Source organism: Melozone crissalis, unplaced genomic scaffold (genome assembly GCF_028551555.1).
Source record: "Melozone crissalis strain CALT ecotype California unplaced genomic scaffold, PUWL_Pcris_2 ptg000013l_1, whole genome shotgun sequence".
NCBI lineage: Eukaryota > Metazoa > Chordata > Aves > Passeriformes > Passerellidae > Melozone > Melozone crissalis.
In genome coordinates this window covers 58,617,607-58,689,695 of record NW_026535791.1, presented here as the reverse complement: position 1 = coordinate 58,689,695, position 72,089 = coordinate 58,617,607, and the positions used below count along the sequence as shown (strand labels likewise).

The 72,089-nt window shown below is 42.9% G+C and overlaps 1 protein-coding gene across 1 annotated transcript; it reads right to left on the bottom strand.

Moving 5' to 3' along the window:
• Positions 1–40,657: 40,657 nt before the first annotated feature.
• Positions 40,658–61,089, bottom strand: GRPR (gastrin releasing peptide receptor). The gene is made up of 3 exons (XM_054272025.1): positions 60,671–61,089; positions 43,596–43,947; positions 40,658–41,050 (listed from the first exon to the last, which is right to left on the bottom strand). The coding sequence occupies exons 1-3, from the start codon at positions 61,087–61,089 to the stop codon at positions 40,658–40,660; spliced, it is 1,164 nt and encodes a 387-aa protein (XP_054128000.1).
• Positions 61,090–72,089: the final 11,000 nt, after the last annotated feature.

Here is a 72,089-nt window from a genome sequence, read left to right as displayed (position 1 = left end):
GAGGCAAAGCACTTAAACAATTTAAAATAAGAGTTCAAAGAGTTTGTAAAGGTTCATGTGCATGAAGGAAAATGATGTTTGCAGAAGTACTGTGAACAGCTCCTGTGCTGCTGCCATGCCTGGGTGCCTCAGACAGAGGAAGGAATTTGGGGGTGAGCAGAGAGGACACATGCACACCCTGGCCAGAAGAAACAACTGAACATGTCTTAACCCAGACCTGGGCATTTAACCACTGAGCTATTGCCTAAACAGATGTGTCCTGTTGTGTTTGTGTTGTGGTTGCAGTGGCACAACTAAATTGGCTCAAAATTGTGGGAAGTTTTGGACTGACCCATCCTATATTTTTTTGGCATATTCAATATTCATTAAATGAAATCCATTAGCTCTACTCAGATCTTCCAAAAACTCTAATTTAACATGGTGGCATTTCATAAAGAAAAAGCTCTCTTTAACACTGTACATGATAGAAATGATAAAGTGATAACTTTGAAATAATAATTCATTTCAACAATCATTGATTTAGTTTGACTTGAGATAAGCAGTAGTCCAAATTGTTTATTTACCAAGCATGGGATCTCAGTTCTGCCATTTATCAAACACAGCATTTCAGTTCTGCCATCTCCCCAGAAAAAATACTGCCCAATCCCAGGCTGTTAATGAAAATGTAACAATAAAATTTAAAGTTTTGATAAAAAGTATGAAGTTATTGTGCAAGCAATTCTCTGCTCTGATAAGATGGTATTTATTTACAAGATTTTGTAGAAGAGGGGTTTAAAAGCATTAATTTTGCTAGCTTAAGAACATGTATTGCTTGGAAAAAACTTCAACCCCTGCCAAAAGCCTTTGGCCAGGGGCTGATATGGCATTACCATGTCTTAAAGAGATATACCTTGCAGATTTAGATTTCTAACTACCTTAGAGTCTGTATCCCTTGCAGAGCATACTTTGTCCTTTAACAATCAAGTGTGGTCAAACTCACCCTTACTGCTATAAGCAGAGCAAGGAACCAGAGGGAACATCCTGCTCCTGCCAAACTGCACCTGTGGTGCTCCTGTTCAATGTCTTGTCAGTGATCTGGCTGAGGGGATTAATGCATGCTCAGTAAGTTCACAAACACCAAGTTGGGTGGGAGTGCTCTGCTAGAGAGTAGGAAGGATCCACAGAGGGATCTGGGCAGGCTGGATTGATGGGCCTTGGCCAACTCTGTGAGGTTAATAAGGTGAAGCATTGAGTCCTACACCTGGTTCCCACCAATGCCATGTAGAGCTACAGGCTGGGGGAAGAGTAGCTGCAAAGCTGCCCTAGGGAAAAGCACCTGGGGATGCCAGTCAGCAGCAGCTGAACATGAGCCAGCTGTGCCCAGGTGGCCAAGATGGCCAATGGCACCTGGCCTGGATCAGCAGTAGTGTGGCCACCAGGACCAGGGCAGGGATCATCCTCCTGTACCTGGCACTGGTGAGGCCACACCTTGAATCCTGTGTTCAGTTTTGAGCCCCTCATTTCAAGAAGGAAATTGAGGTGCTGGAGGGAGTCCAGAGAAGGGCAAAAGAGCTGGTGAAGGGTCTGGAAGATATGCCCTATGAAGAGCAGCTGAGGGAGCTGAGAGTGTTCAGCCTGGAAAAGAGGAGACTCAGGGGAGACCTTATCGCTTTCTACAATGCTCTGAAAGGAAGCTGTAGCCAGGTGGGTGCCAGCCCTTTCTCCCAGGCAGACAGTGACAGTACAAGAGGACACAGATTCAGGCTGCTGCAGGGGAGTTTGAAGTTGGACATCCGGAAAAATTTCTTCACGGAAAGGATAGTTAAGCATTGGAATGGACTGCCCAGGGACGTGGTGGAGTCACCATCCCTGTGAATGTTCAAGAAACAATTGGACGTGGCACTTACTGCTATGGTCTGCTTGATATGTTGATCAGTCAAAGTTGGCCACCTTGGAAGCCTTTTTCAATCCTAATCATTGTCTGATTCTACTTGGTAGGGCAGTTCTGCAAACACAGTGAAGCTGTCCACAGGCCTTTCCCTGAGAAACACACACAAACCAGCTGAGAGTGCTGTGCTGGATGTCTACATCTTGGCTCTGCTTCTGTGATGGTTGCAAGTAGTGTTAGGTGGAAACCTGGAGGGAATTAAAAAACTTTCTACAGCTATTAAATCAATTTTTCTTGCTAGCTTTGTTGAGCTTGAAAACTGATGTCCTTTTCTCATGCTTGTCTCAGAACCCTCCTTTTCCCTGTTTGGCCGTAGAGCATTGTAAGTTTTTTGGCACAGGAATTAATTATTATTTGCAAAAGTACCAGGACATTTCAGAGAAGAGGATGAACAACTGAGGTAGCTTGTTAACAGAAAATTAGAAAGGACTTCTAGTTCCATTAAAGACACCAGGTCAAAAAGTAGCCTAAATTGCAATGTGCTCTTTTATTCTTCGGGTCATACATTATATCTCCCACAGTGGTTTGAAGTTGGTTCTGGAACAAATGACCAGGCTTGCACATATTGTTAGCCTAAAATCCAATTTCTCAGTTAGTTGTTTCCTATTCTAAATAGAAAGTAATTGGTCTTTGAGCTTATCTGAAACCCTGTCTCATGCAAAAGAGCAAATTAGAGAAAAAAGTGCTGGTGTGTGGGTGTCATAGACGAGGAAGGGAAGAGAATGGATTTCTGTTTATTTTATATCCCCAGATGCTCTATTAATTGCTTTCTTTTCTTCTTCCCTCTTCTCCCATTATGACGGCAGAATCATCTTATGTCTATTGCTATATATTATCCCTGTGTCAAATAAACACATGATAGTTCTTCTGTTAGAAATTCAAGGAAGTCTTAAAATAAAAAGTCTTCTAAAATATAGAAGAAATGACTGATAGTTTCCTGATTTTGGTAGAAGAAAGCATATTGAGCTTTTCGCCGGTCACATATAGTAAGGACAGGTCTTTTGCATGATGTGTTGTGGGGGGGAAGAAGGAGATGTTTATATACATGAATGGGATTCACTCTTGAATCCCATTCCCTGACCGAGGGTCTACTACACTGTTAGGCTAATGCTTCTCATTAAATTAACTGAGAAACAAAACAAAAGGAATTCCTCCTTCCCTGAATTATCCTAAAGTGAGAGGTCAGCCACAACCACATATATAAATACATAACTTTACATGGCCAAATGTGTGCTCTGTAATGTGATGCTGTCACATAATTCATAAGCTGCTGATGAGAGAGCACAATTATTCTCATTTACAGATGTGAAATTAGAGGAAAATATTTTTTGACAAAACCACTATTAATTCCAGGGGTGTCTGAGCTTTTGAGTCTTTTCTGGAAAGCCACCTGAACCCACACACAGCAGATGCTGACCTATGATTTTCATTTGTGTGCTGGCAGTGAGTGATGCTGGGCATTTGCTGTGTCTGCAGGGAGGGTTTTCCCCTCCCTTCTTGATGCATTAAAAGAAAAATGCACCAACCTTGAAACCCTTTACCCAGGGCTGTGCATGACATCTGCCACAGGGCAGCTTTCCTACCTGTTGATAAGAACAAACCCATGAGTGAGGGTGTGAGGCACTGGGGGAGGGCAGCACTCCATGCTGCATCCCCTGTCCGGGGAGCACAGCTATCCTGAAAATCCCCCTGGCATCCCTCCTGCTCCCTAACAAGGGGCACAACTGCAGCAGTTTGTCACTAAAGGAAGAGAAACAAAGATAAACTATGAGCTAAGGAAGGAAAAAGAGGAAAGGGCTCTGTTTACAACAGGCATGAAAGAGAGCCCTACTATCTTTCACAACTTGCAGCCTGGCTTCAGCCATAAGCAGCTCCAGGCAGGCAAACACACTAGTGAGTACCTAGATGCAGGGAAAGAAATGCAGTTTACACAGATTGAAATTGGTGAGAAGAAATTTATTAGGAGTTCATGGGTGGAAAATCTACAGCTTCTGCAAGCATTAGAGTGCCCTGCTATTCTACATGTGAATACAATTTTTATTTGACAGGCACTGAGTTGACAACTTTTGATTGTCATGTATAATGGAGGAACTCGTTTTCACAGAAAAAAATATTTTTCCTAAAATTCATCCCACCAGTTTCTTAAAAAAACCCTAGAGTTTCTGTTTACTTATCAATGCTTGCAGAATACAAGCCCCCTAGTATTGCACAAGACTTATTTTCTTTTCTTTCACCCTACTTCTCTCTCCCTTGAAGCCAATATTCCTCCCAAAAGTAATTTGTTCTACTGTAAATTTAGAGCGTGCTCAATAGTTATTGAAGTCGAGGATTAATGGATGTCTGGGGAAAAATAATCAGGAAATCTCACCCCTCAGCTCTTCTAATACAGTTTAACCTTACAAATGTTTTTTCATTCTTCAGTCTCTCTTTCTACAAACGTTTAGCAGTTCTCATGGTCATTCTGTCCATTATATGAGTATGAAGACCATGCTTTAGTAGAGGAGCCAGTTGTGCTCAGGAGGAATTTTCTGAACTAACTGACTTACTGAGGAGTCTTTGGCACGTGTGCAACATTACATTGATAGAAAAATACACGTTATCAATGATGACCATTTTTTTTTACCATCTACACAAAATATGTACAGATGCAAAGAGCCCCTCCTGTGTTTGCTACAAGTTCATGCCTGGTATAATGCCTACTGATCTCTCAGTTCTGCACTTAGATGATAAAAATATAAACATAACAGGGCTTCCTTTTAAAACAAGTTTTATTTTCTGGCACTCCTTCAATCACAAAATGACTGTCCTGTGTTACACTCCATCCTGCTGATAAACAGTCTCTCCTTATATGTGAGATGTTAGCATGATGGATGCCAGTTGGCACAACTTCCTTTCATAGTGATGGGCACCTTCTCTCCCAGTCAGCACCAGCTCAGCGTGCTGATCTACGTGCCCTTTGCACTGCAGATGAAGCTGTCTGACGGATTTTTATGGGGGAAGGAAAAGAAAATGACAGATGCTCCAAGCTGCACCCTTCAATGTCACATAGGGTGAGTTTTCTCATGTGTGCACCACTTACAACCTGAGTCAGAGCTTCCTGAAGTAATTCAGTGCTAATTCAGGCTGTTGTTTAGAAGAGCTCTCATCTAATCAGGCATCAAGTACTTCAAAAGACAACACCACATGTGTAACAATCCTTCCTTTTTTTGTCTCAATTCCCCTATGTATTGTTCCAATTTAATTTAATCTATCTGTTGAAGAATTAAAGCAGCATGAGGGCAAAATTAATAAATACTCTCCTTTTTTTGGTTGGAGAAACAGGACTTTGTTTCAAGTGCTGTTATCCACAGGTTAATATGGTGCATGCTGAATAATAGAGCTGTTTCAAAGGACACAGCTTGGTAAAGTGCTATGGGCAATAGAATTGCACAGGCTTTTTAATGACACGCTATAGAGGGAGCTCAGGAAATTATTTCTGTTTATATTCTGTGGGACTGGGCTGTGGCATGCTCAGTCCTGCCAGTACTGGCTCATGGTCAGCAAAGGTGAACGTCTGGACCCAGCTAATATCACTGGATGGATCCAGGCACTTCCATTCCTTGCCTTGGAAAAAGGCTGGGGTGCAGAGCACATCTTGTGCATGGTGCAGATAGTAGGGGAGACTGGTGTGGAGAAAGGAGTGGGATCATTTGTCCATGTGTCTGGACTATTCTGTCTATCTGAACAGTTCGAATTAACATTCGGGCTTAGAGTCATCATGCTGCTGGAGACAGACAAAACCAGAATGACATAGGAGTCAGTAATCCCAGGGTCCCTTACTGGTTAGTGGGAAGGAACAGGCACTTCCAGACTGGATTAATTCCTCTTTGGACAGAGATGAATCATGCTACAGATACCTCTTGCTCCTCATTGACCATAGAGGAAAGCCAGGGTGACAACTTCAATGCACATATCTACAATGTAAAAGCCTTCCTTGTGTGAGATGAGACTTTCAACTAGTGTCAGTTCCAGAACTTTAAAAAGAGAAACTAACTTAAAAGACAAATGTGCCCTGTGATTTCTGAGATGAGTTTACCTCTTTGCATATCCACAATAATCTTGTTAAGTTACATTTGGTGAGATGAAGAGGCAGATGAAGCAAAAAAGAGATAACCTTGGGTCATACTTGATGAGGGCAGAGTAAGGAAAGACAAGAAACAGAAATCTACTGACCTTTTCATTATTTAAAACCAAACCACAGACAAAACGAAACCAAGGAGTGGAAAATAAGAAATAAAAGACTTGTGAGTAATCATGACTTGGGTAGCTTTGATTTCCGCAGAGACCCATCAGGAGTCTGCCATTTGGAGCTGAATCATTCTCTAAAGTCAGAAGTCAGGCAATCATTTTCACTCAGTTGATATTGAGCACAATTCATGGTCTCAACATGCAAAGTAAAAAAATCCTTCAGCACTGTTACTGTTCAGTTGGCTGAGAGGTATCTTTTCAAAGATAAATGGGCAGCTGCTGCTTAAATATGCTTACTCTCCACTTGAACAAGGATTAGACTGTTATTTGCACCTGCATTACAATTTGTGCTGCCTAAACTACGAAAGAAAAGTGTTACCACTCTAAGCCCAATCCTTAAAGGAAGCCTTTAGCAGCTCTGCTTTTTTTTTCTTGTTGGAGCTTTGTTTTGTGCAATCTAAGTATACCCATCACCTAATGGAATTTGTAATAAAATGTCACCTGATCCTTTGCTGTTCACAAAGCATGTAACACATTTTAAAAAAGCTGTATTGTGCCCCATCTAAACCCACTTCAATTGCTGTCTAAAAGGTTTTCACAAGACAGACAGCATTAGGAGAAGATGCATTGATCTCCCAATTTCCTGGTACCAGTGCTATTTCTGTAGTATTACCTGAATGAGTGAAAAACCTGAGAATAAAATGGAGGTTACCCATGCACTTCATCTGCGACCAGAAAAATGCAAATGGCAATTACAATTCCCTTTTATGTGGAAAGACTCATGCTGATGTGTCTTAGCTACCCAGGGAAGGCCTTCAGGAGAGAAATGTCACAGCTCTGTGGCCTGGCCAGGCACCTGGGTGAGACACTCCTGAGTGCTGACTCCAGGGTGCTGAGACCAGCATTGTCAGAGACAAACACAGAGACCATTGTCAAGTGACTGGCAGCCCATGGCACATGGAGTCATGCAATAAGAGCCTAATGTTCATTAAGATCATATTTTTGGGCTTCAGTAGTTTTCAGAAGAGGACATATGGACTTTTTGAAAACAAATCCTCACTGTGCCATGATGTGGCAGACTTGTCTTCTGATGAGAAAAAGTAGAATTGTCATCATGGCCTTTACAGGAGTGATGGAAGATTGGAGGAAGGGGAAATTACTGGAAACAATGAAAAGGAAAAGCTCAGTTTGTGACACATTCAAAAGCCACAGAGTTTTATCAAATATCCCCAAAAGACAATGAAGGAAGGACATTGGTCAATATCCTTGGAAATTATTACTCCAATAATTGGCAGAAATGCTTTTGGGTTGTGTAGGTTACTGCAAAGTTTATACATGCTTCAATCTGCATCTGCACAATCTCTCCTGTGTGAATATTTCTTTGCCTAGAGTTTTTAACATGGCTATTTAATACAGTGCTTGGCATTTACAAAGTATTATTTGCCTGTGTGGAGAAGTAGTGATTGATATTAATAGACTTTTTCTTGTTACAAGAAGTCCATACCCTTTAATCAGAACAGGTGCTGGAAGGTCTTTCCTTAAGAAACAAGCAATGTCTGAAGAAACCAGACAGAAAAAGCAATATATTTAAGGATTTGTCTTTTCCTCCCCTTTGCTAGTGTAATTAACTACTTGTTCATTCCAGCCCACATGCCTGCTATTCTTGTTACTGCTTTTCCCTAACAGCCCAATTTTTTCCTAAAAGTCTGTCCTTTTAGTGGGTTTTCTTGTCTCTGTTTCTTCCATTAACCATCTCAGCTATGGGAATTTCAATTTTTTTAATAAGTCTGAATGGCTCCTTGGCATCATTCAAACAGTCCCACTCCCACCCCCACTTCCCAGGGACCCTAAGCCCCATGGTTTTGGGAACTCCTTCTCACTTTCTGACAACTGCATCTTTGAAATTTGTTAAGGCATCATATATGATATGATAAATCATGTATCATGATGATATACACTTATATCTTTAGACATCTTAGATCTTTGAGGGTGACTCTAATCCACACCATTACCCATCTCTGGCACAAGTATCTTTTCTTCTGGTTGATTCCACTTAATAAATACCCTTCCCCATCACCTGTTTCTTATCATGACCCATATTTTCAATTATCTGTTTTCACAGGTCTGTGATACATATTTCAGTTGCAATTAATGTTTATGCTTGAACTGCAGCTTCTTTATTCCAGGCTCTGTGGCTTATTTTCTGCTGTTTGGAAAACAACAATGCTTTTATCTTGAAATTTACTATAAGAACACTATAAAAGAAAGTACTTAAATGGAAAATATGGAGGATTAGAGACAATTAAACTGCTTATTGTAAATTGCTCACAACTTCTGCCTTGTTTGGAAGGTGGGTTTTCCTTTTGAGTTATGCTAATTTAGCATTATATCTATCTATCTATCTATCTATCTATCTATCTATCTATCTATCTATATCAACCCCTAATTTATGGACCCAACTCCTCACTACAGAGAGATCTGGTATATCTGCTGCTGCCTCCCCCAAGAAATTATCTAATCTTTTCATTTCCTTATTCACTCTGCCTACTATCTGGTTACCCACAAAACACATATGTGAGATCTATTTATTTGAGGATATTTTAGCTCCCTGAAGCTCCTTTCTTCCTTCCTTCCAGATTTGAACCAGGTAATTTTCTGGAAGGCTGACTTTCTGAAGCTAGATGATTTTGTTTTCTATCTTAAGGAATGCAGTCACCCTTCATTCTGATTCCAATTGCTTTCTAATGCTCATGGTTCTTGCAGTGTCTCCTTCTCAGTCGTTTTCTTGGCTCTCTGTACACAAAAGCTGTAAAAAACTGTTGCCAGCCTCAAGAAATTGCTGGATTGTCTCTGACTACCTGTACTCCTGTCCTGGATACTGGGTTCATCAAAGCTACCTATTCTGTAGCTATTGTTCCTTTCTGGAACAGAGCTGAAGATCTCATGCTGTGTTGGCATTGGTGGTGTAGTAAAATGCAAATTTTGGTCAACCCTGTATTATTGCTTCCTTCTTTGTTCCAGCCCAACTGGATATTCAGCCCTCTAGGTACTTTCAGCATGATTAAGCCCACAAACAGGTTTTAAGGAGGGCATGCTTTTTTCCCAACAATTTGTTTAACTTGTTTAAAATTGCCATTCTGTGTGTATAGCCATGGTAAAGAACTGGCTGGCATTTCTGGCAGATCTTATGTGTAGAAAAGGGGTGGCTATTCCCTGGAAATCCAGAAAGTTTATTCAAAACAGCTGAAGACCAAGACCAGGATAAGTGAAATCACATAAGATTCAGGACTTTGGTAAGACTTGATACTCTCCAGGTCCAGGTAAAGTGCAGCTCAGAGAGTGCATAAGCACTGGGAATAGATGAGCACTCAGTGTCCTGCAGGTTTTCAGAAGAGAGGTGGAATTTTTACAGTCCTATGGTATACAGTCCTATGGTCAACCTTGTTTTCCATGCATCTTTTTTGGAAAGATTGAAGTTTAGAAACTCATTTAGCCTGTTAACACATGCTTTCAAAAGGGAGGACAGAGACACATACAGAAATTGATAAATCTTGCCAGTATATTTTATTTACCAGAGCATTTTGTTAGATCAGGATTTATCATGGAGAAGAGGAACTCTGTTTCTATGGTTCTTTGCTCAGAACTGTATTCTTCGAAGACTACAATCTTGGGATGAAGAATGAAAAATATTTATTGAGCATCTGTGACTCAGGGACTCTAATGGCAGTATGCTATATACCCTAATAGCCGGCAGTAAGATCTGGAGTAGCTCAGTGGGGAACAAATATAAAACTTACTTTCCCATTTGGCTCATTTAGTCACCCCTAGAGGAAGTTTGAACTGTTGCAGTGATTCTAGCTGAGCACAATTTTCTTTGGGACTCTAAGCTGATCATCTGCCTTTACTATCCTTGGAAAGGAAGGGAAAGGTAATAATTTTCAATTAAAAGTCCAAAAAGTTGTTGTGAAATTTTATGCCACATACTCGAGCCACTTCCCAGCTCTTACTGATATTTTCAATCTCCTTTTTCCTCTCAAAGAAGTTAAGTGACTCCATGAGGATGACACTAGGAAAAAAAAAAAAAGGATTACAGTTATTTTGTTATGAGGGCTCCACTGGGACTTTGAGGGAACCAATTCAACAAAAAAAACCCCACAGAACAAATTTGCAGGACCAGTGGAGAGGAATAATATTCTCATACTCTACCCATCTGTATCATCATTATTCTTAATGGCTGTTCCTGCATTTCTAGAATACAGTGTACCTAGAGCTGGATGACTAGCTGTTCCTTGGGACTCAGTGCATTTGGATTCAATGCTGCATTTTTGCTGGATGCAGGATGCAAACCTGAGGGAAGGTAATATCATGAATACATTCTCTCTGTCAATCTTTCTGAAGTAGTCTCATGTGTCGTACATATACCTTTTTGTGCTTTTTTTCCTTTCTTTTTCTTTCTTTCTGTTGTGGTTTGACAGCAGCCAAACACCAAGCACCCACAAGTCATTCACTTCCCCCCCTCCCCAGCCGCTCCATCACACCTGGGAAGAGGAAAGGGGAAAAAATTAATGAAGGCTTCATGAGTGAGAGAAGGACTGGGAGAAAACACTCCAAGGGCAAAACAGGCTCAAATTAGAAGTAAAAAGTGAATTTATTACTAACAGAATCAGAGGAGGATAATAAGAAGTAAAATAAGCCCTTAAAACACCTTCTCCCCCCAGCCTCTCCCTCCTTCCCACCGGCAGTGCAGGGATACAGGGCGGGGGGTTTGGTCAGTTCATCACCGAGATTTTCTCCCGCTGCTCCGGGAGGAGCCCATCCCCTGTGAGGCCGTGGGTCCCTCCCACAGCAGGCAGCTCTCCATGGACTCTCACAGCAGGCAGCTCTCCATGGGCTGCCCCGGCCTGGGTCCGCCCTCAGGAACAGCGGCCGAGCCGCCCCTGCTGCAGCGAGAGCTCCCCCAGGGCCGGCAGCGCTCCCAGAACTGCTCTGACCGGCGGCTCTGCCCTCGGTGCTGCCCGCCAAGGACAGGGGAGCGGGGCCCGAGGACGGGCTGCTCCGGCCGGGGAGCGGGGCCCGAGGACGGGCTGCTCCAGCCGGGGAGCGGGGCCCGAGGACGGGCTGCTGCAGCCGGGGAGCGGGGCCCGAGTTCGGGCTGCTCCAGCCGGGGAGCGGGGCCCCTCTCCCCTGGATCTCCCCTGGAGCACAGCCTCCTCCAGGCACCCACCCGCTCCGGCCTGGGCACATCCCCGTGGGCTGCGGGTGGATCTCTGCATCCCCCATGGATCCCCATAGGCTGTGGGTGGATCTCTGCATCCCCCATGGATCCCCATAGGCTGTGGGCCGATCTCTGCATTCCCCATGGATCCCCGTGTGCTGTTGGCAGATCTCTGCATCCGCCGTGGATCCCCATGGGCTGTGGGTGGATCTCTGCCTCCGCCATGGATCACCACGGGCTGCAGGGGCACAGCTGCTTCACCTTGGGCTCACCACGGCCTGCAGAGGAATCTCGGCTCCAGTGCCTAGTGCAGCTCCTGTGCCGCCTCCTCCCCTGACCTTGGTGTCTTCATGTTGTTTTCCCTCGCATGTTCTCACCTCCTGTTCTCTGACTAGAAGAAAAAATCTGTGCCCCCTTTGTTCTGATTTTCTTCCTAAATACATTCCTAAATCTTCCTAAATAATCACAGGGGTGTTACCATTGTCTCTAAATGGCCCAGCCTTGGCCAGCAGCATGTCCATCTTCAGAGCCATCAGGGGTTGGGTCTGCTGGACACGATTGAAGCTTCCAGCAGCTTCTCAGAGAAACCACCTCTCTGGCCCCCCTGCTACCAAAAACCAGGCTGTGCAAAACCAGCCCACTTTCCTGGTTTGTTAAGGACTGCTGGGGAAAGTGCTGAAACACAGTCTGACTTCTAATGCACCTCTAGAGAACTCCTGGATGAATTGCTTTTTTGTCAACAGAATTTTGTTTCTCATGCACATCATTTACGGCACCTGTCTGCCATTGTCACAGTAACTTTGGAACGGGTTCTCCCAAACTCCATAGTTGTCATCACTTCCTTCCGATTAATTTGCATAGGAAATTCAGACATCTGTGTTGTTTACATTGAGATATAGTTTTATAGGTGAGACTGCTCTCACAGATCACATTTGCATGTGTATTCATGTGATTAGAAGTCTTTTGCTATCCAAATACCATAAAAAATTCACTTGATTTTCCAGAAGTGATTTTTTAGAAAAGTTTGTTTATTGATGTTCTTTGGAAAATTGATGGACATACTAGCTTATCAGAATTTTTTCTGTTAGATATGCTAAAGAAAAAGCTTTTTGCCATCCCCTGCGCGAGGGCGTAAGCGGCCCTAAGTCCGGCTAGCTGAAGGGGTACGGTGGCCGACGCCCCTACGCAGAAGGAAGCCAACCCCCCTTGGCGTCGTGGCCTTGGGCTGGGTTGGATTGCGGACTTGGATAAGCGCCGGATGAGACGAGAGAGAGGAGGCGACCACTTGCTGGGGGTAACACGTTGGTTTATTGAAGCATCCAACCGCAGAGGGCAACCAACTGATGGAGGGACCCACAGCAAATGGCAACCAACTGATGGGAAACCCCGCAGCAAATGGCCCTGAACGGGGGGGGGGGGGGGGGGGGGGGAGGAGCGACAAGGTTTTAAAGGGAAGGGGTGGAGAAGGGAGGGAAGCCCGGCAAACCAATCAGTGAACAGGTAGGGAGGTACATAACATGACTGACATGAGGACATAGCAAATAGACATAAGACAAAGGAGGGGCCCCGGGACACCAGCCAACCACAACCCCCAGGGAGAGGAAAGTTCTAGAAAGCTGGGAGGAGTGTGGGGTGATTGACTGGGCCCAGGGAGGAGGAAAAACTTACTTATAAGGCAAAGTAGGGGAGGGGAAGTTACATAACATAAGAGATTGGCAGTGGAGGGGGAAGGGGTAACCGTGGTAACTTAACTGTCCGGTCCACAGTGGCGGGAAAACTGTGAGGGGAGGAACCATTTTACAAAGAACAAAGGGGGAGCATACATAAAATAGGGGAGAAAACTGGGGAACTCAAAAACACATCACAACAATCCCCCTCTCCTCCCAAACTCTGTATTTACAAGCAAAGAGACTTCTCCTTCCTGAAAATATCTTATACATGAAGACTATGCAAAGAAATATTAGAAATGGAAGGCGTAAGTCCAGTGGGCACTGTCTAAAGAAGCTTGGGTTTTTTATCCTAGAGAAAAGGAGGCTCAGGGGAGACCTTTTCACTTCTGAGTCTTCTGGAAAGGAGGTTGTAGCCAAGTGGGAGTCCGTCTCTTCTCCCAGGTCACAAGTGGCAGGACAAGAGAAAATATTTTGAGTTCCACCAGGAAAGGTTCAGGTTGGATATTAGGAACAAGTTCTTCACTGGAAGGGTCATCAGGCATTGGAACTGTTCCAAGATGCCCATGATGGTGGAATTACCATCCCTGAAGGTATTAAAAAACACATGGATGTGGCACTTGGGTACATGGCTTAGTGGTAGACTTGGCAGTGCTGGGGTTAACAGTTGGAATTTATTATCTTGCCGGTTTTTTGCAACCGAAAGGATTTTATGATTCTATGAAAAATTACTCAATTTGGTCTGAATTAAAGGTAGCATAAATGATGGTATTACTCAAAGTAATATTTTTAAAAAACATGGATAGTTAAAATGAGGTTTCTAGAAACAATAAGACTAAACATTGAATCTTTAGAATTCCTCCAAAGCATTTTCCTGGTTTTGTAATATCTGAGCTGAAATTCACACATGCAGTAAAAATCTTTTTCTCTGTATTTTACTGTAGAATTATCAGAAGTCAAATCAACAAACCAAAGCATCTCTATTTCCACATTTTTGTCAGCTTTCAAAACTAGTAGAAGACAAGATGCCTCTTACAGCTTCTGTTTATAACTTTTTAAGTGAGGAAAGAAAGCTCTGCCAAACCGAAAGCAATTACTGATTTCTAATGCAATCAGCAAATACAAACTGGACAGCTGATACCAACCAAAAATCCAGCCCTCATCTTGCCTTTGCTGGGCTGGTTAACTCAAATGTATTAACTCCCCAAAACCTTTCTTCCCACTCCAGGGAAATAATGTATGAGATTGCTGTGTGGAGTTTAGTACCTTCAGCTTTAGAATGCTGTGTGGTATAGAATTTAAACAGGAAGGATGATCTTAGACCAAAGCAAGGCATGATAAAAAAACATCCCAGAATTTAAAAGATGAAGTTAAAAAAAATCTTTCTTTGTCTAGGGAATTGTTACTTACCAAAAAGAGAAGACTCTGGTGAAATAAAAAGTAACCCTTAGATCAGAAGCAGAAAATCAAATCCATGGCATGTGTTATTTGTAATGTTGTGATTTGCAGCTAAGAGTGTCAGAAGAAAAAGGAATCAAAGCATATAGCAGATCTTTTCGTATGAAACACAGCCTCATATATCTTCCAGTGAATTATTGCACTTACCTGCTGCCTCCTATCCAGCCTGGCTGTCGTGTCCCTGTGTGGGTTTCTCTGTGTCCCTATAAACAGACACTTTGGACGTGGTGTCACTTGTCAATGTGGCCATTCTGTGTTTGGCTCTCTTGTGAGAGATGTTGTTCAAAATGAGGTTGTGGGAACAGCCTTGAGGGTAGGTGTTCACACCTGGGAGCTGGAGGATGCCTGCTCTGGGAGGGTGCAGGGTCTCAGAGACACATCCCACCCTAATGGGACTTCACAGGTGTATGGGGTGGGGATTAGGATGACAGCAGCCACATTTTCAGAAGGTGCCTCTGTAATGGCACATCTGCAGTCAGCATAATTAATTCCATTAACTTCAAAGATACCAGGCAGGCTGCTTTACTTGGTGGTCTGGCTGCTTAGATGAAAGAGGTAATGCTGTGTCTGTTTCTTTCTGTACTCTGTGTCCACATTTCTCACTCACACAAAAAATTAAAGCTGTATTTCCAATAAATGTCACCTTATATCAATCACAGCTAACATTACCCTGTATCCCTGTGATTAATTCAGACATATGCACACAACTGTTTGTCTTGGAAGGTTCAGTTCATTGCACAGTAACTTATAACCTGAATTTTGGAAAGCCCAAACCATATGTGGAAGTCAGCAAGCACTGCAGTATGCTTCACTACTTGCAGAGTTCAACAGTTAATTCTGCCTGGCTTCCAAACACTCTTTGTCATTCCCTAAAGCACTTCCTCTGCCATCTACCTTCACAAATTGTTTGTGATAACTGTTAGGAAGATGAGCACATTGAGTTAATTAAGTGTCAGACACATATTTTAAAAGCTCAGTATAATTTTCAGTGATAAAATAATAAATCTGTATTACACTTGAAACACAGGCAATTGCATAAATTGTTATTGCTCCTCTTTAGAGCCTTGCATTCCCTCCATATAGCAGAAACCCATTACCTCTGCAGGACCAATAGATAACACAAAGTCCCTGTGTAAGGGAAGATCTCAGCCTGAGTGCTCTTTGACTGGTTTACAGGCTGTACAGGAAGTTTGGTACACCTGCACACCTGTTCTCAGCCTCAGAAACAGCTCAAGTGCATTCCTCTCATGTCAGTGTCACCCTGATGCCAAGACAAGCTCTTCCAGGTACTTCAGTAGTCATTCTCCAGTGGTGTCCTTCTTTGATTTCCCAGTTGAAATGTCTGGGTCTGATTCTCTTTTCTCCTGCTGTTTGCTCTTGCTGGACTTTGCTCCCTAGAGCTGTGGCACTAAGAAACAACTGAATACTGATCTCTCTCAGTTAATTCTCCAGGATAATCTTTTTGTTTACTCTTTTTGCCAAAGCATTTTCCACTGAGATTGCTTCTCCTCTCAAAGACCAACGCGCTTTGCAGACACCCTGGTTTTCTAGGCAGGAATGCCTCTTCTCTCTCTTGCCTCGATGTATAACTGGCATTTAGCTGCACTCATGCACTTTTCTCAAAGTGCTCTCTTGCCCCAGTCTCTAGTGTTTGTTGACCTCCCTGCTAACCTCTGTCATGCCTGTGGTTTACCAGAAGTGAGTGTGTATTTGCTTGCAGGGACTGATGAGTAGAGTACCTGGGCCAGCCCATGAGGAAGATATTTGTCCCCACTCAGTGACCTCCATGCTGACAGAAACTTGAAGTCTGCCAACAAGGCAGCTATTTTTCTTTCCAGCCTGTGCTATATTTTACATTTTTAAGTAGAGGATTGTCATCTCCTGAAGCCTAAAGTGTATGACTATTATATCAGAGAAGTTATCTTTAATCATTAAATATGTCATCTTATTGAATGAAATCATTATTTATTTGATGAGATTTTTGTTATCTGGGATGTTGTGCTAAGCAACATAACTATATTCCTATAATTAAGGGTTTTTTAAAATCAAATCCTTACATTAGCTTTTTCTGGTATTTTAACTACAATTTATGTCAGGCTGGGCTGTGAAAAAATGGATGGAGAAAACAGGAGGTTGTCCTCTCCCATCCACTTTTAGGAGCTTTGTTCTGTACAGTGCTGCCCAAGGTGATTCCGATCCATTTATAAGAATGGAGGAAATTTTGAAAAATAGTCCAATAATAATACAGAAATTATTTCCCCCAAAGCAGACAAAGATAGATGAAAGAATAACTTTTTCTCCTTTCTTGATATGAAATCCAGAGCACTGAACTGATAAAATACATTATATTTGAAAGTTGCCAAGAAAAATCCCCAAATTGAATTATTAATGAATAATATTGATTTCTATTTTATTTAGATGTATTACTGTAGAACAGTTTATTGGGAGGAACCCTGCTTTCACTCAAATACTTATTTTTCAGCACTCAAACACTTTCAATAACTCTGCTTACCTGCTTTTTTTCAAAGCAAGAACTCTGCACATTTCTGGACCTCTTGGCTCTTCTCAATTTTAAGTAAAATGTGTCTTTGATAAGCCAAGAATTTAGGCACTCAATTGATTTTTTTCAGGTGTCCTGTTGGGAAATGTGACTTTCCACTGCACCAAATTTACCAGAAGGTCAGTATTGTGCATGTTGCACTACAGGCTCCCCTTTGAGGCTCAGTCCCTGAGGGTCTGGGTTGACTGGGTCCTGGATATCTTGAGAGCCAAAGTGACTGGCTGAAAATCAGCTGCTGCAGGAGGGTATTGGGTACCAGGGCCTCTGGGCCAGCCTTGGAATGCTGCAGGAGCCCCTGATGTGATGCCACCATCTGGGGGAAGCCCACGAGGCATTCTGCCCTGGCTGACAGCTGTGACCATGGTCAGAGCTGACCTCAGTCCCACAGTTGCAGATTCCCACAGACAGATTCAGATAGGGCAGTGTGGGTCCTGTTCCCCATTTCTGTCCCAGGACACTGTTTTGGACCTGGCTTGCTGGGCCTGGAGGCTGGCAGGTGGTCTTAATCATTACTCATCTTAGAAGCTGATACGGGCTGTCAGCAAGTCAGAGCCTGACATTTCAGCTTATGTCACAGCTAATTTTACTTTATTTCCTCGTAACCAGTGGCAGTCAATGGGCCACCACAGTGTGTGATAACCCTGTAGATGTGCTGAGGGCACAAGCACTCAACATGATACAGGAACAAGGTAGTGTTTTATTCATTGTGAAGTACTTTGCTGCTGAGATATTGATGTGCCCTGATCACCATGTGCCTTGTTCCTCCCTCACTCAATGCTTTCTCTCCTTCCACGGGCAGTGACGTGTGAAAGAAGCAGAGAAGCGTGCTGACTGTGTACAACAGAGCTGTGTCTCATATCAGCTTAACCCTGTCTAGCCAAGTCTGTGGGCACATTTCTGCAGAAAAAGTGGGAATAACTTCTATCAGCTTTTGCACAGTTGCTCTTCTGCAGCCTCCTTCTTTCTCTTCTTCTCTCTTGCCCACTGCATCCAGCTTCTGTGATGCTCTGAGCAGGCCTGACCACACAACTGACTTCCACCACTGCTGTACTAAGTCCACCTCCCACAACAGATTAGACTTGATAGCAGTTTGCCTGAAATGCATAGTGTAAAAAGACATTGCTATTCTATACCTTTCCTGAGGATGTGTTTCAGAATTGTCACATTATGGAAGCCTCTAGGAATGGTGAGCATTCTCATTATTACACTAGACCTGATCAGCTGGTCTAGGATATGAATTCAATAGCAATCATTTTGTTTCCCTGCTCTTCTGAAGGACCCATCTCAGATCAATGGTAGTGACTCTCCCAATAATCATGAAAAAAGACGATGTAGAGAATTACATGTCAGTGTGCTTGGAAATTATTTTAATCAAATGATGAACTACTCAGAAAGTACTTGAAAGATAAAGAAAGTTAAGGAGGTAGTGGGGATTTGTAAGGAGCAAATTGTGTTACAGAAAATCTAATTTTCCTCTGCAGCAGAAAAGCAGATCTAGAACTAATCTATACAACTTCACTTTGGGAACTCTTTTGATTTGATCTCACATGACATTCTTGTATGCCAGTAAAAGACATACAGCATGGATTAAATCACTAGATGGTGAACCCAAAACATGTTCTGTATCTACACTGAGAATTACTTCAATGGCAAAATCTAAAGTGTCAACAAGGCTCTTCCAGAGGTCTTTCTGTTCCAGTTCTGCCCAGCACTTGCACTGCTGATCACACAGATATCACAGAGTTGGGTTGGAACAGAAGTTCAAGGTTCAAAGTTCCTTGGCAGTATAGAGAAAGGGCATAAAAACCAAGGACTGCTGCAAGGGAATGCTCCAAGGGATGAGCACCCAGCTGCTTGGGCGCAGTGCATTTAACAAGTAGCCAGGTTGCTGTTTTGGAGAAGGATCATGAGCAGAACACAACAACTCTGTACTGTTATGAAAAAGGCAAACAACCTACCATGATCTATAAACACATGTGGAGTTGGCAAAACACCCAAGGTATCAGGAAGAACCGAGCAGGAATATCTTGTCCACTTTCGGGCACTGTGGTTTAGTGAAGATGGAGGCCAATTGGAGAATGTCAGAAGAGCAATGTGAGCACATCTATACTGTGGAAATATTTTTCCCTCTAAAATTGGCTGTAGACAGACAGTTCCCTGGCCTGTGCTAACTCATCAGGTGTGTCCTGCAGCTCTCCAGGAGAGTGCAAAGCTGTCCCAGGTCCACCTGGGACAGTGACTGGTTGTTATGGCCTAAATGTTACATGGTCCTTGGGTATATAGAGGTCATGACCATGGGTTTGCAGGATTTTTTAATACACAAGGACACAAGAGGCTTTATCTTCTAAATTTCTCTGGTTTTATTATAGATCACCACAAATGCTATGCAAAGATACATATATCAATAACATTTACATATCTATCAAGCCATTAAAATTACTATCAGCAGTCAATACAGCACCACAAGTGGTATAGCAACAATCAATTGCATAGCAGCAATCAATATTATAGCAACCAATAGCCAACCACCCTAATGGGTGTAGGGACTATTGCAGGTTACTACACCCTCATCTCTAGTGAAATAAGCTTCTCAACAATTAGCAGTACACATGCTTATGACAGATTACTTATACAGATGTCTAATGCCCATGTCAAATGAGTTAGACAGATTGCAGAAGGGCCCAAACCATCCCGCAGGTGGGAGAACAAACCAAACCAAACTGACTCCAAAAGTGGGCCCAAAGGGTGTCTAGTAAGATAACAGAGAGACTCTCACTTCAGAGATTGTCTCACATCATAGGGCTTGCAGCTGCATCCCCAGTGAGAGCCCAACATCTGGTAAAGAGTTCATGTGGAGCATTTAGCCTGTTTAAGGATAAAAAATGCATGCAGCATGTATTGTTCTCAGTTGTTGTACTCATTTTGCATAAAAATTAAGTCCTTTTCACATCACAGAGGCCTAAGAGGATGTAGACATCATCCCTTCAAGCAGCCAGTAGATGTTGCAAAGCTTGATTTTTCCCATATAACAAATGATAGCTGGTGTTTTCTGACTTTTTCCAATAAATTTTTATTTTTCTAGACTCCTTTTCACCTTTACAGATTATAAATGGTCATTAAAGGTCTTTGTTTTTCCACTTTTTGGTGGTACCTCAGAATGTCTCTAGTTTCTAGGCACCCTGGGTATATTTCAAAAAGACCAGCTGCTTCATTTTTGAAGTTTCTGGTTCTCAGGCCTGGATCCCAGGCTCACAGCTCCCAGGCTGGCAGGAATTTTTTGTGTCAATATATTTCAGCAGGCATTTTGTTCTATTCAGTAATTTTACCCTTCTAGCCAGGTTGCATTTGAGGCTACTCACATTGCTTGTGTCCAGAAATAATCTCTGATGTTGTTTGAATTATAGACAAAATGCATGATTTCATGACCTTTATCGCAGTCTAAAATGCCTGGCACCACCACGTGAAAGACAAGCACCATTTCTTTTAAAGTTTTAAACATGATGCCTGAGAATTTAATCAGTTGACCTTTATTTATTTTGTTGTGAGAAATAGTGAATACAAGTCCCTATTCACGGCTACATGCCATTCATGGCTGTGTACACATGAAGATACACAGGCTCCTTTCTGAGCCTTTTCTTTCAAAGATGAAAACATTTTGAACTCTTTAACCTTGATACAAAAGCTATTCCAAGGCTTTGACTGCTCTTGCCTTCATATATATATATGTATTATACTTCTGTTTTCCTGGAGGAGGAAAGAATCTGAACAGCACAATATGATCATACAGTGACAGAGGATTATTATTCTGTTTGTTCTCTGTTCCCTTCTAAAGAATTCTTAATGTTCTATTTACTTTTTTGATGGCTCCTGAGCATGGCATTGAGATTTTATTGTAATTGTCAATGGCAACTCAAAAATCTTTTTTTTTCCTGCTTGCTGATAGCTAATTTAGAGCTCATCACGGTTATGCATGGTTAAGAATGTTTATTTCCATGTGCAATACTTCAAATTTATCAGCATCTCATCTGCCATTTTTCTCACAATCACTTGGTATTGTGGGCCATCTGCAACTCTTCACAGTTGAATTCCATTTTATTGCCTTAAATAATGGAGTATAATCAGAAAATTTCATTACTTCATTTTTCCAGATGACATATGAACATGTGAGATAACATGAATTCCAGCACACATCCTTTCAAAAAACTACAAAGTGCAAAGTCTATCCATTAAATTAATTATTTAAGGACATAAAATAACAAAAAAAGAGAGATTTCTTAATAGGTGAGTGGTAGATATGTCTCCATCTTTCCCTGTGGTGTTATTTTGCCTTTAGTAGTGCTATGGGGACTCAGATAGAAGAATACCTACAGATGATATCACTCAATATTTCTAAAGATTCTGCCTTTTACTCTTTTGACTATTGTTCTACTTTTGCACAATAGTCTGCTCTGCTTTGTATCAGGGCAAGATCTCACCACCCTATGGGAGCTGCTGGTCCTTCATGCCACATTGTACTTAGGTTTTCATCATCTGACACAGAGATGTTTTTCATTTTCATCCTATACTCTACATCAGTAGTACCGCAGCATGAGAAGCCTTTAAGTCATTGTTGTGGGAGCCTCAGGAAAATTATATTAGAGAAGCCCTGCCACTGAGCTGTGAGGTGCAGAAAGGACCCCCTTGTGTGCTAAACTCTTTCTCAGAGAGGAACCTGGGGGCAGATGGATCTGATCTTAGCCACAGACTGTCAATGGCTCAAGCAACTTTGTCCTGCAGGCTTTAATGATGGCAAATCAGATATATTCATATAATGTGAATTATTTATTATGACAAATGATTAGACAAAAGATCTTAATCAGAGTTACTTACTACACAGTATAAAAAGCTAAAACTATTAGCAGTGTGTAGTGTAGTATAGTGCACTATATCAAAGCAATTATACTAAAGCTAGCAAAAAGAAATAATTGTTAAGTAGAGATTGGTGTAACTCACCATACCAGTTAACCTCAAGGAATATCTGTGGGGGGTCTCCCCCTATCCAAGGGAGTAAACTTCACACATTCCAAGCAAGAATGTGTTGGAAGAACCTAACTCTATGAAAGTGCTTTTATACTATAAAGTGATTGACTACCCATCATATGTGTCCAGGAGAGCTTAGCAGCTTATCTGCCAAATATTTGGCTCTCTATCAGGATGATAATTTGGGGGTAGTTAGCCAGACTGCTTTTAGCATAATTCAAAACAGCAAAACCAGCATGTGGCAGCCCCCCTCAATCAATCCACTATTAATAGCTTTGCAAACAGGACATTTTCCAAGCTGCTTGATCACATTCCAGGGCAGAGCATCTTGCTACAGTCATGCCTTCCCACAATATTTTCAAACAAATTTTGCAAAATCACTTGTGCTTTCTCATCATGCCTTTAGTTTGCTCCGCTACTCCATGGCACTGAAGAGATGTCTCCATTCCCACCACCATTCTTTTTCCCAAATAAAGTAAAGGAGGGCATAATAAAGAACTTTCCAGAGGCCATTTTAATGCCTTCCTAAACGGCTAATTTGTAGTCATCAGCTTTTCCCCTTTCCCTAGCTTTTTGCATTGTATACAATAGCTTGGTATTCAAACCAGGGGCCTGGTGTACTGTGAACCATACTCCTGTTTCAATATCTATTCTAAGATATGCACACTTGCAGTTCCTTTCTTTCCTTCAGCATCTGAGGCCAGGCTTCAATAATTACTTTTTCCCAGGGATGGTGCCACGGCAGGACACAGTCTCAGCTGCAGCAACAAGAAGTGACATGCATCATTAGGCCTCTGAAATCCTCCCTGCACAGAGAAGAGGATGCTCTCAGTGGGAGTACCCAGCCACAAGACCATTAATTTCTCACTTTCCTTAAGGCAACTGAGGGAGGATGATATTCATGGTTTTGTTACTTCTCTCTTGTCTCCTTGGTTTGTGGTATTTACAGATCAGGAATGACTGTACATTTATAAAATACTTGCCTGCATGACTTCCCTCACTCCACTAGATGGTTCAGGAAAAAAGGTCACATTGAAGCCAGGAATTGGGTACAAGAAGCAGCACAATTTTGCATCTTTTCCCCATCATGGCTTTTCACCTCTCACTGATGCCTCAACACACAGGATGCCACAGTGGGCTAGTTCCACCTCCAGAGAAAGGGAATGGAAGCCACTGGAGACAGTGAGGATCACTGCATGGTCTCCAAGGACCACTTGCTACTGACAAAGCTCTGCCATGGACATGGCACTACTTCAAGCCTTTGCTTTGCCTAAATCCTTCTAGGAAACTTTGGGAATTTGCTTTATCTATTTGCTGACCAAAATCTTCATATTCTGCACTTGCACCACTGAGGGAAGATGGAGTGAGCATTCTTTTCCACAGAGCAGATATACTTGGGCTCCTGTCCTGAAGGGAGGACATTAGGTTGAGTGATGGTTTTGGTGGAAAAGTCAGAGGAACACAGCTAAGTTAATTTTGGTGTTTGTTTGGGATATCTGCTGAAGGCATTCATAGTGGATGCATCCCTCTTCCCTGACAAACTGGAGCTAGAATGAAGCTCCCACAGGGACTTGCTGTGGGGACTGGTGTTCCTTATGTTTGCTGAGGAAAGCCCTCAGTGCACAGACATCTCCTTCTTTTCCAGATGGTGACTGAGATGGCATTGCAGAGTGGAGCAGGATGAAGTGTGGATCAAACAGAAATCTTTCACTGAGTGAAGCTATGCAAGGACTAAATCACAAGGAGAGACTTATGGCTGGATAAGAAAAGAACAATTCAGAAAGAGGTCTGGCAGTGTCTCTGTAATTAGCCACATGAGATAGCACTGGCTCACACCTGTGACAGAGAAGCTACTCAGAACCCTTCATGCCTCTTTCTGAAGTCTATCCTGCTTTCTAAACTTCTCAGTTGAGCCAGTCACTGCAACAGAGAGTCACTGCAGTTAAAAATATTTGATCATGATAGTGAATGTGTCTTGTAATGTGATAATTCTTCCCCCACTGCCCCAGCAACACTGTGTTAATTGAAGCTTGTGGGTCCTATCTTGTAGTAGCAAAATATACAAGCAGCTAAAATAGTGTATTTGTTGGTTTTGCCTATTTAGAGAGAATGGAGTAGGTGGTACATAGGCAAAACATAAGTTAGGAAGGTTCAATTACCACTCTCAAACTCACTAAGCCAAATCATTATTTGCAGCAGCAAACTGCTTTAGTAGGACTTTACCCCTTTAGTAGGACTTTCTCCATTCCAGTCTCCTGAGTACTCAGCATAGCTCATCTCCAGCTCTCTACAATTTGCAATTCTTTACATTAGACTTCATGGTCCTGTGTTAGACCTTCTCACCCCTGCAGTCGACAATAAAGACTGTCTCCATTCTCTATAATATATTACCTTTATATCTGCTGTAATTTATTGGCCCAGAAATAATATAAACAGCTGGAATAATCAGACAACCAAAATGTTACATGGAACAATTATATATATTTTGAAAGTACACAAGAGGACAGAGTATAATTTGTATTTCCAGTAAAATATTTACGACGGTGGTACAACTTGAATATGGATCATCACAGAACTTAACACATGAAGATCACAGTATTTTCTTGTAAGTAAAAATGCAGAGGAAGAAGGAATGAATTCCTAGGACAGCAAGGAGGAGCAGTGGGTACATGCTGAAATAGCAGTGTGACATACTCTGCTCCCATTGACAACCCAAGCCATGGGCTCTGACTGTGTTTCCTGGGTGAGGTGCTGCAGTGAAGAATTCATTCCTCTCCCTGGTAATGGAAACACCAGAACAATCAGAGTCCCTTCTCAGACAGCTCCCCTGAGTCAGTGCAGTGGGAATGGCTGCAGGCAACAAGCCCTTTTCATTTCCTGCTCATTCACTGCTCCCTGTCACAGCTCTTTAAGTGTCTCGTTTCCTAAGCCTTTTGACCTGGTGAAACAGAGTAATGAAATTTTTGTGAAAGGCTGACTTAGCTCTCAAACATCAGTCACTGGTCATCATCATGTGAGGTAGAAAAAACTTATTACTAGACCTTTCATGGAATCAGGGCATGAACCAGAGGTCACCAAAAGCCAGGGTTATTTTTTTATTACCTGCAAAAGCCTTCAGGTACAACTGTCACGACCAATTCTCTTTGAAGAGGACCATGAGGACAGCTGACCCCAGAGAGAGCTGGAGAGGATTGTGAAAGGGGTGTGCAAGCTCCAGAAGTTGCAAACTGGATAGCTTTTATCTGGGAAACTTTTCCTAGAGAGAGAGGGGTAAAGTTGGGTGTTTGATGTGCTGTCCAAAGGGATGCAGTCAAGAATATAAAAAGCAAAGAATAATTCGTTCTTCTAGCTTTGGGGAAGGATTAGTTTTGGGGCGGGGGCTGGCTGGATCAGGGTGGGAATTGCACCTCTGAACTAAAGAGAACCCTGAAGAATCTTTAAAATCATCTGTACTACTTCAGCTGACACAGTCAGAAGAAATCAATCTCTGCTTCATCCTCTCTAATTTCACAAATAAAAACATCCACTAAGGGGTAAAAAGTCATATATATTTGTGGCTTGGCAGCATATCACAAGAGTGAGAAGTTGGGTCTACCCTTCCAGCTGTTGCAGATCACTGAATGACAGCAAGGTTTGTCTCCTGGTTTACCCTCAGCTGGCAGCTCAGCCCCATGCAGCCAATTCCCACGGGCAGATGGGTGTTCTGCCATCTGCAAGAAAGACCACCAAAGATCCCTGAAGCCTTCTGACCCATTTCCAGCAAGGTCTAGAAAAACAAACTGTGATAACTAATTTGCATAGAAAGCAAGAAACTTAGCTGCAGGGTGGGGAAAACTTACCTGTAAACCCTGGGTGCACACATCCTAGGACACCCATCTGCTGGGTCAAAGCTGCAGCTGTGATTGATGATAATCATCCATCCATCCATCCATCCATCCATCCATCCATCCATCCATCCATCCATCCATCCATCCTTCCTTCCTTCCTTCCTTCCTTCATCATCTGTGTGTTATTAGCAGTTTTCAGCACAAATCCAAAACACAGCCCCATGCCAGCTGAAGTAAATTAACTCTATCCCAGCAAAAACCATAGCAAAACAGATTTTTCTCTCACTTCTTTCTAGCAGCTCCAGAGATACCAATATGGCAAATAATCAAGATAAGCAATAAATTCCCAAAATGTTTATCTTGCAGTTATACACTTATTGAAGGCTTCTTGCTCACTTCTGTTTCTCATTTCCTAGTTTTCTGTAAATTGCCTGGATGCTATCCTAATTTCCTGCTGATAATAAGAATTATATTAAAGTACAGATTTAACCTTTTATTTAAAAAGAAATTCTGATATCTATGATACTAAAATAATCTTTCAGGAGTGCAGAGAAACGCACAGAACTACTGAAGAATAGAGAAGATTAACAAGTTCTGAAAGACAATTTAAAAATAGTAATAGAATTTGTGTCTAGAGAGATTCAAGAAAACATTCTGCAAAGACAGATGCAGAGCATCTAATAAACATTTCATCCATGGCACATGAGTGATGAGCTACCCTGAAAGGTTTGGGCATTTTGGAAGGCAGGACCAGAGTGAGTGTCATGATGAAATTTATTTCTCGTCCTGGGCTCTCAAAAAGTGTCTTAGGAGTGTGCCTTCAAAATGTTAATTAATCTAATGGGAATTTCAGGCATTGTGATCTACTTCAACAGCTATAATAAGGCATCTTATAACTAGGTTTGAAGAAGATTGGATTATCATGGGAATTGAAATTTCCATGGCATAAGCAGTAAGTCATGATTTTATGCAGGGTGCTATAAATCTCAAATACAAGCATGTCTGCACTGAAAGGTGCCCTTGAATCTCTCAGCTCAACTAGTGTTTCCTGTTTGGCTTACAAAAACTGACATGCCAGTGAGTTAATGGGAGGCAACCTGGAGTGAGTTTGAGGTGCTCTGGTGCGGCAGAGCCAGGTCCCTTGGGCAAACAACTTGCACCAGGGCTGGTGTCACGATGTCCATACCTGACTGCAGCTGCATTTGCAGCTTCCCATGGAAAGGCATTCCTCTATGTACTGACAGAATCAAGTCTTGGAGCTTCCTCAGGAAAATTCTGTAATGTGGTGGTACCAGCTAGGATCTGCACTTACCTCAGGCTGCCTAAAGGCAGGTGTGCCACCATCAGCTGTAAGCAGACTGGATGCACTGGGAGCCAAAATAATTGCCATACTTATGTGAAAGTGGTCCAAAGATCCCAGCTTTGTGCAGAATACAGTACTGGGATTAGACACTAGAAAAGGCTTGAGATTCAGAGTTCCAACAGACCTGTGCAGCTGATAGGCTTGTACCCCATGAAGCCTGAGAGCTGCTTCCCTGCCCTTTGAACACTATCAGGGACATGTGTTCACCAAAGCAATGTTGAAAAGAAGTGTGAACCCGTCATCTGGCTCTTCAGCCTTGGTGCCATCTTTTCCAAAGATTAGAAAAGGCTTCAGTGGCAATCTGCCATTTCAAATGGAAGCTGCCTTAGGATCCTCACTCATCACACTCATCACAGGAATGACTCATCCCATACATGGCTAAAATGACAATTAAAAATTGCATTTTGATAAATTTTTTTCCTAAAGCATTTCTAAACCCACACATCCATGCCAGACAAACACAAGAACAACCATCAGCAGGTAAGGATCATTCATATACAGCCATATACAGAGAAGGCACACACTCACATGCTTCTCCAGTGTTCAAAACAAGCCTGTTTCTCTACTTTGGAAGGTGCAGAATGCTAAAGTCAACTCAAACCAACACCTAACTCCTTGTATCTTTCAGTAAGAAGAGTCTAACAGATTCTCACAGCCTCTTTGAAGCCAATGGACCACCCAGCCTCAATGCAAGGCAGGAGTGTTGTGTGTTCTGTTGTATGTCCATCTCATAATCATTGTAGCACACAGGGAGAAGATGAACTTGTCATTGGCATTATAGTTTATATGGACTGACAACACTGATAAATGCTTCATCAAAAGGATTACTTCATAAAGGAGCTGTCAAGATTTCCTACAACTCATCATTTAGAAGCATGAAAATGAATGTTATCTTTTTGTTTCTCTGATACCTTTGGAGATGTAGCTCTTATAGCAATGCTACCTATGAAAGCACAGATAATTTCTTTTCTGGTATTTGCACTTTGTCTATACTGCATTTAGTTTAATTCACTGAAGAAAGAAGCAAAATCTAAAAGCAAAGAGTCATTATTTTGTCTCCACCCATGTGCCTTCACTTTTTTTGGAAATTATGATTACACTCCCCTTGACATCTTCCATATGCTATGAACACCTGTGTTCAGATGGAAAACTGGTCCTGTGCTCTTAGAAAAATTGAGCATAACAATTATACTCCATAAAATAATGTAACAAAAAGGATTTAAATGTTTAGGAGTGAAATCAGTGTGATTGCCTCTTTTCAATGAACAGGGTTCAGCCTAATCTAGGTGAGAATTAGCTCTCTGCAGTGCCCATGCTAGAGGTAATAGCAAAGCCTGCAATGTTTGGAGACATGTCCTGCTGTTTTGATCTTCAAAAAGAGTAGGATAACCTTGTTTTCTTCACTGAAAGTAATGCTAGCCTGTATGGCCAGTCACTTTTTCAAACTTCAGCCTTTCTCTTAGATATCTCCATCACTTTTTTTTTTTTTCAGTTGTCTCTCTGCTCTTTTCACCAGGCACAGTAACATTTTTTATCAAAAAACATCTTGCATTGCTTGAGAAGACTCACCTCATCCATCTTTACTGTTTTCTTTGAAGCCTTATTTTCACATGGCACGTAGAAAAAGTCTGCAAAGAAGCCAGTGCTGCAGGTAACACTTTCTATAACATTTCCAACATCGGAAATGTTTCCGTTCAGGTTTCTCAATGGATGAAACACCACAACTCAGCTGTAGTGATGTTTCATTTTGTTCTTCCTGTGCCTCTTGTTCCTGGAAAATATCTGCTGGGTAGGCTTTGGAAAGTGTCATTGCAGAAAATTACCCTGCTCTGGTGAAGCAGCAGGGAGGCACATTTTTCTCTCAGCAAAAATTTTTTTTGTTTCCCCCAATAGCATTTATTTAATTTTTCAGTGCAAGACAATGTGGTTTTAGATCCTCTGCCTTAATTTGAATTTTAAAGCTGTTCTAGGGTCTAAAATTCAATAGGTTGTGTTTGTGTGAATGTATAGTGACTTACCACATCTGTTCCCTTCTTACATGGAAACTGCACTCACAAGTTCACTGGAGTGCCTCCTGAAGCTTAACAAATTCAAGTATGATTACTACAAACAAATGAAAAATTATAATAAAGAAAATAATAACCTACCTTAATCAAAGACCAATAATCTGTTGCAGGAGGATTAGCAAGAAGTTGAGGTTACAAAAGAAAGCTTAAGAATCAGTTCTCAATCATACTGATGAAACTGAATTAAGTGGCTTGAGGGACCCTAGAGTAACTCCCAGTAAAGATATCCTTATTTACATTTGACCAGCTCTGAATGAGGGTGCACATAATATTCCTAATAAAGTATAATATGGAAATAAGCTTAATTAACTTAACTTCCTGGTAAGAGTGTCCTTTAAGCCAGTGGCAGAAAACTTAATAAAACCCAGTAAAGTTAATAACCCCAAACTAATAAACCTATTAGATAAGAGACTTGACATATTTTCTTAATGAGTATCTTAATAAATCCCTAAGTCTGATAATATGAAACAGCAAAGAAATGTATTTTTCCAGTAGAGAATTCCCAAGGTCTCTCATGCAAATAGAAACACAATGTAAACTGGTAATTAATGTCAACACTGGACAAGATGCAGCAGAAACCAAGAGAAGCACAGTTCTGCTCCAGAACATTTCTATCTGAAAGTAATGTCAGGCAGCATAAGGTGATTCCTTTTACCATTCTTTGTATTATATGACAAAGTTGTTCTAAGAATTGTGGGTGTTGGTGGACAAGGAGCTGGACATGACCCAGCAATGTGTGCTGACAGCCCTGGAAGCCAGCAGAGTCCTCAGCTGCACCAGGAGGGGTGTTGAGGGAAGGGATTCACTCCCTCAGCTCCACTCTCATGAGACCTCACCTGGAGTTCTGCAGCCAGCTCTGGGGACCCAGCATGAGAGGACAAAGGGCTGGAGCACCCCTCCTATGAGGACAGCCTGAGAGAGCTGGGGCTGTTTGGCATGGAGGGGAGAAGGCTCTGACCTGCTATCAGCCTTGCAGCACCCAAAGCACTGAATTGAGAGCTGGACTTTTTACCATGGCCTGTAATTCTAGGACAAGGGGGAATGGCTTCACTCTGAAAAAGTACAGGTTTAAATGAGATGTCAGGAGGAAATTCTTCATTACTGTGAGATGCTAGAACAGGTTGCTCAGAGAATTTCTTTACTTCTTCGTGTGTTCAAGCCATGAGATTGCTGATGTGCCAGCACAACTCGTACTGGCCTTGTCTGCCTGAGCAGAAAGAAACCAGACTGCAGACTTGTAGAATTTGCAGCCTCTGGGAACTGCATTGCTTGCAGTGCTGTGAGAAGTGTCTTGTAACACTTTTCTCTATAGATTTTCCAGTGAGTATCAGGGAACTTCCAATTTGTGCAAAGTGCTACATTAAAAAAAAAAATTAAACTAATGGGATATTACTGTACTCCATACCTTTTAATTCTAAATGCACAGTGAAAGGTCTGTTTTGATACATTTAATCTGTGAAAAATATCTACTCAAATGCAGTATTCAGATTATTTAGTAGTGTTAAATATTATAATACACAGATCACTTAGAAGATAATGCAATATAAGAAGCAGTTTTGTATAATAATATATAACAGAACTGTAGCCAACAGGATAGAAAAAGAAATTGAAGTTTTAAATGAGGGATGGCCTAAACATACAAAGAAAACCTTCCCAATAAACAGTCTTTTGTCAGTTGTCTATACTGTTTATGCTTTAAATAATATTATTAATAAAAAGTCAAACATGGAGCAAAGTGTGAGCTGCATTATGAATCTGAATAAAACAATGCCAAGCAGAAGAAAATGAAGTTAGTGTGACATTTTGCCTCCTGCAGCACTCCTACATTCCTAAATCTGCATCCAGCTCACAATGTTTGTGATGAGGATGGAAAAGAGCCATGGACCTGGTGGATTGGATGGATGACCTCAAGTGCAATAACTCTCCACAAAAGCAACATCTCCTTCAATTGTGAGCTGCAATTGATTCTAAGAGGGCCAAAACTGTTGTGTAACAGATGCTCTAAGTGGTATGGATGTTGAAGCAAAGGTCACTCACAGTTTCCTTCCAGTGAGCCAGACACAAAGTCCACCGATGCCAACCTGTCACAGGAGAGCTTTCACAACATGCCTCTGTATATTTCCATTAATTCATCAACCTTATGCAGCTGAGTTTCACAGCCAATAACTGTTAGATGTATCCAATTATTCTAATACAATTGCTCAGAGCCCTTTGTTTTTACAGGCAATGCTGACTGCAGCTTTTCATTGCTCAGGCTGTGGCCTCCTCTCTCCCCTGCTCCCTCCACAGCCCCTGGTGCTGCATTCGCATCTCCACCAGTGCTGCAGGTCAGTGGTGGCACAAATGGGGGGTTCAAAAACCTCTCCTCTGCCAAGCCCTTTGGGTTTGCATACCTGTTGCCAGTCCAGTGCTGCCCATGGGAGCAAACTGGACCCGGGATGAGGTTCTCAGTGGGATTTTTGGTGGCACAGCCTCTGGTCTTGTCTGTTTGGTCACTGGAAGATAACCCTTTCTGATGCTTGAAAATTCACACAAAAGCAAGAGGATAAAAATGTTTATGAAACTTGTAGGTTTTCATCTAACTAAGAAGCAAGAGATGTAATCTATTTTGTCTGTCATGCTTTATTAGCTGTAAGTTTTGTGCAATTCAATATTCACATTTGACAGTCTTCAACTGAGTCCATATTTTTGTAGAGGCCATTCATGAGCAATTTTAAAAGCATAGTGCATAAAATTAGAAAATACATCAAAGTCATAGGAAAAAAATCCAAATTGCAACACGTTTTCAGTTTTTGACCTTTTTTCTTCTAAATTTCCTTCTAAATGCTATTTCAAGAGAGCTGAGACATTAACATTAATGCAAATTTTCTTTTAATAGGGAAATTATTTTTCACTGCTTTTCATAGCAGATTATACAGCCTCTGGAAAAGGAAAGCAAAGTATGTTTCAGATGAAATAAACTGCACTGTCTGTGTGCACAGCAATACAAGGTATTTACATTCTATACAGATAGCTGAATGCATACATACATTACTTTACAAAGTAATAAATAATATTCATAGGAAATATCAAATTTTTACACATTTTATGAAATATGTACAATCTTGTAGTTTGTAACTAAGCTTTTGCACATATGCACTTGGAAACTGAAATGAAGGGAGCTGTGTCTTCTGCTGTTCTCAGAGTGCACCGCTGATAAAGCTGTGGCTTCTCATCCTGCTGTTCTGATTTTTATAAAAATCAAATACTGTGTGGTCTCTTTAAGATATTTTTAAGTGCATATCATGGTAATGGATTGCCACCTTCCTGAATCGATTCCTGGCTTGTTCTAGATTGCCAGCAACTGGTCCTGAATGCACATTCAGAATGATTGGAAGTGCTCAATGATTTTTCCTCCAGGAACAAACAACCGAACTTGAAATGCCCCCCTGGAGTTTAGTGCTCACCACTCCCTCAAAGGGCTCCACTTCTTGGAAAGAGGTGAGTTCTGCCTGGACACTACTAACTGCTGAGTGAGGGCACAAAATTAGAGTGTTTTTCAACCTAGACTCTGTCCCTCAGATGATACTGTGCAGTTTGCCTCTTCCCTGAAATGCAATACTACACTTATAGGGAGAAACACACCCACTTTTCCCAAGTTTTGTTTTGGTCATCAATAAATTGTTTTTTCCTACAGATTGTCCCTTTCATGGCACATATGAGTGTGTATCAGATCAAGGTCCAGTTCTCTTGCTCTTTGCCTTCAGCCTCTGGCATAGATAGCAAAAGTGTAGCAAAATCATGAGACTGAGAACATTCTGGATTTGCTCTTACCTTCTTCTGAATGAATCTATGGCAATAAGACGTTTTTATTCAGACTATTCCTCCCTATTCAGTGTTACATGAGTAACCACATGGCACAGGGGAGACAGGTCATAAGTTAGACTTCTGGTCTAGCAGAGCTTGAGCAAGTTGTCTCAAGTGGTCCCACAGGGTCCCTGTGGCCACTGGGAGTGTTTTCACAGCCAATTCCCCTTATCATGCCAGTGGGGAGTTTGACAACCCCAGAGGGACAAATGAGCAAAGTCCTGAATCACCATCTGAAGAGGTCTCCTATATGCCTCATGAAGGTGACTTGTGGGGAGTAAAAGACCCATTCTCCTTGTTAAACCTGAGAGCCAACCTAAGGTGACATGAGATGGTGGTGACAGGGCAGCAGCTGCTAAGAATAGAATAATGGGGCATCAGGTACATCCTTCTGCTGGCCAGCAGGGAGACAGGGCTGGACAGAGAGACTCAGATCAGTGTGCTGGGACTTAGCTGGACAGACATCAGCCATTTAAAAGTTAGGCATTCAGCCCATGTGGCCAGCTGGAGTTGGACTGGGAGATGGGAGATGGGGCCTGGGTCTCATGCAAATGGTGGTGTCCAAAACAGGGGTACAGTGTGCACTGGATATGCCTGTCCATCTCCATGGATTGGTGAGGATGAGCCTGTCCATCTCCATGGACTGGTGAGGATGAGCCTGTCCATCTCAATGGTGAGGACAAGGTGGATGCTCAGCAGGGCTGGGTGCCCACTTTTATCAGTGCTGTAGGCAGGAGAGTGGCACCCCACACCTTTGGAACTATGCTCAGCTTTTTTGCTGACCTCCAGGGCCAGTGAGCCACCCATTTCTACCTGCTTTGATTTGAGTTTAGGCAATCATAAAACACAGATAGAAACATCACTTTTTTTTTTTTTTTTTTTTTTTTTTTTTTTTTTTAAATTTCCTTTAACTCTTTGAAACATTTTGGACAAGAAGACTTGCTCAATGGACAGGTGTTATAGTCTTCCTTCTCTACCTCAGTGCAGAGCCTGGTGTCAAATCCACTCCCACTAAAGCTCAGCTGCAGAGGGATGTTGGTGTGGGTAATACACTGACTCTGAAGCAGGAAGTGCTGACACAAAACCCAGATCCATCACTTCAAAGCAACACACTGGGTGGACCTGACTTGCCTGGAAAACACAGAGTAGCCATTACAAAGAGATGTTCAGCATAAGGCAGGCATTTTGCCAGTAAGTGTAATTAATTTACATTAAGATAGATTCAATCTTTTATTTCAAAAGAATTCTAGGATTGATTCTCTTTAATTCATATCCACTTACAGTGAAACAGTCAAGCTAATCACAGAAATCATTTGAAGTAGCTATTTCCATAAACAAGCAATTAGGCACTTATAAAATGACTTTTAGATGTGATTTTAATACAAAATGAGACATAGTCTTCATTGATAATCTTAGCATTAAGCAGAATGTTATTCAGTCTCTATTCTTTAAAGATTTTACAATTGCTGTGCTCAATTATTAGGAAGTAATAAAGACATAATACTAATCCAGCTGGCCAGCAGTGAGAGACTTTCTAAGGGGGAACTCTTTCCAAAGGGAACTCTTTCATCCCTTTTGTGGATGACCTGCACAGCTGCCCTACCTGTGTGAGGACTCATGGGTTAAGCGTGAATCCTCATGAATCCTCATGAAATTGGTGAATCCACCAATTTCAAGGTGCTGAGCCTTTCAAGGTGGCCTGAAGAATTAGTAATCAAACTTCAGCCTTCCTAGGGGAGCCATTACAATGGAGAAATAAGTTACAGGAGATCTGCAGCCTGGGCCCAAGCAGCAGCACCTGGGGTCCTGAAGCACCATTTGGAGATGTGTAGCGCCTCTTCTTTCAGGGGTGCAGCTGCCTAGAGCCCCAGCTGCAGTGGGATGGCAGCAGTGGAACCCTGCCAGCCCTTCTGGGAGGAGAGAGGGGTCAGGGCAACGTGTCTGACCAAAGGGAGTGTGTGAGAACCAGGCTGGCCCAGGCTGCTGGCTCTGGGAGGGTTTGGCTGCAGAGCTGCATGTGAGATGTACAACCCCTCCAAGAAACACCCTGTGCCAGAAGACCCAAGTCAGCTAAAATCAGCTATTTTCCCTCCATGATTTTCAGGGTTAAAAGACAGTATCACATATAAAGATTATGTCATTAAAAAAATACAATGAAGTGAGGGTAGCACAAATATTTCAGTAAGGGGCAGAAAACTCTCAGGTTTGAACAATGCCACCTAAATATTTCCTTGCATCTTCAAACTGCTGCCGTGTTTGTCTTGGAAAGGGCAATATCAGTAATCTCTGATGATTTATGGTGAGTGACAGAGGCCCATCACCTGCTGTGGTTTCCTTAGATGGAGAGGATAAGCTACCCTGTTATCATGGCCCAGCACTAACAATGAGCAGTTAGCATTCAGCGGATTGCTCACTGCTCAGATAAGAAGCACTGAGCTTCTTGCCTTTAAAGAAGGCTGAAAGATAGGGATTTTTCCCCAACTGAATACACACAGATAGTTTTCTACTGTAAAAAATTATTTTGTCAGAAAAATGAGGAAGAAGGTATATTATTTCTGCCAAACCATGCATAAAAATATAATCTTTCTGGGGTTTAACTATAACATTCATCCCACATGAATCAAGTTAATTAGGAGAATCAGGATTAGAAATATCAGTATCAGGCTTCCTGCTTTCTTGTTAGGTGAATAGGGATGCTTTGAATTTTTTTTTGTTATTTAAAACAAAGAAAAACTCATTACCTTTTGTATTTTGGTGGATTTTGAAAAATAACTATCTGAGTTCAACAAATATTTTCATAAATAAATGTTTGTGTTTAAAACTAAAACTCTTTCTTTTCACCATCTAATATTTTTTCTTTCCATCTTGATATTTTTTCACCATCTGATATTTTTTCTTGTTTGCACCTATTGTTGCAATGCAGCAGAATTATACACCTTTGATTTTTCATATTTAAACATATTCTAAAAGGCAACATTTGGAAATACTGCAAGAAAAAATCGTCTTGCAGACAGAGGTGGGGAATATGAATTGTTTATCTGGTGTCAGTATTAGCAAGTTTCTATAGTTTTTGGTCCTTTGTGGTGATTTTTCAAACCTACAATAAATAGTTTTAGAGCCAAATTGCTCAGAAGAATCCTAAAATAAAGCAAGAACAGCTGAAAGCTGTGATTTACTTGGCATCTTCATCTCCCACCAGGTTCAAGAAAGGAATTCAGGAATTTCAGAAAAAATTTAATTCCTAATGAAGAACAATTTTTTATCCTATTTAATTCCTCCTCAGCAAGCAGGGACATAACTCAATGTAAGCATAAACATAACTCAGTATAGAATTAAAAAATTGTTTGGAAGGAGCCATAAAGACCATCTAGTTCCAGCCCCTGTCTCAAGGGTCTGGACACCTTCCACTAGACCAGGTTGCTCAGAGCCCCATCCAGCCTGGCCTTGAACTCTTCCAGGAATGGGGCATTCACAGCTTCTCTGGACATCCTCTTCCAGTGCCTCACCATCCTCACAGTAAATTATTTCTTCTGTAAGTCTAAACCTAAATTTCCCCTCTTTCAGTCTGAACCCATTGCTCCCCGTCCTGTCACTACAGTTCCTGATGGAGAGTGCCTCTCCAGCTTCACTGCAGTCCCCCTTCAGGTACTGGATCCATCCCTGTTTAATGTTAGTTTTGCATTTCACAGCACTTCAGCAAAAGGCAGACGTATTTTTTAGTGCCTCTCTGCCTGGTAGCACTTGTGACCAGGAGGAAAGCAGAGCTGCACTATGGGAACAGCAACAGTGCCCTGCTGTGCCACTCACACAGCCTGACCCACACTGCCAGCCTGCAGACACCCGAAATGGCACAACTGCCGTGTGTCACACAGGACAGGCCGGACTGACCCACACTGCCAGCCTGCAGACACCCGAAATGGCACAACTGCCGTGTGTCACACAGGACAGGCCGGACTGACCCACACTGCCAGCCTGCAGACACCCGAAATGGCACAACTGCCGTGTGTCACACAGGACAGGCCGGACTGACCCAAAGGGCTGCCTGGTTCAAAGGGAATTTCTCCTTTCCACTTTATTCCTCAGTCTCCCAGGAGCCAGGCATTCCAGGGACACTGAAACATAGCATTCCTCAAAAACCATGGCCTGAGTCACGACTGCAGTGCTTCCAGTGCTGATGGAGGGAGCTGGAAGCAGGGTGGAGAGCCACCCCAGGGTCACAGCCTGGGACTGCACAGCCTCCCAGGACTGGGCAGTACCTGAGGGCACAGTGCTGGAGCTGCCTGCCAGGATTTTATCTTGGGCACAGGTTTTCTTGGGATATGCTTGGGCACAGGTTTTATCTTTGGCACTCTGAAAATTTACCAAACAAACAAAACGCTGCAGACAACGCTCCAGGTTCAAAGAATCAGCACTGCAGCTGTGCCAGCAAACACTGGGAGAGCCCTAGATAAGGGATCAGGCTGCTGCAACAGTGTAAAGTACATCGTGTTTTTGAAACCAAGGTAATGAGACAAGGAGTGAGAAACACACATAAAAAATGCAGCTACAAATATTTCACTTACATGCTGGCATATTTCAGAAAACTTTCGTGAATCTTCCTTCCTTCCCTGATCTCACCTGCTGCATTGATATTTTTCATTATTTTAATATGAGGATGAAATAGAAATAATTCCAACCTCAGGTTTGCTCTTTCAATGGTTTTAAAAAATGAGTGCAAGTTTGTGAAATATGTTTCAAAATACTTTTTGCTAGGAACTTTTTTCAATTTTTTTTTTTCACAGACCCATCGAATTGTCTTAAAGATATTGAACAGGGAGTCAGGGATCTGAATAAAATTAAGAATGTTAATGAAAATTGACATCTCATTTGAAAATACTTGATCTAATTTTCTAAATATTAAAACAACTTGTATGTATCTTAGATTCTGATGAAAAGATTGCATTTTGCATGAAGCCCCCCCTAAATTTAAGCCTATCAGATGCAAAAACAAAGTAAAAAGGAATCATGGAATCACAGAATCATTAAGGTTGGAAAGACCTCTAAGGTCATTGAGTTCAACCAGCAGTGCCAAGTCCATCACTAAACAGTAGTGAGCAACTTAAGCAAGAGTGAGGTTGTGACACATGTGGACAACCTGCAGCTGCATTTCTGGAAAGCACTTTTCAGACCAGAACCATAACACTTTTCTGTTTTTGGAGGAGTCACTAGCTCTGGTTTGAAGTATATAATCAATAGCACTTATTTAAATCTACACTGCTAAATCTTCATAGCTCTCCTGTGTTCAAAACAATGCCTTTCTCAGAGAGGCAGGCTATTTGATTCAGCATAGCCCTAAGGGAGTTATAACCGTGCTCTTTTCCCCATATTTATGATTTTCTCATTTTTATGATTCATGATTTATGATTTTAGTCCCTTCCCTCAGAAAAAAAAAATTAGAAACTTTTGAAGTCTCTTGTAGAACAACAGTAATCTCTTGTTTGTTACCAAACAGGAGGATACATTGTGTAGCTGTTGAAGTATGTAATTCCTGGTGTGTTTGATGTTGAAGTATGTAATTCCTGCTTCCCTTTGATTAAATTCTTACAAGGCTAAAGAAAATATTTAATAAAATTACCTTACACCAGATAATTTTTTCTTATTTTGAAATGTCATACACAGCTCGGAATTCAACCAAACTCTCTGAAATGGTTGCGGACCAAGCTTCTGGTACTGTATGTGGCTTCATAGTAAAGATTAGGGAAAGCACTGAAAATTTTAGTAAGGGAGGACCTCAGATAGTTCAGTAAATTGAAATTAACATCATAGTGACACAGTCAGCCAAGCAAGGGCATTGACTTGTGTAAAATAACCCTGTCCCATTGGTTTTCAGCCTGCCTGGGATGTGGGGACGCTGATGACTGCAGCAGGGGGTGACACACAGGTGGCAGTGCCCAGGGCTGGGGGGGAGCAGGGCAGCGTCACCCTTGGCAGCACAGTGGCCCCATCCTCAGCTCACCTGCGTGTCCAGCCTCATCCAGAGCACAAAAGGGAAAATGAGGTGAAGTTTTCAGGGCTCTGCCTTTGGCATCAGAGCCTGTTTGAGACCTTGGAGACAGCAGATCCCACCAGCATCCCAAAGCAGCTGCAGACACAGGCTGAGAGCTTTTACACTGCACACATGACTTTTTCTACAAATACAGAGCAAACCCAGGTAAAGTTTTACCAGCTTTAATGTATCTTTTGGTGTGGTAATGAAAAAGATCATCATCAAAGAGGATAAGGACCATTAAAAACCCAATATTCTGCTACAGTGATTTGTTTATGGCCTCATTTGGCAGCAGTTTTATTTATCAGGTGTGCAGCTTCACTGAATGTCTTATAGCCCAGGTGCTTCAGGAGTTTATTATCTGCAGGACACTGTGCTCCTGTTCCAGAAGAGATGATATCTGGAACAGGAATTGTTCTAGGGCAAACTTTACAGACCTGTTTCTCCAATCTGTCAGCCAGTTTTGGCACTTTGTCTCCACAGATTTCTGTGAAGACAGTAGGAAAAAATGTAGGCTGGAGATCACACCTTGCATTGCTGATAGCTTTTGCTGAAAAACTAATGTTCTGCAAAGCACTACTACATGAAAAACAGCTGTACATCAATTTCTGCTATTGCCTGCCCTTAGTTAAACCCAACTCAAATTTTGTGGTACCACTTAGGTGATGCAACTTTCACTATCTCATACCTTTGAAGACAGGAAGAACAAAACAGTAATGCTTGGAAATTGCCCTGCTGTCTCTTCCACAACACAGCAAAAGCTGACACAGTTGAAAGCTGTAAACATATTCCAACTCACATTTATTCACGTTACTGCTTTCACATTGACGTGGTGCAAGATACTGCTCATTTCAGATGGGGCCACAGACATGCCCCAGTAAACTCTTGATATCTTTTAGACCATGAATTAACACTGTACTCAGGACATTAATAAATACTTGAAAAGTCTGTAAATGACCTATGTTGAACTCCTTTGTAAAAGTATTTACCTTATTTGAATGGATTTATTTCTACGTCAAAATACATTACACCATGAAGTGATGGATGCAACTGTTCTGAGAAATTGTGTGCACCTGATATGGTGTTTATCACTGCTGCAAGTCTGCATAAGTTCGAGATTGAGCAGGAAATGATGAAGATTATGCAGAGCCAAAAAAGATTTGATCTTAAGGTACTCATTTTGCTCTCATTGAAAGCACAGCAGCCCTTCCCAGGGAGATCCTGTGAGCTGGTGCTCAATGATCTGATGCTCTGGCGATGCCTCAGTCCAGGGTGAAATGCTGGATGCTTCAACCTCAGCCCAAGATGAAATGCTGATTGCTTCAAGCTCCTCTGAGCTCTCTGAGCACCCCACACCTCCCTGCATGTGCGTGTGCATGCGTGTGTGCGCTGCTCACCACACCACGGAGCAAAGTCCAGCAGCCACGCTCATCAATTCATGTCCCTGACTGTGCCCTTTAGACACAGCCCTCGTGGCAGATGTGGTTGCCATTGATGAGGCTGAAGGTGGCCAGGGAGTGGTTGGTGCTCTTGAGGGAGGTCATGCGCGTGGTGCTCCTGGCCATGCTGTGCGAGCGGATGAGCAGGCGAGCCCTGCAGCACAGCAGCTGGTTGTTGAACTGCTTCCGGAAGCTCTTGCTCAGCAAGTACAGAGCAAAGGGGTTGACACAAGAGTTAGTGAAGGCCAGGATCCGAGCACAGATGCTGGCAATGAAATGCAGCACTGAGGTGTCCACCTCGGAGTAGTGGTAGGAGCGGTACAAGTAGATGATGTGGGTGGGCAGCCAGCAGAATGCGAAGAGGCACACGAAGACCAGCACGGTCTTGGCCAGGCGCTTACGGGACTCAATCTGGACAAAGAGAAACACAGATTAGCTGATGTTCCTAGCTCAGACCAGGGCCTGGCTATTTCTGCCAGTGCTGCAGCTTTCCAGCTAACATATGGCACATAGCACACCCAGAGCAGGGATGTGGACTGCAGGTGAACACAGTCAAGAAATCTGGACTGCAGGTGAACACAGTCAAAAATTCTCCTTGTCTCTCCTCAACCCCCTTCTCTTATAAACAAAAAATTCTGAGAATTTATTACATAAGAAGTAGTCTTTCTTTTCCTTTCTGTTTAGAAATAAAATTTCCAGTGGCTTGTCACTTTGCAAAATCCCAGGTCTGGCAAGAAAAGTGTGGACAATCTGCATTAGTTATCCACACATAATATATACAATCATATGTAATTTTAATAAATTGCCTTATTATTATTGCTATTATTATAATTAATAATCGTGTAGGAGTCTGGGATATTTCACAGAGCTCACAGGCAGGACATTCTGCCATGGGGCCATGTGGTGTATGTACACAAAAGTGCTGTCAACAGCTTACAGCCCTTTAAGACCAAGTTCAGCGCTCAGAGTCTGAAGCAGATGGAGAAACAAAAAGAGGATATTCTGTACTTGGAGGAACACCAAGGCAGCAGTGAGGTGGACCCTTCAGCTGAAAGCACTGGAGCCACCAGGAGAGAGCTACAGGTGGTGAACAGACGGATGACCACCTCTAGGAAGAATCTGAGCTTTGTCAGGGAAAGGTGCTTTCACAAAGCCAGCTAGCACACAGTGTAACCTTCATGCAGACCAGCCACACTTGTTTTACTTTTTGATTCTACAGGCCTGGAATCAACCCAAAGGTATTGCTCAACTGAGGGGAGCTGAGGTAAACCATACCTTGTCTTTTGCCTACAAGTGCTGTACATTAGGATAACGAAGCCACTGAAAAACACATCTCTTTTCCTTATGGACACAAAAGCCATGAAGGAGTTGCCCAAAATGAGAGGACAGAGCTGCCCAGAAAAACCTGCTAAAATGCATCACTCCTTGGAAGAGGTAATGCCGCCAGAGTTTGCAGGATTGGGAAATGTAACACTGCTGATCTTTTAGGGCTCCCTCATGTTCTCCTGTGTGGTAATCCCACTAACACTCCCCGGCACTCCTAGAGAATTAGCTGCATCCCACTTCTTGTACTTAAGTAGGATGTGAATGGCCTGCAACTGCCCCTAGCCTCAGCCCTGCTGCCCTTGCTCCTGCCCCAGTGCGGCCACAGCGCCTGGCCAGGCTCCCAGGACACTGCTCCATCCTCACTCTGCTTCCAAGCTCCACAGGTAAATCAGAAACTGAGCATTTCACACAGGCTGATCTATTCTCAGGACAGCTACAAGCAGGAAGCAGGCAGGAGAGACACTGCAAGCCCATTTGGACTTTATTTCATGCCCCTTTAATGGGACAGACTAAAAAAATCAGCCATTGAGCTCAGGAAGGACTGACATGCACCAGATGATAACATCTCCAGCGAGCAGGCTGAAAATTAAATCCTTTGAGAAAGGGCTCTCCTTGGCTAAACCATATATTCTTTTAAAATGTATTCTTAATTTGATATAGGGCTATTGAGGCCACATCTGCACTATAAAGAAAGGAAGCAATGCAATAAAGAAATCGATACCAGTTATCTCAGATGGAGACGTATAGCACTTGAATGCACTGCAGGACGGGAATGATGGACGGAGGGTGCTAGACCAGCCTGGCCTTTTGCTTTCTTTAGAGCTCTCTCCCCAAAACCAAAGGGGAAAGGGCTGCTTGTACTGCTCACTTTATTGCCACTAATCAAAACAGCCATCGAATCAGCAGAGAAATGGCCTGCGGGGGAAAAGATTTACGCACATTCAGAAGGGAAAAAGGATAAGGATTTCAGGGATCACACATCATTTGATGGGCAAAACCCAAGTCTTTCCAGCCTTACTGCTTCAGCATAGCACCTGAAGGCTGGGTAAGATGATTTTGTTGGGTCAGTCTAAGGTGGAGGTGCCAGCTGGGTGCAATTGAGTGGACAGTTGCTCAGCTACGAATGGCTTGTGTCAGTTTTGCTGAGGTTGAAGTACACCTCAGTTAAAAAGAAGAGGTAAGGCAAATAAGATAAATACCTCAAGGTAAATAGGCTGTTTAGAAACAGGCAAGGCTTCATCCAAGGTCCTCCCTCTGACAAAGCAACTTTGTGAAGTTTTGATTTTCTCCCATACCACCCCTTTGCTTCAATTTGCAATGCTGTATCTGCTCTGCCCCCCTTTCCCTGCATCCTAGTCAGTACCTTTCTAGGCTTTGGCAAGGGTCTCCTGCTATGCTTGCCATGGTAACCACTCTGCCAAAGTCTCTGAACTTACAAACAGGAGGAGATGCTTTAACTGTTTAGCCCTGTATTATGGCTTCTTTCATCCATTTTAATTCTTTTACCCCACCCAATCTATTAAAATCAGTATGACAGACACAGTCTGTCACAGTATAAATTTCCCTGTATTCCCTCTTTCCTCCCAGATTCAAAGAAAATGTGGATTTTTGAAGAAAGTCAAATCTCTACCTGTTTTCTCACATGCACATTTCCTTCCACGGGGATGTTGTAAGCACTCCGCATCAGATTCTTAGCAATAAAATAATAATATACTGAAATTACAGATAGGGGAATAATATAAAATATGAGAAAGGATGCCATTGAGTGAATTTTGGGATGCAGCCCATCTGAATGAGGGTAAGGAGCGCAGCTGATAAAGGTTTTATTAGTCCCTTTGTCATGGAAAGGGTGCAGATCTGAAAATACTGCTTCAGGGATGGCAAGCAGCATGGATACAATCCAGATTATAGCAGCTCTCACACAAATCTTCATCAGTGCATGTGATGCTTGGATCTCCATTGGCCTTACTATAGCTTTATACCTAAAAAACAAACAAAAAAAGGATATGGTTTATTGACCTCAACATTCAAGCATAGTATTACTGCTTTTCCCTTCCATTCAGAAATAAAAACACAAACAAAACCATTCTTTACTCAAGACTGGATTTTTTCTGGTGTTTTTCATTTCAATATTTTCAATAGACTTCTCAATTTAAACCCAGAGCCACCTGTCATCAGTTCATTCAGTTTCATGTGTATTGAGTTTATTTAATTTGTAATTGACCCAACAAAGCACAGGGCTCCCTGATATTAACATGTTAATTAATATTAATGACATTAATATCTGTCCAAACAGCATTGAGACAGGAAGGGCAATCATTAACTTCTCTTCCAAGGTGTATAGCAGCTTATACCCCAGAACAGTGTTGAAGGAAACTGGGCTGAGATTTTGACACACTTTTCAAGCTGTGAGTATAGCGGTCTCCTGCAAATCTTATTTTTTCTCAAGCTACAAAGAGCATGCTGCCTGCTTAATTGCTGTTTGGTGGTGTAGCTGGCAAGAGTAGCTCAATGCATTGAGGTAAAGTAGCCAGAAGTGCTAACTGAGTCTCTTGCAGAAAATCACCATTATTGCTCGCTATTCTATATACATAGAGACATTTTTTGACTTGAAATGTTGTCTTTCATGACTTCAGCCTTTCAGAAAATTGTACTTTAGAATCCAAGGATATCAAAGAATGAAACTTATTTGAAATTGGTGTGTATAATGAGAGGAATGGAAAACATCAGAACTTAATATATGCTGGAACCCTGCTTTGGCAGGATTTGACACTCCAAGCAAGCCACAACTCACATACGCTTTTAAGGAGCATAGTAGAAGAAAAAAAAGGTGATTAGGAAGGAGTATCTACAGGTTTCACAAACTAGCATGGAGGGTCATTATTATAAATTACAAACTGTTGGATAATTCTTCCAGGATCTGCCTCACTCTGCCATGGTGTGCTTGGCTCCCCGTTGGTCACTGCTCCCTGGGACTGCTGTGTGCCTGGGTCCCGGGCAGTCCCAGCCCTCTCTGGCATGGCAGGGTACGTCCCATCAGCTCCTCAGTCCATCTCTAAGCTCCTTCCAGCATCCTGGCTCCTGAAGTGGGCACTGGGTGGGAGCAGAGGCAGTGAGCACCCACACCCTGCCCCAGTGCGGGTGGCACAGCAGGGCCCCTCCATGCAGCAGCACAAACCAGGCTCTACGGACACTCCACGAGTCCCCACCTGCTACAGCCTGCATTATCCCAAAGCTCAACATCTGAAAGAGGAGTCTATCAGTCCTGAAGTGTTTTACTGTGTAATTGCTTTATTTGAAGGGTAAGCATGCATTCAACTTCTGATTATATGCAATATCCTGCTCAGTACACCCAGCTTTCCTCCATGTAGGTATATATGTGTCTACGTATCTTTGTGTATGATTTTAAATACACACAAACATTTATATGCATGTACATTTATGTATACATAACTACATACATAGTTACATAGTTATTTTTATGAAGACTACATCTAGAAATTTTATCATTTGCAGGTATTTCTTCATGCAGGTATGTCTTGTGTAGGGGATTTTTCCTTTCATGTACTACCAACACCATGCTCAGTAGTTTGCTGTTTAAACACTTACTCTCCAAGCCCTGCAGCTCCCCTTTTATCCAGCTACAGGGGCCACACACAGGATTTTTAAGGTTTGCTCAGTGCCTCTTTAACTTTCACTCTGAAAACTGTGGATTAAGTGGTGTCAAAACACAAAACACAATCTTCCAGCACCAGATCATAAACTCAGGTGGAGAACGTCACAGCTCTTAAACAAATATGATGCTCTGGATATTGCAGTCATAAAACAGAAGTGCTAGGCAGATTACTAAAAGAGTGGTGTTAAAATAGCTCCATTTATAGTCTCATTGACCAGATATAGATTATTGACAGAAACATTAGCTCACTGGAAGTCTTCAGTAAATCTTAAAGAAGAGAAATGCAAAAGGAAATGAATAATATATCATGGTATTAGGAAATTTGGTAGATGCAAAGGTCTTTCTGCAGATGTTTACTGTATGCTTATCAACATGACGTGTTAGCATGATTATTTCAAGGATTGTCTTACAAAATATAGACAGCTGAGAGAAAATTTTCTAGTATTATGTTCCAGGAACACGGATAAGTTAAAGAATATAGAGAAACTGTTTAATTTTTATTAACAGAGTTGGAGGAGCCAGAAAATTACTCCATTTCAAGTTATTGGTACATTTTAATCAGAGATGGCATACAAAACCAATTTAATTTGGACAGAACATAATTAGAAATGTCTAGGAATGCTGGCACTGACTACTAGGCATTTAGTGTATTTTTAAAGCCTCCTACAGCAGATGTGAGAGAAGATATGAGAGAAGTTTTGCTTGCAAAGGGTTCAGTGTAGACCCATAGGATGGGAGTGAAAGAACAGAAAGATAAAACAGAGGAAACAAAGCTAGAAAACAGATTTTCAAAATATTAGTTCCCAGGTGCAGGACCACAGGTAGGTATTTTCTTAATAGCCTGACAATCAAATAAAATTATTTTGCTGCCTATCTGCATGACTTCCTTGATGGTGGGTAAATTTAAGGAGAAATCTCTAGTAATCTCTGTCACTCTCCAAGTATTGATGTGTGAGTGATCAGTGCTGATCTGGTAGGAATCCCCATTTCCAGCTGCCTTGCTGATGTGTCAGTGGGTCTCTCCAGTTTGTGTTCCAGTATTCCACTCCAGCTCAGGCTCTGGACAGCAGCTGCAGGGGCTGCTCCTGGTCAGGGCACAGGGGATGCTACACATGAGGAATTGGCTCCCCTGGCTGGTGCTTGGGCTGGGACACCACTAGATTTTCCTGTTGCTGGTGTTCAGGGTGTGAAAAAGCTGCATCTCCTGGTTGGCTCCTGAGTGGGGCTCAGAAATGCCTTCACTCCTTTACTTTTCCATACCACTTTCCTGGCAGGGTCAAGCCTGGGGCTTATAATTTATTTGACATTTCTTCAGAACTCCCTCCAGGTAGACTGGATTTGAGTAGCAGCTCATTCTGCTTTTCAGCATGTGTATTTCCACTTGTATGTCAAATAATATTTCAAGTCTCCACGGCTTTGTCCTCTACCATTTGTTTTTCAATGAGTTAGCCTGAAGCATGCAACTTTCCCATATTTAACATCCAGCATGTAAATATTTCAACCCCCTTTGAAGGAAACATTGATGAATATACCTATACACCTTAGAGGAGCCGTGGATCTCATGGAACTGAGCTTTCAGGCATAATTTTTAGCTTAGGTCATAACATGGCCTCTGAGAATGTGAGTCACATTGCATGCTCAACTGTCTGCAGTAGATCTAGACATGGCCCTGGACTGATCACCTCTGCTGCTCAAACATTCAGTCTCTAATTATTGAATTATTGTTTGAAATATATATATTCTTTTCAGGTTAACTTCTTTCCCTATTGCCTTTTAAAGAAAAAGTTTAAAAACCAGAGGTACAAGTCATACACTGCAACAAAGTCCAAAACTTCAAAATATGCCTTGTGAAGATTCAGTTGAATAAAAAAAAACACAGTCAAGAACTCATGCCAGACAGCCCAGATGAAAATGAGTGAGATGCTGATCTGATTGGAAATATGAAAGAGATGCTGCCCTTTACTACTGCTCAGTCTTTGAATTTCTCTGTTCTCACTGGTGAAGCAGCCAGGTTCACTGAAGCTGCCAATCACCTCCCAGCCAGGATGGAGGCCAGTCAGCTCCTTGTCTCACAGTCTCACTCAAAGAAGACTCAAAGAAGCCCTCAAAAGAAATTAGTCATGGGGCTATCCTAAGTGTGCTTAATGCAATTGGAATTCATGAGGCACTGTGAGGATTCCCCTGCTAAGGAAATCCTCCCCACACCAGCCACAGTGTCTCTGGGGCTGTCCCTATTCTCCAGGGCAGTATTCAAGCCTCCAAGAGAAAGCTGTGAGAAAGATGATTGTGTTCCTTCAACCCAGAACACCTGATCACTTTTTAACCCAATCCCAAAAATTCACTGTGGATTGGCAGGAGTCCACAGAGCACGTGCATCTCCACTGAATCCTTGAAAACATCTTTTTCACATCTCTATTGTGCTCATTGAGTAGTTGTTTCTCACAACTGAAACTACTGAAATGACCATAAACCACTAAAATGTGGCACACCCAAGGTCTTTCTGTGGCAAACTTTTCCCACTGAGGTTACTATGCCAGGGAAACAGGAAAACTGTGTCATTGTCCCTGTGTTAATAATATTGTAACTAAGGATAGCATCACCTAATGTACTCTAAAGCTTGGAGTATGCAAACATTGGTTAATACCATGCACTTAGCCCCAAAGCTGCAGCTTCAAATATAAACACACAAGTAGCTGCAGCATGAAAAAGACACTTATAGATACACTGTCCAAAGATACCAACCAAATTATGGCCCCAAATGGATATCAGTGTTTCCTAGGTGTAATTTCTCTGTTGGTACAAAAGTATTTTATCCATCTTTGTGCTCCTCAGCTGAGCCAAGAAAATGCACATCATCTGAAACATGAACAGGCTTTTCCTTCAAAGCCATACTGCCTATACATTTCTAAGCATAGAAGGGCTGCAATTTTGTTCTCGGGAAGAAAGGACCTTACCCACAAAGACTGCAGCCTCTGTGCTTCCTTCATGGCGTCTTCCTGTCACCTTCTTCCACTTACTTATGCCTGCTACAGCAGCCACAAAAATTAAACGGAAACAACTAAAGCATGGGGGGGGGGGGGGGTGGGAAATCAGATGTTTCCTTGGGATTTTAAATTAATTTAGCTCCATATGGCTAAGTCTCTGGTTTTGTGTTTTTGGTTTTTTTAAGGGAAGTAACTTTATGCTGTGTGGAGAAGCTGGTGCTATAGGCAGCCTCAGCTTGCTCTCCTCTCCATGACTGCTTGGTACTGATGCCTTTCTTCTTTCCCTTATGACAGCAAGGAAAGCTAATGTAGATGACCCAGGAGTGTAGGGAGAGAAAATGGCTGAAAAAGACTCTGCCACAGAGTACTGCCCTTTTCTATCTCAGTCCTTCCAAGCACATCCATCTTTCTACAACTTAACATCACATTTGCAAGAAATGTAAGAGGAAAAAAAGGTCTGCCCATCTTTCCTCCAGAGAAAAGGGACAGTGCCCCTCCAAAATGAATTTGCAGGAGTACTTAAATGTCAAGGAAAGTTTCCTCCAAGTAGTATCATCTGTTACTATGCCCTACACCTTTTATATAAAAAGATCCTATGCCCCACTCCTGAATTTTTATCGTGGTTTAAAATCCAAGTGTATTAAAACCTGTTCAAACACGATTTCAGAAGCTTTGCTCACTGTTGCTTTATTACTAATCCCACTGTTTAGACTGCATGAAGCTGGTGCAAAGATGTACACAATGCTACTTTCTTTCTCTCTGAAGGGAGAAATCCACTTACAAAGTTTTGAATCTGTTTGAACTGTGCTCTATTTTGAGAAGTTGAACTAATTTGAAACTCAGACTTAAATAAAAAAGCAGGGATTGGCTGGAACAAACTGATGTCTTACAAAAGCAGTCAAGTAAATTGCTGAGAAGTGAAAACATTGAGTTCCTCCCAGTTCTAGAAAATGAGCTCCTGAAATTGCCATGACTTCCTGTGGTAAGGATGGAAGAACTGCCTCTCAGTCAGCATGTCCCCCATACTTCTTCTGTTCCCACTTGTAACTGAGTCACTTGTAGTGAGAAAAGTGGAATTTGCAGTCCCTCTGATCCAAAGTCATCTGTTTCCATTTGCAAGGTTAATGGCACATTGGTCTGGTCCCGGCCTGAGAACAGACCAAACACAAATCCTTTCATTAAGATTTTGCAATTAAGTTCTAAGAGCCTCACATTAATGTTTTGCCCACATAATATGAAGGACTGGCTCAATTACCATGCAAAAAAGCCTCAGGCAACAGAGAAAAAATGATGCCATGGAAAAACTACATAAATGAAGAAGATGGAGCCCTGTTGAGTGTGAAGCTCCACCTGGAAAGCAAGAAAAGAGTCTTGTTAAATATACCAAGAAATTTATGACAAATGCAATCCGCAAACTTTCTTTATTGTTTCCACCATGGATGTTATGAATATTTATAGCTCTGAAGACAATTCAGTAAATCCACAAAATTGCTAGACTGTCTAACCCATCAACACACTCCGACAACCTATTCTGGGTCTATCTGCTTTCTGCATACTTAGTTAAGATTATCATTATTATGCATGATTCTTGAGTGAACATCTGTTATTAAAATCTTTAGTAAATTGCATATGGGCACAAAGACATCTCTAATGGGCAAATCTTAAATACATTGGCAGGTACTGCCTACTTTCTCTTTTTATTAATTTAACACTTAAATGGAAAGAAAAAGGAGGCATTGATGAAAGTGGCACAGCTCTTACTTTTAAAGCATATGTTCAAAATTCAATCTGTATCTGCATACTGCTACATTATCCTGGAATATGGACAAATAAAAATCTCAGTATACGAATGCCTAAATTCAGAATTGAGACAGAGTGTTTTAGAGACCACTGGACTGTACTGCATACTGGTGAAGGAGACCTTAATGGTCTCTTTCTTAGGACTCTGGGATTCCTTTCTTAGGAATTGTCTTTTAGGAATGTGTTATTCCTAATCATCAACAACTTAAAATATTTCAGAAATTAACTATACATATGAAAAACAATGTATTAAAAGCTTACTTCTGGATTAAAAGGAAACAGTGTGAGCTCCTTGGACATCAGAAGAATGCCCTTTACACTCAGGATAGTTATTCCCAGAAGGTGATCTTCAGCTTCATGCCAGGTTAAAGATTTCAGTGGGGCCAGCTCCATGGATCCTTGCAAACAGATGTGATACCTGCTGTCTGAAGCAGGGCTGGGACCCATCCATTTACAGAACCACAGAATATGCTGAGCTGGAAGGGACTCACAAGGATCACTGAATCCAACTCCTGGCCCTGCACAGGATACCCTGAGAGCCAGACCTTGTGCCTGAGAGCACTGTCCAGTCCAAATGCTTCTTGAGCTCTTGTCAGGTTCAGTTCTGTGACCACTTCCCTGGGGAGCTGTTCCAATGCCTGACCACCCTCTGGGTGAAGAACCTTTTCCTGATATCCAACCTAAACCTCCCTGATACAACTCCAGGCCATTCCCTTGGGGCCTGCCACCAGAGAGCAGAGATCAGCGTCTTCCCCTCATGAGGAAGTTGTAACTGCAGTGAGATCTCTCCTCAGTCTCCTCCAGGCTGAACAGACCAAGTGACCTCAGTCGCTTCTCATGCAGCTTCCCCTTGAGACCCTTCACCATCTTTGTTGCCCTCCTTTGGATGCTCTGTAATAGTTTAATATCTTTCTTATATTGAGGTGCCCAGAACTGCCCCCAGCACTGGAGGTGAGGCTGCCCCAGTGCAGGGCCAGAGGGACAGTCCCCTCCCCTGCCAAGGGACAGTCCCCTCCCCTGCCCGTATGGTGATGCAGGGCCTGATGCCCCCCTGGCCATGGTTTGGAAAAATCCTTTCATTTCAAAACTGGCAAGCTCCCACTCAGCTGCCCAGCACCAGCCAAGCACTGCACACATTTCTGTGTGCTCAGTGCCTGGGTGCAGCCAGAGGGATGTTCCTGCTCCAGCCATGTGGCACCAGAGCATGTGCTGGTGTCAGGGTTGTGATGTGCTGAGCGTCTGGAGGCAGCTGGGACAACTGGGGCTGGCACAGAGCACCTGGCATGAGAAGGAGCAGGCCCCAGGGGTGCTTCCATCCAGGGCTCTACTGCCTCAGCCCATCTCCAGGGATGCCAGCAGCCTGGGAGTGGGAGATCTGCAGGCCTGAGGATTGAACAGTGACCAGGGCAACTAAAGCTGCAGCCTCAGACATGGACTCCTCATTTCCCTAGAGAATCTGCCTTATTTCTGCTGAAAGCACCACCTTTGGTGCAAAAAGACAGAATCACTGAGTAATCTAAGCAGGTGGCATAACTGCTGGGTATCCTACAGAGCCAGTTATAGAAATTCATTAGAGTTTCTAAAAATGGCAGTTTTTCAACAGAAAAAGTCCTGCCTGTACAATAAATCAATACTGTACCTTGTTTTGATAGAGAAAGAAGAGCTCATCATTGACCTAAAAATTAGCACTCCCATAAGCTATAGCAGCTGTGCTTTGCTTATATTAGTTTTTTTGAAATAGAATAAAAAGCTATATATGTTTAGAACCAAGGCCAGGTTGGATGAGGCTTTGGGCAACCTGGTCTACTGGAAGGTGTTCCTGCCCACTTCTGCGGGGTTGGAAGTAGATGACCACTAAGGTCTCTTCCAACCCAAACCATTCTATGATTCTATGATTATGTTAACTTTAGAGAAGCAGATTTCCTAAAGTTAAAAGCAGCTTTCAAATCAACTGACTGAGAACACAAATCTAAACGGGCATCACTAACTATACATCAGTCACTGACTTCCAGCCTGCTCCCTGGTGTCTCCCTCCTTGCCATGAAAAAGGCACAGCAAAAAGCTGCCCTGGATAACAGAAAAGGAGGAGTCATGCTAAAACCTCAAAGAAGTAATTAAAAAAATCAATATGCAACAGATGGGGGAAAAAAAGCAAAAGTAAATGACAGCAAGTATTGGAGTTTTAAAATGTTCATGACTGATAAGGGAAGCTGAAGGAGCCAACAAATTTTCAAAGGTCCCTCTGCAACAGACAAATATGCATTTTTAAATACATCAGGAATAAAAAAAAATCAGTAAGGCAGGCATACCCATAAATAGTGAAGATATAAACAATGATGAGACAAAGTGAAAAGCAATAACTTGATAGTCATCTTCAGGACCAAATGAGCAGATCTGTGTGGTTCTTTGCTATGTGTGCAGCACTACAGATGTAGCAGAAAACTTGTGAGCTGTATTAAGGAAGCTGTGAGCCAACATCTGCTAACACAAACTAATTTCACACCAGCAGACCTGAATAATTTACACCTAGGACTACTAAAGGAACCAGCTGAAGAACAAGTGGAGCTAATTTTTTTACAAATCTTGAAAAAGTGGGGAATTTTCTCAGAAGTGGAGAACTGGCTTCAAAGATATGATGCTCAGAAAAACTGGATCGTGTGACCAAGAAAAGTGCAAATATTTGTGCTGCCCATGGCCAGTTGCAGAGGGAGTAAGAGATAGGTTAATCCTGCTAACAGGTGATAATTAATATGTCTGTCTTGTTTAACACACAGCAGATGTCAGCATTGTTTTATCTTGTCACAACATAACAGGGGGTGTAAATAGGGTGTGGGCCATGCTGGTGTACAGAGGAGCTGCAGCTTTTGTGGGCATGTTGACACGGGTGACTGTGCACGTAGATATGCACATGTGTGAACCCGGGTACATGTCCTACCTATGCAATCCCTGTCCCACTCCTGCAGGATAGGGTTAAAATTAGGACTCCTGGTCTGGGAAGGGGGGAATTCCAGGTGGAGACCCTGAGCCCCATGCTTCCCTAGCAGTGCAAAAAGCATGGTAGTAAAAAGCAGTGTGTGGAACCACTCGAAGCCTGGGTCCTGGGCACTTTCTCTGGCTGCAGTGTTATTTATTGTGTGTATCACCTGCCTTGAGCAGGCTATAAAACCTTGGCTGGAAAAGTTTGCAAATGACACAGTGGCTAACCAGACTGAGAATGTTGTAGAGTCACTGGGGTAAATGGCCGTAGTCTAAAACAAACCATTTAAGCTCAGTTATGTGTAAAATAGTAAATACAGGAGCCAAGTGAGCTGGAGATGCAAAAAAATTAGTGCTCTGTTAAGAAGAGATAAAAGAAGACATCAGAGTGACTCTTCTGCATGTGACAAAATGAGATCTCCTGTGGGATTCTCATGGTGTCATGGCTTTAGTGTAATTCCATATAAAGCTAAGCCAGCTATATGATCCTTAAGTCCCTTCTGTAGTTTCAGTAAATGTAGGTGTCATAAGAGATCATTATCACTACATGAACCTTCAGCAGCATGTAGGGGCTGAACAATCGATTGCTATCCTTGACTGCTCTAATCATAGAGCCATAGAATAGCTTGGTTAGGAGGGGACCTTTAAAAGATTAACAAACCCCCCACAATAAGTAAGGACATCTTCAATTAAGTCAGGCTGCTCAAGGACCCATCCAAGCTGGCTTTGAACACTTTGAGAGGTGGGGTATCCACCACTTCTCTGGGCAAGCTCCCTCCAGGGCCTTACAACCCTCACCATAAAAAATTTCTTCCTTATGTCTAACTTAAACCCACTGTCCATTGCTCCATATCCATTATAGGCCTTCGTAAAAAGTTCCTCTGTCTTTCTCATAAACCCCTTTAAGCATTGAAAGGCTGCAATAAGATATCCCCAGAACCTTCGCTTCTCCAGACTGAACAACCACAATGCTCTCAGCCTTTCAGGTTTGCTGTGAGTTGGGTTATTATGCAGTGGTTAGAGGTCAGACAAATTTCAATTTGAAACATGACCTGAGTTCTAAGAGGAGAGGGTAACAGAGTGCCAGACACACCAGAGGTGGCAGAGTGATGTATGCACCTTTAGTCTGACCACTCAGAAAGCAGCCTCGGGTCACTGGAAAGATTTGTTTTAATCCAAATCCTGTGAGATACTCAGTAGCCTCTGTGCACAGGTGGGGGCAAGAACTACTGCTGAGTTGATGGCTAATGTGGTATCTCCTAGTCCTGCATCCACATCTCTGGTTCTCGCAAATAATTTAAACATTCATGTCTCAATCTCATGCTTCAGGGTTCTTGAAGGTGTGAAGAAAAATTTTTTCTCTCAGGGTGTCATGGTACTGTTTTCTGTCCTGCTTTCCCAGAGAGCTGCAGAGACTGACTGTGGACAGAGGGCAAGTGAGGACAGGATGGGCAGAGATCTACTGATGCTTCTCCCTTTGATGCTCCACAGTTTTCTGCAGTCCAATTAAACTGATCACTAGCCTGGCATAGGGGAGTTTCTGCAAGGCATCCTCAGCTTTCTGCTTTTCTCTACAGCAGAGCACTTGGCTTGCTGCTGGGATGCCTTCAGGTGCCTCAGTACTGTGAGAGGCCCATGGACTGTCCCTGTTTTCTGCCCCATGACACAGGGATTTTGAGCCCTTGCTCTGCCTGAGATCCTGCTCAGCAGACTGTGGGGGGGTTACAGAGCCTGCTATGAGCAGGAGAGCACAGCCCATGGTGTCCCAGATTGTACAGGGTGAGGTAGGCACCTGGGTGTCAAACTGCTGAAAAACAAGGTGAGGGGGCTCCTTAGGGACTGTGGTGAAGTCTCTTTCCAAAATAAAGGAAAACAGGTTATTGCAAGGGTCATCTCTGAGCAAAGCAGTTACTGGATGCTTCACAGCGTGGTTGTGCCTGCTTCTACTTTTTCAGCTCAGCTACCTCCTACTCCTCTCAGCCAGGCTCTTGTCCACATCTGAACATCAAACAGTTAGACATGAACGGATGGGTCCACAGTAAGCTCATCTCCTTGCTTGAGTGATGGTGAAATCCCAGCCCACTGCTGGGACACACAGCCAGCAAATTCTCTGCAGCCGGTTGCTCTCCTTAATAACAGTGTGTAGAGCACCTCGTACTGTGAGACCATGACAACTGATTGGGGGTTTTAGGTTTTACTGAAATGTAAACAATAGGTAATCTGACTTTTCTTCCTTTTGATTGCTTAAATATTGACAGTCTCCAGCACATTAGCACTGACTCTAAACTCAGATTTCCATACTAGTCCCACTGCTATAAATGGAAGCTCTAATCTTCCTGGTTATAGAAGTGCATCCATTGTGTTTTGGCCATCTGCTCTGGTTAATCAAGATATTAAGAAAGTTTGTGCTCTTTGATCAGTTGCTCTTGGTGCAGATGGATTCAGGGGCTGAGGAAATGAGAGCTAAAACTAAGGGTGTAAAGAGTGTTTATATTACACTGACACAGTGTTCAGCAACCAGGATCAGCTGAAGAAGACAGGTGTCTATCACCCTGCATCCATCAGCGCATGAAGGGCAGCAGCACAGACACTGTGTCAGTGGCAAGAGTGGAAATGGGGCTGCCTGGTGCTTCAGAGTGAGGGAAGGCTTTGGGCTGGCCCCCAAAGTCCCTCCAGTTTTCTTCCCTGTGACTAGAATGCCCAGAATACATTCTAAACTACTACGGACTTGGCACTTTACAACTGATGGTATTTTTTAAAAGTGTCATTATGTAAATGAACTCAGGGAAATCTGAGTTGATTTTTCATAGCTTTTTATTACCATGGCACACTTCCCTTAGTCCAGTAGTGGAGATATAAACCAGTGATTGTAAAGTAAAATAAATGAACTGGCACATAGAAATTACACCTCCTGTAGTATTGTAGGTAATATTAATAGTAGGGTCTGGAGACATCTAAATCACAGAAGAGATGAGTCCACTAAACAAAGACTTTTGCATGTTTAAAAGTGTTTGTAGAAATTCTGGATTTGTTTCTTTCCTTGCACTGAAGCTTTTTTTAGGAGTGTTGTTTCAAAGTTTTATTTCTTAGATAAACAAACCATCATATGAGTTCAGAGGAACATCAAAATTTGTGTTCATGGTGCATTCCAAGAGACCCAGCAGAGCTGAGACCCTGCAGCATTCCTGCACCCAAGGCACTAAGACAAACATTTCCAAAGCTAACATCCTCATCTCAGGCATCCCACATGAGTGCAACCCTGCTGTCTGCAGCTGGTTGTACCACTGTAAGCCACCTAATCTCCCGTGTAATGTCACTGCACATATCTCAGAACGCTGTCACTCCCACCACAGGCTGCAGGCACGCTGCAGCTTCCCAGGGCTAGAATCCACGGAATCCAAGGAGCTTAAAGTAAAGATGCTGCTTGTAAACTCCAATTACATTTCACATGACTCTGCTGTGTGCTTGTGAAAACAGCATTGCTTCAGGAAGGTTTCGCTGCATGAGCACCGGGGCATTTCGATCTTTTACCATGCCGGCCTAACAGGGAGGAACGATGATCAATGCTTGACAGCCTGGCTAATTCAAATGCAAATGTACATACCCTGTCAGTCACGGGAGAAAGCCAATTAAATAAAGACATCTCCCATGACACGGGCAATTAAATAGTTGCTTTTCCTCTTGCTGTGCAAAGATTTTCCTTAATCTCCTGTCCCTTGCTGAGACAGCCTTGGCTTTTCTGCCTGGGCTAGAAGCTCAGGTGCCACAGCTCTCACGGCTGCCTCTGTACCGCTGAGGAGGAGGTGAAGGAGGGCAGAACCCAAACTCCCGTTTTTTCTGGGATAAACTGAGCAGTAGATGAAGAAACCAGTGGCTCAACAGTGTAGAGCAGCAGGGCAGACAGCTGTCCTACCCCTACCAACCTCATTTACAGCGTTTCTAAAACACACAAACATCATGCACACACATGGGCTGCTTGTTTCCTCGCTCTGCTCTTGTATACTCAGCACCGGCGCCTTATCACTCATGGAAGGTGGCTGGAAGCACAGCACACGCCTTAACCCTCTCCTGGCTGCTCTGAAAATCTGACACATTTGCAGGAAAACAGGTGTCTCCTGACAGCTCCCACTGCTCCTGCAAAAGCAGCCAGACAGATGCAAGCACTGTGCAGACAGTGGAGTGGTCCCAGAGGAAATACATTTATAATACTGTCAACTTTTTTTTTTGTCCTTTCTTATGTATTTTCTGAAATAACAATGAAATCTGAAAGAAATCTCATGATTGTACACACATCCATCCTAAGCACCCAGGGATGCTCTGGCTGTGCCTTGCTGCTCAAACCTGGGCAGGCATGCTCAGCTGTGTCCATATGTGCACACAGCACTTGCGGGCTGGGAAGCTCCCACGGCAGGAAAAGCTGATGTCAGCAGTTTGTCCCTCTGTTTCTCCTTGAGAAATGTGCAAGTGAACAATCAATCCTCTGGACAACTCCTCATTCTGGTGGGTCAAACCACCGAGTAGCTTTAGGTGCTCTGTACTGGAGGCTGGCACTCAGTCAAGGGTTTGCAGTCACTGGCAGATGAGAGATTCCTAACACAGGGCAAAGTGGAAATGGAAATAATGAAAGTATACCTCAGGAAGGCACATACTGATGCACTGATGATGTGAGTGCAAGAACCTACTAAAATTGGGCCCCTCGTTTTCAGAAGGTGATCCAACACAGCCAGGACAATTTGTGCCATTGTTGTAAAGCACCAGAAGTGTCTCACACTCCCACATACTCTCTCTGCCCATCACACCTACCCACTGCCTTTCACCTTGTGTTTCAACGCTCATGTCTCTGGAAATTACCCTCTTGTATCACACTCCAATGCTTTTCTTTACACATCAGAATTCTGCTCCCTGTGATGTATCTCAGGCATCACCATGGTATGCTCAGTAATGCCAGCAGTTGTTTCCATGTTTGCTTTTGTCAATGGAAGGATGCTGAAACCAAGAGGGTTTTATGATAACTTTTTGCAAATGATGAATTACAGACAGAAAAGGTCTGTAGTACACTGACAAGTCTCCCTTTCCTTGGAGACAGTGCCATGTAAGGCTATTCAGAGGTTTAGGAGCCTTTTCTCTTAGATGGCCTATGGCTTTGATTAGTGAGAACAGGGACATTCACACACCTCATGTGAGCATCTCATGTAGGATTCACCTCACTGAACATTAATCATCTCACCACCACACCCCTTTTTTCTGTTTCCCTTCATGCAGTGCCATATCTGTCATCAGAAATGGGTGTCTATGAAACCACCCCACATGATAGGCTTAGCATCTCACCTGCAGGAGTTGGGCTTCCAGACCCTCCACAGCCCCCAGCCAGCATCACCACACTGGTTCACATTCAACTCACATTTTGGAAGCCTTCCCTTTACATTTTGAGGCTATTTCCCTAATGATTCTGACACGATTAATACTGGGGTCTGGAGTTCAGGGTGACAGTTCTAAGGAGCCAGACTAATAGGCTGTGAGCTGACAAAATACAGGCTGTATTATTTTGTAACAAAATTAACCCAGCTCTGCTGATAATTTATCAAAATCGAAACTTCTGTAAACTTAACAGATAAGGGACATTTGTGTTTCAATGCACAGCATATTAGATTCATAGACCTAACAAAGTTACAAGTTTCATTATTATCTCCTTCGGCAGTGGACCACAGATGCATTAGAAGAGGGTAAAATGATCCCTTGGAACTGGAAACATTTGATCATCAGTGCAGCATGATGGTTAACAGGTTCCTGATAAGGCTGAAGTTCAGAACTTGAAGTCAAAACCCCAAGCTTGGCAGAGCTGCTGTTTTCTGTTCTGTTCTACCACTTCAGGCAAAAATGCTATTGATGCTGATTGATACCTGCTCAGTAAAAGTATTTGCAATGTTTACTTTATGTAGCAAGTGATCAGATAGCAACAAATATCTCTAACATAATCTTCTTTACAATGCCTTTTTGCTTTCCTTACACCCCTTAAAACACATTACAGCTTTAGAAAGATGTATTTTCCTTAAGAGATACTTATTGTTTTCTCAACATTTTCTTCAGAGCGGTCAGAGGGGATCCAGACACCGCATCAAGCACCACATCAAACTCAGGAGCACAAGTGCATGTGGTCTTTCAGTAGTGCAGGTTTTTTCTACCTTCACAGCACTTTAAAGCATATTGCTTTAAGACTTTTATCTACACATAGGCCTGTTTGTCATCTGCTACTGGGACAGACAGTGCTATTTTTATATTTCCCAACACAGAGGAGAGGACAAACATATTGACCATTCTGTCTCTGAAACACCAAGGAGCTCCTGCTTTCATTGAGACTGCAAAAAGTATATTGAAATATGTGTGTGAACTACACTGAAATCTGAACAAAAGTAGTCTGATGTTTTAAAGCAGCTTAGCAAGGGACAGAGGCATGCAAGAGACTACCCAAAGCAAACCTAGTTTCACTTATTTGTGAGCAGGGATACAACCCCACGTCTTTTTTGAACACAACAAAACTGAAATAATTTTTCACTCAGTACTTCTGTGTCACTTCAGCATGGTAACGTGTTCCTTAATCTCTTTTGGAAGCATTCAGAAAATAAACCAACATATTTACTGCACATTATTTTTTACTAAACATTATTGGAAACTGAAGTTTCTGAACCAACAACACAGATCAGTTTTGATTGGATAAGGGGCAAACTGTTTAACCAAGGGAAATACACTGGCTGTGGCAACTGCGATTCCTGGTTTCAGGCAAGCTCATTTGAATATTTGAAAAATATTTTATGAAATATTGTCTCACATATTATTAACTTTAAGGAAGCAAGCCACTAGAAAGAAATGATTCTCATTGCACTTTAAATTGCTGCTCCAGTGCCTTCACACTTCATGAAGTATGGATCAATTATCTTTTTGGCAAATATGAACACGCTATCTTTTAGCAGAGCTCCATTAATGGCATTTTCTTTCTGTGGTCTTTAGCTTTAGCTTGATCTGCTCTTGTCTCTCTTTGAATGTAGACTATTAGCTAAATTGCACAAACAGTTCAGAAAAAGTACCCTGTGTTCAGTCTGCATCCTCCTCAAGTTGTATGCTAATATTCATCAGAAATCACCTGAGGTGGTTCTTCTTCCCTCATCACATTAAAAAGAAACATTTTACCTGAAAATACAAATTTATAATTGGGCATTTTATGGAGTCATAATTATGCAGGCTTCTTTTCAAGGCAACAGCAGCCAAGCTTACCTGTCAGCTGAGAGAGCAGTGAGAGTAAAGACTGACACCCCTACAGAGGTGAGCTGTATGAAGGGAATAAGTTTGCATCCAGTTCTGCCAAACAGCCACTCGTCAGCAAGGTACCTGCTGGCATCCACAGGCACACAAGTCACTAAAAGCAGCAGGTCTCCCAGAGCCAAACTGGAAATGAACAAATTAGGGACATTTCTCATGGATTTCACAGTACAGAAGATCTTAATCAAAGTGATATTGCCAATAAGGCCTATCAGAATGATGATCCCATAGATAGTGGGGATGGCGTAGAGGAACGCTGGGTAGAACCAGTCTTCCCCCAGGAGGGAGAAGTTTGCACTCTGGTTCACAGAGATGTTATAGAAAATGAAGTTATCTGTTTCTAGGTCTAGCAGAAGGCACTCTCCAGATGCCATCGTCCTACTTTGCTCTTCTCAGAAAACAGCTTTCTTCTATGGAAGTCCCCAAATTCCTCAAATTAAATTCTTGCTTTAATTTTGCTGCTCCTTGCTGGCTTTAAACAGTCAGAAGAGTTTAAAAGTCATATCACTTTGTGACACATCTTGTCAATAACCCAACCAAAAAGCACCTGCAGCTTGCTCCACAGTCCTGTTTCCGTAAGGTGGAAAGTACAACCTGTTTTAGCATCGTTTGAATTGTGAAACTTGCCTTTTCCTCCTCGACTTCTCTTGCTGTTAAGTATTCCTCAGCTCTGGAAGGCCAATTATCGAATTCAAGGACCAGCAAGTGGCAGGCATTTTCGCAAACGGGGCTGGTTATACTCGCAGCTTCGGCTGTGCCCGGCGGCTCCGAGTCCGAAAGTCGGGAGTTACAGAAAGCAAGAACTTTGGCGAGTCGCTGCCGCGCTGCATTGCCAATCTCTCCCGCTTTCGCCGCCTGCCATCGCCAGCCGGATTTAAAGCGAGGGGGGAAAGCGGGGCTCGGCTGGCGGCTGGGATCCTATAGGCAGGATGTTCTGGACGTCAGTCCTTGCGCTGCTTCCCGGGGAGTGCGCGGGCTGCCGGCGGCGCGGCGGGAGCGCGGCCGCCTGCTGGATGCTCCGGGCAGCGCCGCCCTTAACCCTTCCGCTGACAAAATGTACATCTGCTCACTCTGGGCTCCTGACGTGCCTCATCGGCTGGCCACACACTCCCCTCCCCCCAAAAAACCCAACCCCAAATCTCCCTCCCCCCAAAAAACCCAATCTCAAATCTCCCCCCCCCAAAAAATCCAACCCCAAATCTACCCCCCCCCCCAAAAAATCCAACTCCAAATCTCCCCCCCCAAAAAATCCAACCCCAAATCTCCCTCCCAAAAAAACCCAACCCCAGATATTCCCCCTCCCCGAAAAAAACCCCACCAAGCCCCCCCAAACAAGCCACAAAAAGCTTCAAACCCACCAAAACCAAACAGCCGTTCCCCATACAAATCAACCAACCAACCAAAGCCCAACCCAGGCAATTTCATACTGCGAACAATGTGTTCAGGAAAGCCATCCCACCCTCTTAACTAAAAGCACACCTGTTTTTCTTGCGCACCGATATTCAATTATTCCAGTGAAAGAGAATGATGATATAAAGCCAAATTCATCTTCCCCTCTTCTCCCTAGGCAGGTGAAATTAATAAAGCCAATTAGGATAAAACCCAACATTGTTGTTAAGGTAGACAAATGAATATTAGCACTGTGAGCCTGAAGTTTTACAGGGAAACCTTAACTCTGCATATTTTATGTTAATTTTTTAATTTGCCAAGAGACAAAGTTCAGCATTCTATGCAATAATTTATATTTATGAGATATCCATCATATTGGCATCCATAGATAATGCATGTTGAGATGCAACAGAAAGAAATTTGCTTGGCTTATAACAGTCTGGAAAAACTCCTTCTTAGAACTGAATTAAGATATAACTGTTACTGATGCCTTACTGCTTTATAACAGGCTATTTATGAATTTATGGGAGAACTTTCTGGACTGCAGAGATATATAGTTAATTTGGAAACCAGCCTGCAGAATTAAATGAAGGTGTACTTTAAATTTTCTCTCACAACTGCTAATTTTTGCAGGCAAAAGAATGTTTCACCAACTGCTAGAGTTACTTGGAAGTGAGAGGGGAGGCAATTCAAAACAGGCATTCAAGTGTGATCACTGGTTTCTGCATAAAAGAAGCATTTCAGGACACATTCTGGAAAACCTCCAGGGGTTTGAAAGTGGTGTCCCAGGGTGGGATTTGAAGCAGGAGGCTTCAATAGCTGTTTTTCTGCCTCATTCTCGTGACCCGGGTCAGTGTTTTCAGCTGTTTTACTGCTGTCCACTCTAAGTCAACAAAGGACTTATGTGTACTCTTAACTTTAAGTAGGGCTACTTCCATATGTTTTTCAAGCCAAACACACATGGCAGTGCTGTGCTGAGAGCTTGAGAGTGCAGAGGAAAAGCCAAATTTTCTAGTGTTCCTTTCAGACAGAAGCCTGCTTTTAAGAAAAGGCTGGAGGTTACCACGGTTAAAAGCAGAGGACGCACAGCAACTGTGCGCATTCTGATCGGGGCACACGGGCACTTGTGTGGGTCAGGGCCAGCTCTGGGCAGGGCTGCCAGGCTGGCTGGGTGCCACTGGGAGGCAATGCCATATTTGGCACAGCAGAGCCAAAGGCACAGAGAGGAGCTGTGGAGCTACTGAAGCAGCCCTGCCACACACCATGGTGGGACTTCTCTCCAGAATATCCCCCCAGCACACCTGGGAGCCTGGTGATAGGGGCTGCATGACAAAGGGATGCACACCTCTCCCTCCCTCCTCCCACACTGTGCCTTCTGAGCATTGGGATACAGGGGACAGGACACTTCTGGAAATGGGAGCAGCCACTTGGTGTAATCCTGATGGACCCCTGTGCCCAGCAGCCTGGTCAGTAGTTGGCAGTGACCCACCCTGAGTAGGAGGTGTGGACTTGTCTCCTTTCCCGTTCAAATTACTTGTTGACACTGGGATTTGTAAACCCACCACTCAGAGATAGAACATCTCTAGCTTGTAGAGCCTTCCCACTCTGAGGAGGCTGTAATCTGATTGCAAGACTCCTCCTGTGGGACACCTGATAAAACCCCATGGCCCCAGGTCTGCTCGCTTCCAGCTCTCTGGGCTCTGCTCAGGCTCTCGGGCCCCTGCTCCCCCTAGCACAGGGGGGGGAATAAAATGGACTCTCATGCTACAACAAAGACTTGTCTCGTCTGTTTTCCCTGGTGCCAGTTGTGGCCTCCCTAGATCACGATCACATCACTGCTGCCTCCTCAGCACATCACAAGCCCCCTCCGAGCTGCCCCCCTGGATGAGCTTGGTGCCCTTAGAGAACCGCCCCTACCACAGGCTGCACAGGAGGCCCGGGGGTCCCCACAGCTTCCCCCAGCCCATAGCAGGCAAAATGGGCATTTCTATGAGCATACCACCTCTGTGTTCCTTTCAAGATCCCAAGCCTCTCTCCAAAGGACAGTAAGCATCAATACCCCAGTTTCACCGCTGGAGTAACCTGCATGCATTTGAAAAAAACCCAAAACAACAACAACAACAAAACCAACACAAAACAAAAAAACTGGCACAAAGTTACTTAACAAGCTGTTGGCAGAGTTGTGAATAGAATGAGGCAGGGCTTGTGAGCCTGGTCCTGCATTATAATGGTTTTTGGTTGGACAGTAGGAGATTCCATGCATCCTTTCAGTAGATGCTTTTATTTAATCTCTCAGCCTTTGTCCAACCTCCAAATGACAGCTGCAAAGAGAAAACTTCCTTAACTGTGCACAATGGGAGAGATTTGTGAAAGCTTGATGAGCAAAATTTTCAAAAGCCTACATGAAAGGTAATGAAGTTTAGGCTCCTACATTGCTTATGAGTGTACCACCTGGAAGTGGAGCCAGAGTTTCAAACAACTGCAGTCTGCACTGAGAAAAGTACACGAGGACCCACTTTTCAAAGGTGCTTGGAGAGCTGCAGCTGCCACAATCACAGCTCCAGGCAGATTTTCAGAGCCCTAGCAGCCAGTGTGCCGAGGTCTCTTGTACGACAGTGATCATGTGTTCTACCTATCTAAATGGACCACTTTGGAAAATCTAATGCAACAGGGGATTCTGTGAGGTTCCATGGGAGATGATCTGGTGATGGGAGCCAGAGAATGCTGGTGTGGCCACCAGCAGACCCTGAGGCTGGCCCAGCCATCACCTCGGAGAGCAGGAGCAACCTGCTGCACTAGGGTGGGCAGTCCATGCAGCATCCCCCACACCAGGCATCTCCAACATGCAGGGAACATGGTGGCAATGGGAAATCATCTCCTTGGAGCTCTGTGCCAGGGGTGTCATGGTTGCTTGTGTGACTTTCCTTCGTATCAAACTCTTCCCCTCTCAGAGGAGATGGATAAACTTGCATCCATGGTCAGGAGTCAGGAGAGGAGTCTCTGTGCTCAGGGTTTTGCTGTTCCTGATAACTGGATTACTGGGGCTAGGAACCAGTGAACCAGGGATTACTCACTGCTGAGCTTCTGGAGCACAACATCCGCTGATTTACTAAGTATTCTCCTGTAAACTTCATCTCCCACAGGGAATGAAGCAGTGCAAGGCATCCTGCCTATAATCTCTTCAAGCAAATTCTTCATTTTTATTGCTGTCACTCCTACGTGCCCAAATAGTGCTCTGTGTTCACCACTCCATTTCAGTCACCAAATGGTTCACAAAAGGGTGATTTTCTAACCCATTTCATTCCAGGGATCAGATTTATATCAGGGCTTTACAGACAGTAAATTACATAAGCTTTTTATTATCTTGAGCAAAGATTTTTACTCATACCTGCATGACTGGGGGTCAGAGGGGCTGAGGAAGAAACTGAATATAATTCACAGTGTAAAAATCCCCTGAGTAAACACAATGTGCTGGTTTCTTGCATATGTAAAAATGGAAATGAAGCATTGTCAGGTTTCCTCCATCCTGCAGCCTTGCTGACGCACAGCCTACAGTGCAAATGAAGATGCAGGCCATACAATGTGAAGTGCTCCCACTGTGCCTTTGAAAATAGCTTGTTCATTCTAAATTAGGCAACTCTTTCAGCGTGTTTTTAGCTTTACAAATCCCTTATATATTCCCAGCATTTCATCATGACACACAGCCATCAAAAACTGACACAGCTGGAAGGGATGTCTGAACTGCCTAACACACTGGATGTGTGCTCATGGACAAGTGTTTGAAGGAGACACATGCAGATAAATGTTTACAGGAATCTTCTGCTTGAAGAGTAACAAAGCCATAACAGCATCTGAAAATGCTGTAAGTGAGAAAGTAAAGGTTGCATGGTGGGCCAGCAGGAGCAGGGAACCAGCCTGTACCTGGTAAATGAGGGATGAAAAGGGACTTGAGAATGTAGAGAGCTTTCAAGGAGGGCACATTTGAAAAAGATGCACAGGGTGTTGATGTGAGCCCAGTGCAAGGAAAAGGATCTTGGCAACCCTTCAAGAAGTAACAATGCATTTTTTGAGAGCAAAGAATGCCGTAACAGGCAAGATATGGGCAAGAAAGCTAAAAAAAGAGGTAGGAAAAGTTTTATTTCACATACTTTGTGAGCAGACACCTCTCCACACCCACACTCTGCAAGACAGAAAGACCTGGGGATGCAGGGAGAGCAACAAGTAGGAAGCAGGACTGAGTGAAAAACAGTCCAGAAAAATGCTGCCACCTTGGTGCAGAGAAGACATTAACATCTCTTTTAACCATGTGGAGCTCATGTTTGCAGCAAATAATTCCCAAGGAAATGTTGTAGGATGAGATTCCCATCCTGATAGATGGAGGTGAAGTCATTGAAAGAAAGTTGTCTGCATGGAAAGAAGGCAAAAGTTTGTGGATAAGGACAGCTCAGAGAGGCAAGGAAGGATACAAAGGAAAGATCATCCCACAAACAGCTGAGGGGAGACAAAAAGAAACCATCAAAGATCCTGCAGAAGGGAAAAAGCATGCAGAAAAAGAGAAGGCAGATGAGAAAAGCAGGGGAAACCAAGATTTTGGGTTCAATGTATAATCAAATACATAATCCTAAATAGCATGTCCAGGTCAGGTGAAGCTAGTAGCACAGTTTGGGCTAGAAGAATCTTAAAGAATCATAGACTTTTGTGCGTGAAACTTCAGTGCTGTGGGGGGGATGAAGCCGGATTAAAAGTTTGGGCTGGAGCTGTAAAAGAAGATGCTCTTTTTCCATGCATCTGTTTTCCAAGATGAAGGGGGAATAAAAGGATCTGGGTGCAAGAAGGTTGGGGACATCAGCATAGAAGGGCACAAAAAGTGCACAAAAAGTGCCTTTCCTGAGTTTGCTAATTCCTCCTGAAGGGCACCTTAAACTGGGCACTTTGGTGAGACACTCCTGGAAAGCTCTCCTGCTCTTGGCCCTCAGCAGAGCCAGCACCTCCCTGCAGTTGCTGGCCCTTGGCAGGGATGTGGGAGCATTTCCCTGGTAAGACCACTGAGCAGAGCAGAACATTGAGTGGCATTCATACTGCAAAACAGGTGATGAAACACCACCCTCAATATACCAGTCCTTCCTACCAACACCTTAGTTTCAGATCTACTGCCAGACAGCACTGAACTGCACTGGGACCATTAGTAGGTACCTCAGACTTTATTTGGTTGGTGAAACCTGGGCAGAGTCAGCCTGAGAGTTTGTTCAAACACTAACTCTGGCAAGGCCAGGCAGGAATACTAAAGGCACTTAGAATTGTGAGCATCAGCCCTGTGTCCATCAGCATCTCAGCTGTGTCACTTCACAGGAAGTACAGGTGCCAATTTAACAAGACTAAATCTTTGTTCCTGACCCCTGGCTTGCCAGAAGTATCATTTATGATGGGCCAGCCCTTCCTTGGGCTGAGCAATGCTGATGGACTCAGACCCAGCTTCACGCCCTTCCTTCCCTTCATCATCCCACTATTTTCCTTGGGCTCCTGGGGCAGGAACATTTTTTCTTTCAATGTTGTCACTGACAAACAGCTGGTGGAATAAATTATTGCTGAATGCATGCTGTTCTTTTCCTTTTATAAGGTAAGATGCACTTTTTCCCCCCCATCTTGATTGTCATGGGAAAGTACAATTCCCCACCTAAGAGAAAAACACAAAAATGGAAATATTGTTATTATTAATAATAAGAATTGTACTCTGGGAGATTGGAACAAATGAAACAACTCAGTGTCAAATATGTATTTTAGAGAAGAAAAATATGTTGAAACCCATCATCAACAAGGCTGTTAAAGCTTTTTCTAAACAAATGGTTCCAAAGCTTCCTGGCATAACTCACCAAGAAATGTGCTGGAGAAACACAGCAAGGTAATATTACCATTTACCGTCTTCATATTGTACTTGAGGGATGTTTCAAGAAGAAAATCACACAATATAGAGTCAGACAGTAATGACAATTCTAAACAAATCGGTTTTGTCTATAGCTGGTATCTGATTTGTTTTCTATTATCTTCTCTCACATGAGAAAGAGAGCAAATCTCAAATATTTAAGGGCAGTGATTTGTCGTGTAAGTTACAAGGGGAAGCGGCCGTAGTTGTGACAAGCAAGAGGCCCCGAGCCCCTCGGTGCATCCCCGCAGAGCGCTCCAGCGGCTTCTCGCGGGCAGGGGGACTCTGCACCCTTGCAGAATCTCTGAGGGGAGTTTTGTTTGAGCAAGTCTGCTGTGCTTTATCGGGCCCGGCGGGACGCGCCCCGCCGCCCCTGCCCGGGGCCGGGCCTCCCGAGCCCGCCGCTCCCCGGGCGCTGCGGGCCGCGGCCGCCGGAGGGCGGCGCTGAGCCGGCGGCAGGGCCGGGACGGGGCCGGGCGGGGGCCGGCGAGGGTCGTGAGGGGCCGGGAGGGGTCTGGAAGGGGCCCAGGGGGGTTTTGGAGGGGCCACTGCCGCCCCACCGGGCATCGGCCCTGCAGATGGCAGGCACCGGCACCAACAGCAGCGGCCACAGGCACCGAGAGCCGGCCGAGAGCGCCCCTGTGCTGCGCTCAGGCCTCCGGAGGGGCGAGAAGCCAGCGGGTGACAGTGACAGACTGAGAGGGTCTTCCCACAGCAGGGAGAGGCAGAGGCAGAAGTTGGGCAGACTTTCTGATCTTGTCTCAGTTTAATTTAGCTCTGATTTTAGTTTCGTGCACTGGCCCCATCACCCATCCACGGGATTTGTTTTAGTGGCTTTGCCGTATCAACAGAGCATATGATTCCGTCTTTATTGATTAACTCCAGCCGATGTCTGGGAAGCACGGGAAGAATTGCATTTTCTGGAAAGCAAAGCCATCTACCAGTGTAGCTCCATTTATTAAAACACCTCCTGTGAATTTGCCAGTGCTGGGTTTTGTGCCAAGTAGTGACTTTGCTCTGACAAATGGTAGTAGAAAGAAAGGTGGTGCAAATGTTACATTGATGTCCAAAAAGCGTGGAGAGAGAGCTAGGGTGCTGCAGGGCAGACACCTTGCTTCTGGTGTCTGAAGACAGCATATTTAAAAACAAAATCAGTAGAAGAAATACAAAGAGTAGGGGGAAAGTCAACACAGCATTCATAGAAGGAAACCATTGCCCTCAAACCTAATGTTGGGAGGCAGTGTGGTTGTAAATAAGGATAGTCAGACAATACATTTATACTCGGACTCCATGAAAGCTTTCATAAACTTGGGGTTTAATAAAGGTTATAAAATAGGAGAGTGCTTTGTATAAATAATATCTGAAAATTGTATATTTACCTGTGTGGTAGATGGGTGTTCAGAATGGTCTCGTGGTATTCTCTGAGCAACAAATGATAAACTAATGAAGGAAAAAGGGGGGGGGGGGGGGGGGGAATCGATAATTTGCAACAAGCAATTACATTAGCAACAATAAAGACAGAGGAATAAAAGGCTTTGCAATGCTGAAATAACTGGGCTTTTATCCCCAGAAAAATAGTGTATCAGAAGGAAACCTGAAAGAGTGAAATAGGTAAAGCTTAGTCTGATTTGGAGCATAGCTTAGGTTGCAATGAGACAGACAGCCAACTCTGATATCACACTGCTTTTCTAATGGCATAACTTCCCTGAACTCAGTGATTTGTTGTCTTGATTTACCAGGAAAAGACAGATAGCAGCATTCAGCAAATTCAATTCTGCATTTAGAGCAACTGCAGAGAGAGACAAAATTGAGATACAGAACTTTGAGTGCACTGGAAAAGTCAGCACTGAACCAGGAGAAAACTCTCCATGCTTCGTAAGGAAGAAAGGCCCAGTGTGCAATTCCCACTCCATCTATGGAGAGTACATTCGTAAACATGTTCCTAAACTTCACTCAGAAATCAGACTGCAAAGGTTTGTAGAGAATGTGCCAATGGATATGATTTAATAGGACCTCAATTCAGTTATGTCATTCCAATAAAATACAGCTCTTCTTCCCACGATGAATGTTATCCATACAAAATGAGGGAACTGGAAGATCCCTGGAGTTTACTGCCCTGATGGTTCTTACCATGAATACCACAGGGAAAAAAATCTTTCAGGAAGATGCATAAGCCCTCAACTAAAATTAAATCAAAGTCAGTGTAAAATACTATCTCTATTCATGAATGTATTGACAGCTCTCAGCACTCATTTCTGTTTCTTGGCAAGTCAGTGTCCTATCTTATTTAACTGAATAAACAAATTATTGGTTTTCTGGGCAGACAGACAAGTGTGTGAAAAATAAATGACTTTTTGAATAATTTTCTCAGCATATCACTGTGCTTCAGCAAACATCCTATTCATAGAAATCCCAAATAAGAGGCTTCTAAAACAATACAACAAGTATAACTATTGCTTTTTCTGCATTTCATGGAACTAATCTTATTATCTGTCAGACTGCACTGTTAGAAGAGAAGAGAATTCAAGTACAAAGTGAATGTATCATCCTGGAAGTTCAGTGAAAATGTGAATATGGAAAAGACAAAGCATCTGGCAAATGCTTTGAGGATCCTCTACCAAGGAATGGCTCTGCAGTCATTCAACTGGAGCTGTAGTTTGCTTTGATCTCTTTTCTTGGGACACATGTACATTGGACATGTATCTTTTTTTTTTAACTTTAGGTTGCCTTTCATCCATCCTGCAATCTTTATATTAGCATTCTTCTAGTGTGTTTGTACTGTTAATTTGGATGCAATATGCAGCACTAGAAAAGGCAAAAGGACTGTTCCAGCTGTCAGTAACTTTGCAGCTGAAACTAAATTATTCACTTCTGTTCAGCAAAGAAGTTTAGACCTCAGGCAATATGAACACATTGTGGACTAAATGAAGAATGTTGAGGTCCTCAGCTTCCACCTCACAAATTTGACAGGAAAGAAAATATTTTCAGCAGGCATTTATTTAGCAAAGATGTTGTCAGTAAAATGAAGATTTTCTAGCCTCAGTAAACCAGCTATGCTGGTTGGGTATTGGACACAGATGAAAGTCACCAGAGGACTCTGAATTATCAACAATTATCTCTAACACACCAATTATGCTGTCATACTGAAAATCCTTTCCAGGAACTTGAGCAGTGACTGAAAACAGGACTATCCTTTGCCCACCTTCTGTGAGATTAAAGTTTTGTGCTAATCCAGTCTGCTCTTTTGGGTGTGCCAAAACACAGATATCATATTAATATTTAAAACGCTGGGGAAGAAAGAGTAGAAATAATTAAATGCTTTGCCATCCAAAAGTGAACATCATTCTATCCCTTAGATGAGAAAAACTCAGCAGTACTGATAAGACATTTAACAGCACTTACAGTTCAGGCTTCTCTCTGTAATGTACAATGCAAATGGACCATTTCAAGTGTGTTAAATATGATGAAGGTAAAATGAAACCATGTCCTTGACAATATCTAAAACAATTTCGAGGCAGACTCAACCCAACACAGCTGTATAACTTTCAGCCACATCTAAAAACTCAGTCCAGATTTTGTGGTTGTTTTCCAAGCCTCAGTAGTCAAATAGGAAACCTCCTGTTTGAGGTTCCATTAATGCCAATAGGCTGCACTGGGAGCACTCTTGGCCAATGCCTGACTGCAGCCATTTTCCTGACATAAAAATTCTAACTAAACTGAAAACTAAAAGTATCAAGATATTTGTACACAGGAAGGCACCCTACATTTCCCATCTGAATAGCTCTAATTTGAGACCAAAGAACCAGAAAAGCTAGAAAAAGTTATTATGAAAACTCTGTGAGGGAGCTGATAAATGAAAATACCTTTTTTTGACAGTAAGCTCTGTGTGTGTAAAGGCAATTCTAAGTGCTCTTTTTGTCTGGGCTAACACAGCAGGTGGAGGCACTTCACCTCACTGCCTAAGCTGCTCTTTCACTCAGAATGGTTATTAAGAGTGCTCATTCAGTGTTTCATGAGAATAAACTAAGCCAAAATATAAAGCTATGAGCAAAAGTTTTCCACTCT

Coding starts and splice junctions, on each gene's coding strand:
- GRPR (XM_054272025.1), bottom strand. CDS start 61,089: ATGGCATCTGGAGAGTGCCTTCTGCTAGACCTAGAAACAGATAACTTC. Junction 43,948..60,670: donor ACTGCTCTCTCAGCTGACAG/GTAAGCTTGGCT, acceptor TTTGTTTTTTAG/GTATAAAGCTATAGTAAGGC. Junction 41,051..43,595: donor ATGTGCATGTGAGAAAACAG/GTAGAGATTTGA, acceptor CTCTTTGTCCAG/ATTGAGTCCCGTAAGCGCCT.